At 36.5% G+C, this 72,089-nt stretch overlaps 2 protein-coding genes and 1 long non-coding RNA gene across 3 annotated transcripts in view; 2 read left to right on the forward strand and 1 right to left on the reverse strand.

Moving 5' to 3' along the window:
* Nucleotides 1-2,973, forward strand: part of LOC145668799 (uncharacterized) — a 17,420-nt gene extending 14,447 nt beyond the window's left edge. Inside the window, exon 6 of the mRNA XM_081737004.1 lies at nucleotides 2,774-2,973. Coding sequence (XP_081593130.1) covers nucleotides 2,774-2,973 — 200 coding nt within the window. The remainder of the gene's footprint in view (nucleotides 1-2,773) is intronic.
* A 12,400-nt stretch (nucleotides 2,974-15,373) lies between these two features.
* On the reverse strand, nucleotides 15,374-15,724 carry LOC145668864 (uncharacterized). Its single transcript, XM_081737136.1, has one exon. It carries the CDS (start codon nucleotides 15,722-15,724, stop codon nucleotides 15,374-15,376), a length of 351 nt encoding a protein of 116 aa, XP_081593262.1.
* A 3,763-nt stretch (nucleotides 15,725-19,487) lies between these two features.
* On the forward strand, nucleotides 19,488-37,514 carry LOC145666701 (uncharacterized). The gene is made up of 3 exons (XR_014127808.1): nucleotides 19,488-19,610; nucleotides 21,402-21,508; nucleotides 36,991-37,514. It is a non-coding gene; the product is annotated as an uncharacterized LOC145666701 (long non-coding RNA).
* Nucleotides 37,515-72,089: the final 34,575 nt, after the last annotated feature.

A 72,089-nucleotide genomic window follows, 5' to 3' on the forward strand; every position in this document is an offset into this window, starting at 1 on the left:
ACAACAAAAGCCACTTAACGTCATACAGTCTCTCTTCTTTGACATAATGTGCCCTCGGAACAGTGTCGATTGGGACATTTTATATTCTTTCCTCGCTTACTAATTGGTTTCAGAGTGCCTGTTTGGAAATTGAAACAATGGTTCTCTTTGGACCAGAACTGTTGTACAGCTATTGCCTTTTTCAGAATAATTTTGCGAGATTTTTGGAACTGAAAGTGTCAATTACCAGTTTTCTTCAAGATTTCGTCAGAGGTATGTTTCCATTCCATGATCTCACAGTCTTTTCCTAAAGGTACAAAGTACTGAAATATTCAATTATTTCTTCATATTTTGCATCTTTGAATCTTTGAACATATTGTACCAAGACTCATGTTATTGGCTAATTTCGAACATTATTTTCGCAAGAGACTTTTTTAATGAAAGAGGTTCTGCTCAAGGTGAAAAGACTGTCTAGAAAAGAACCCCACCCAACAATATTCTGCTCAAACTAAAGAGTTACCCTGCAAAATAACACAGACGACTTCAAACCATAGGATAATCCACTTAACTTATCTTATTAGATACATTTCGTTTCCAGTTTTCCAGGTGTCGTGCACATTTTCTGGACATTTTAGTGTTGTCTGAACAACAAAATTATGATCATCGTTGCCTACAGTATTATTTTCTTTCGATTTTGCGTCCACTTGTCTAGTATTTATTAAAGAAAAGCCGATTAGTACAGAAGCACGTCACGAAAAGTTAGGTCAATACGTTTTGTGCCTCAATTCTCCGTCCAAAAAACACAAAAATAGCGAAAGTTCAGACTGCGAATATTGAAGAATAAAATTTCGAATGATTTACAAAGAGTTGCAATAAATATTCAGACTACTAAACTAATCCTAGACAGTACGAAACCTCAAATTATTTGAAATATGTAATTAACTGGGTTTGATTCTGGTTTTCTCATAACTTTATTTGCAGATGTGGGATTTAATAGTTTATAAAACTGAATATGGAAGACGGATTTAACGGTTTTGCATCTGTAACCATGATGGATTTAACAAGTTTTGGAAATTGGCACATATTTCAATGTCAATTTTCAGCTAGTTAAAATGGCCTTTGCTACTGAATACTATCTGGAAATAAAAGCTTTCCAACTAAGATTACCAGAGCAACCACTATCTCTCTCTCTCTCTCTCTTCTTCTTCTTCTTTTTTTTTAAAGAAAAGTGGATTTAACGGGTTTTGCCATTGGCCTACTCATTTTATAATTGCTATAACTACTTTCGTCTGTCCAGCTACAAACATCATAACCCATCATGTTGTATTATCTTTGCGGTAGAGGTATCCATTTGGATTTGACACAACTTGCTGAGTCAATTTGTGGCCTGCTTGGCCTGTTTTCTTCTTTCCCTTCGCCTTTTCTTCACGTAATGTGACATCAATTTCGAGTCATTGAATCTATCTCGAAGAGTGTTTCTACCGTGCTCGTTGGTTTTCTCGGGATTCTCCCGTTTCGTTCCACTTTTTTCATTCTACCACTTCTTTCATTTCTCATCATCATCGTCTCCTTTAGCCTAACCGGCATATCCGTGGGACGTAAAACTGAAAGATCTTATTTTATTTCATTTTCGAAAGGTGTTTCTGCTCCCCTAGTTGCCTCTCTTTATTTTGAGGAGGATAGCTTCTTTCTTGGTGCACTATATACTTCTTGTGATATAGTAGAAACGAGTTTTTGTCAAATTGATCACTGTTGAAGCCACATTGAGAATGGGAAGGATAGCGTCTTTTCTCGACGGAGTACAGGCCATACTCCCTACTTGGCCCACTACGTACCTCTTCTGACATAAGAGAAGAGAAGTTTTATCAATCATTAATTCTGGTGAAGTTGCATGGAGACTGGGAAGGATAAATTGTATTACAAAGCATCCTTATGATAAATTTTCATCATATGAGAATGCCCAAAGGATAAGATCGACAAAAACAGCGAATTATGGAAATTAATGAATGGATGAAATCCAAAAGGGAAATTATTACATTTAAATAATAATAATAAGATATGCGTAACATGAATAATTGTAGTGGCGACAGGATTGCAAATACATAAAATATAAACTGAACAATAGTATAAGAAGTATTAAATTAAAGAAAATATGTAGTAGAGATAGAAGCAATAGACCTGTGTAAAAAAGCGAATGTAGCTGGGATCAAAAATATCTAAGTAATTATAAAATCGCAGCGTACAACGAATTAATCTAACCTTCATTAATACATTAATGTGTCTGGTATGGTTGCAACGTGTTTAGTTGTAGTTATGCAATCCGTCATAGCAAGTGGAGGTTTGATTTTGATATATTTGGATACTACTTCTATAACTTCCTGTGTGCAGTTCCCCACCGACTGTGTCAAGGTCATTCGTCTTTGTGCTATAGCGTGTCAAAATTCCGTGCCGCCAAATTTCCCACGCTCATAACTCGAAAACGACGCCGCTTTCGAGGTTTTGTCCATATATTTTGTTGTTTATTTTGATGTCTACTTTCAACTCCTAAAAGCCGTGATAGGAATTAGGAGACACCCTGCATAAAGGCTACGTGTCTTACTGAGTTGAATGGTTATCAGCAGACCATAATGGTAGGCTAATTACGTACTAATAGGGGTTGTGTGCCTGTGCAACTCGTCTGTCTATGCGTGTCGTGTCTAAATGCTACCTCTGTGAGACAGTTTAGTAGGTTTCTGTTCTATCTGTTTCCTTTGTGACACATGTGTTTTCAGAAAGTGAAATGTTTTCAATGCAGGAAAAACTGAAATATTGCTTCTTCATGCAGCTGAAATGAGTCAACGGGAACCAGCAGCAGACTATCACAGACGTCATCCAAATCAGATACCACCTTCTCACCAACTCATTTCGATACTCATGTCACGATTCAAAGCCACAGCCATCGTGGCGGACAAGTCCTTATTAGACGACCACGAAGTACAACTTCCTGTGCCATGAATATTGATGTGGTTGCAAAGGCGGTAGATAGTCCGAAACGATCAACACGAACGGTTACACAAGAGTCTGGGATGGGCCTGAGTCATATCTATCTAGAGAATTTTATCGAGTGAATAATATCATTCTAACAAGATACATTTAGTACAAAAGCAACATGGAGATGTCAGAGACAAAAGTACAGAGTTCTGTGGATAGTTCCAGAAGACAAAAACACAGCATCCTAATTTAAAGGCTGACATTCTATTGAGTGATGACGTTACTTTCCATCTTAATGGTATTATCAACAGACACAACGCTGTATACTGGTCTATTGATAATCGCGACTGATCCACGTGCAAATATGTGATGTGGGGTACACGGCAATGTTCTATTAGTTCCCGTTACAATGCCTGACATGTTAACATCAGACCAATGCGTACGTTATCTAGAGACCTAACTGCAATCTTATCTGAATAACATGCCCTTGGCATCGAAGCGTTTATTTCCAGCACAATGGAGCACAGCCACATTACGGTTGTATAGTACGACGATGGCTAAACAACGTGTTTCCTTGTCAATGAATTTGACCCAGGGGCTTTGTGGAATAGCCACCTATGTCACTTGACGAAACCCCATTAGACTCTTACTTCTAGGAGTATTTAAAGTCAGTTGGAACCTCACCCAGAGCCGTGGATTTACTAAAGTTGAGTATCAGGCACGTGTGTAGAGAAATGACACGTGAAACACTGCGGCATGTGTGTGGTAGTATACATCGCTGTCCACATGTGCTAGCACCAGGAGTGTACGAACCAAGCAAAGGTATTTTGCTATGCACATATATTAAAATTAGAAGGTACTATAACTGAATATATATTATTTATTAATAACTGGATCAAACAATTAATTAACTGTAGGAACACATTAAATTCAAACTATGGAAGCGGTATTGTCCACTAAAACACTGTAGGCACGACGACGACCACACGTTCACATTATAGGGACGCACACACACAAAAACAACTGGTCTAACGGCTCTTTTTTAAAAACACACTTGTCCGCCCAAAAGAAAGAAATTCCGAGGGTTGACAAAAGTGAACCCCGGAGCCCTCTGCAGGAGGGAAAAATTACTATTTAAGGACCAGATCTTCAAGGAAGGGCGATCGGCCCGAACATAGCCCCCACCTTGAAATACTCGCGTTCCAAGAACATGAATATTATAATGAGAAATGTAATGCAACAAAATAGAAAACAACATCAATATAGTAGTAGGGACCCGCGTTCGCCCGAATGACTCATCCTCACTCTCTTTTATGACCGGGATATTTGAAATTTGTTCCCTTTTACGGCTAAGATGAGTGCTTTGGCACCTCGATTCTGATTGGCTGAGAGAGGTCACGTGACTTTAGGCCCCGCCCACGCGGGAAATTCAAATTTCCAGGTCACGTGGTATGACGTCATGAGTCATCCTGCGGGGAAATCCCTCACCAGAGATTTTTGAAATTCGTTCCCTTTTACGGGTAAGATGAGTGCTTTGATACTTGATTCTGATTGGTTGACAAATGTCACGTGATCTTAGACCCCGGGATATTTGAAATTCGTTCCCTTTTATGGGTAACATGAGTGCTTTGGTACCACGATGATGATTGGCTGACAGAGGTCACGTGATCTTAGGCTTTGGGACTTTTTTTTTTTTAAAAATTGTTCTCTTTTACGGGTAAGATGAGTGCTTTGATACCTGATTCTGATTGGTTGACAGATGTCACGTGATCTTAGACTCTAGGATATTTCAAATTTGGGTATCCTCTTTGATGAGTACTTTGCTACCTCGATTCTGATTGGCTGATAGAGGTTACATGATCTTAGACCCGCTACACGGTGAACAGGTCACATGGTATGGCGTCATGTTTTACCCTTGCGGGGAAATTCATCACTAATTCGTTTTCTTTTACGGGTAAGATGAGTGCTTTGGTACCTTGATTCTGATTGGCTGATAGAGGTCACGTGATCTTAGGTCCTAGGAATTTTTAAATTATGGTATCAATTTTGATGTTTACTTTGGTACTACGATACTGATTGGCTGATAGAGGTCACATGATTTTAGACCCGCCACACAGTGAACAGGTTACATGGTATAACGTGTGGAAATCCCTCACTCATTTGTTTCATTTTATGTGTAAGATGAGTACTTTGGTACCACGATTTTGATTGGGTTGATAGAAGTCACATGATCTTAGCCCCCAGCCCATGCGGGAAATTCAGAGTGATATGATGGCGTTCCACCCTTGACCAGAGATTTTAGAATTACGTTCCCTTTTATTGTTACTGTATTGAAGTTCATCTTAAATATTATCGTTTCCTTTTATGTGCAAGATGGCTGTTACCTTGTATGTTTACGTATGAAGATCCTGTACTTGAATTAGCGTGTCTCTAAAAGGATACATTTATTCTCTAATGATGAAAGAGGGTCCCGTTCTTGTCGCATGTAGATTTCTTATAACACATTGTTGTAGTTTAAGCGATTTTTAAACGCTCAGCGTTTTATTGCTCAGTAAGCACTTCATTAATGGAAACAGTGTTGCCAGATTTTTTTTACCTAAACTGCTCCGATTCTTTTCGAAACGGTTCCGCAGAGTGCAAGAATTTTCAAACTAAAAATTTTTCGAACTAAAAAAATTTCAAAACTAAAAATTTTCGAAAAAAAAAATTTACTAAAAATTTTCGAACCAAAAAAATTTTCAAACAAAAAGTTTCAAACAAAATTTTCGAACTAAAAATTTTGAAACAAAAATTACAAAATTTTTGAACCAAAAAAAATTCCAAAAAAATTTCGAACCAATTTTTAAAAACAAGTTTCGAACTAAAAATGTAAACCACATCTAAAAGTTTTCAAATCAAAATTTTTTTCGAACTAAATTAAAAATCAAAATTTGGACTAAATTTTCAAATAAATTTTTTCGAATAAAATCATGTAAACCAAATTTTGGATATATTTTCCACATTAAATTTTGAAGATTACCATGATTTGAAAATAAGTGTTCAAGGTTTCAAGAAATAATAAAACACATTTTTTTTTCAACTTGTTGTATTTTAACGAAAGGTATGTGCTCTTCTCATACAAGGTGGTTAACATAATAAATGCACGATCTATATAATGAATATTTTGGACGTGTCATAATCTTCGAATCCTGTAAAGAAAAAGAAGAAACATTGGATTACTTTATGAATTTCTTTTTTTTTCTGAAACAATAAAAACGAGTCAATATTGATAAGAGAGAAATAAAACTTACTCGTAAAAGATGGATGTGTTTTGTTCCATCTTCCTCCTCGGGTACGAGATGACAGCATTTCTTCCACTGATGGAGGTTTATGAACTCTTCTGGGTACTGCATTTTTCTTGGTGTTGCTCCTTTATGGTCAAGATTCCCCCTTAGGTACGAGATGACTACATTTCTTCCACTGATGGTGTTGGTAGTTTATGAACTCTTCTGGGTACTGCGTTTTTTTTCTTCTTGGTGTTGCTGCTTTGTGGTTAAGGAGTGGAAAATGGAAAAGGAAAAAGAAATGGCGGCCTTATTGGGTGTTTACAGTTTTTTTTTCATCATCTTCTTTTTCCAGTTCCAACTTCTGTTTTTTAACGTACCCGTACGGAACCGTATCATAAGAATTGAGTTCTTTAAATCGACGTTTTGTGTACTGGATGCTGTACATTTTTTTCTTCTTTGCGTGTGACGATGGTATGGTCTTTGGTCCTGCATATCTTATGGGGGATAGTAATGGTGACTTGTCCACGGCATTGATTTGTAATCATTTCTTTTAGCGTGTTGAAATTTAATTGCTGTCCTGCATTGTAGTTTAATGTAAATCCTCTAATTTTACATATGTAGCTGGTGATGTTGGTATCTGGATTGTATATTTCTAGGCTGTAATTTTTTGGTCCTCCACTAACAAATGTCTTGATGTACGCTCGTTGTCCATAAGACTCCATCTCATCCGATAAGCATCCCAAGTACGTAGAAGGTTCAATGGTTGGCTCTCCGGGCTTCTCTGTAAATATCACAGAATCCGTGTCGAAATATAAAACACGTTCCTGCAACATTTCCAGGTACTTGTACAGTTCCAGACGTGCCTGACATGTTGTAAATGCACCTAACACGAGATTGGTGTTTCGGTTTTGAACAGGCACATGTTCATTGTACTCCCAGTACGCATATAACATCGTATCATTGATGGGTACAATTTGATGGAGTTTAATGTCGGGGGAAGTGAGTTTTTCATAAAATTCTTCCGGCCGATCAATAATTGTGGTCTGGCTAAAGTTTGAACGCTGAGAAAGTTTTCCCCATAGAGAATTAAGACAAAGCTTAGATAAACTTCTTCGTGCAGGATTATTTTCAATTTTGGTCGGATCCAATGCAATACCTTCACGCTCCAGGACGGTTTGTATAAATTTTGATTTTTCTTCTTCGGTCACACAGGAACTGGGCCAGCCAGACGCTTCCATTTTCGATTTCAAAAACGTATTGATATATTCCGTGAACAAGCCACCTGTTTTCGTGATGGGATCATATTGTTCAATGTCATAATCCCAAATTTCAAAAATTTCCACCGGTTGATATCCTAATTCTATTGCTTTCTGTATTTCATATGATACCCATGTTCCAGTGAGGCACCGCTCCTGATCGTTGTGCGTACACATTGCTGTAGGGTCTGGGTTCATTTCTTCGGCACAAGCAGCACACAGTGGAAAGAGTAGTTTCTTGTTGCATCGGTAAGGCAGGAAACCATGATAAAGATGGCGACTTGGTAATATCGTCATTTTGATCAGACCATTGACTTTATTTATTGGTGGTATATTTTCATCACCCTGTAGATAAATTCTAGGATGTCCTACAGGGTATTTAGCACACTTATTTATGTAAGGATAAAGCGAAACAATATCGAAATATTTTATTACTTCTCCTGCTTTTTCATCGACTTGGTGGTATAATTTCACGCAATTGGTCCTTCCTCCAAAAAAGCTATCTCTTGGATTTAATGGTCTACGGTTCATGTACGGATGATTCTTCAGATACGTCGCCATTGTTGGATTTTGTTTCAAGAACTGTTTAAATTCGCACTCCCACATTTCATGTACAATGTACCCCAATTCACGCAGTCTTGCATTTTTTCGTTGCGTTCGTTCATAACGGAATTCCATGGTGTCTTCTGGATTGCCGTAGATGGGCTGATTACGGCCTGTAGTAATACACACTTTACATCCGTGATAAAAACAGCCGGCATGCTCATAGACGTGCTCCTCTAACGTCTCAGGATCTTGGTAGTAGCCATCAACATGGAATCCCGCAATAAACACTTCTTTTTGTCGGGCCGCATGTAAGATTTGTTTTCCTTCGGTTTTTTCAATGTAGGCCAGCCATTGCATTGCAGCGATCGATTGGGTACTTCTCCATCGATAGCCATGTGCCGGTAGAATTCCAATGGTGTTGGGTTTGAGGAAATTCCGGCGGAATACTAAATTGGAAGCACTGGCAATCGTTATCGTCTCCAAGAAGGGATTCACTTTGGTTTCTGCTTCAAATGACGTCATAAACGAAGCGCATGCTTGTCGCAGTACATTGACATCTTGAATACAATACTTGAGAATTTCCTTCTGGAAATCAAACGTGTCATTACGATGATCGTTATACCACTGCATGAACTTGTTCCTGTCTTCGACGCTCATTTCATTTGCACCATAATACTTCGTTTCTGGAAGTGGTCCAATATACGATTGATTTTCTTTGGTGTTGAAGAAATGCGGGAAGTAGCCTTTGGTTGCGGGTAAATTGAACGCTTTTGACAATTTACTTAATGCCATAGGTAGGAAGTTCAACGAGTCAATGAACGTCAGATTATTCAACGTTAAACTCAGTATCTTGGTCCCATTTAATATGACGTCAGGCCTCCATTGACATTGTTCGACCATGGTCTTTAGAATAAAATGTCCATCGTAGCCCTTCGAGTTGTGAGCGAGACAGAAAATCCTATTTATATTGGGACGACGTTCCCACAAGTACTGGAGAAAATCATAAACTGGATCGTCTCCTTGGAAAATATGCTGGCGCTGACCACACGTACTGCAAGACTGCTCGATATTATCGTTTTCAACACATGCATAACATACTTGTTGTGCAACCAATAAATTTGGAACGTGTACATACGTATTATCGCCAATATTCGTGTCCTGCATAGATTCTATATCATAGAATATCAACAAGGCTTTCTTTGCGTGCATGAGTGAAGGAACACCAGGTTTCAAGCATTGGCGATCAGGAAGCATAAAACATTGATGCGATCCTGGAACAATCTTCTTACAAACATTGCAAAACATCTCATTACAATCATGAATGCGTTGTCCACTTCGTACAAAAGAATATACTCTGTAGCATCTAGTACATTGCTTCACCATTTTGCATACAGGTTCCCCTTGATATGGAACATTACGATGATTGTTAAAACATTCTTCGCCGTAAAATTGACGATTGCAGTCGTTGCACAATATCGACGTTTGGTTCTTGTCACATAGAGGTCTCTGTAAGCATTTGGAGCACGTTATAGGACAATTTTTCACATGTCTGTTACGCTGATCATATTTTTTATGGCACGCTTCACAGTAGAACTTGGTTGCAAAACAAGCAGTTAAAGATTGAATGATATCAAAATGGCCAGCCAAACAAATTAAATTTATGGGAGTGCGATTTTCGTCGTTGGGTCCCTCGTACATGATATCATGGCCTGTGAAACTGGTATAGACTGTAATTTTATATTCTTTGAGGTATGACTGGAATTGTCGTATTTCATTTACACTGGCACCATGATCCAAATTGACTCCTGCATTTGAACATAACGCATTCACTTCATCGTCCACAACATATTTCGATTGGCGTTGATACTGTTTATAACGTTGCACATCTACATTCTTGTATGCCTTCAGACCAACAGCAATAACAAGGGCGTACGCCAGACACCTTGAATCTTGATTTTTTACACGTACAATCCCTCGCTTGCTTCGTAATAATTCTTCATTTTGAAGTACTCCCTGCCGCAAACCACCGCCATAGCCACGTGGAATATCGACACGATGAAAATGAACGGTGAATGGCTCGTGCAGGAGAAATGCATTGTTACTTTGTAAAACTCTTTCGAACGAGGCCCACATCGTTTCCAGTGTTAGGTTTCGTGCTTGGCGAAAACTCACCCAAAATGGTTTATTCGTGTTGCGTGGCGATATTACGGATAAACCAACCATCGCCTCATCGTCGACATTGGCTAACAAATGGTCCAGCATTGCTTGGAAACTATTATGCACGTATTGGATAATATCGGTTCCTACGGGCGGTGCGTTGAATTGAATTTCGAGCATTCTGCCCTCAATGTTAAATCGTCTATAATGACGAGTGATTTCATTGCGAACAGTAAAACCCGATTCGGCCATGGTTAAAAATGAAAACAAACAAACAGGTACAATTGCGATAAATGTGTAATGGAAAAAGGAATTGAGCAGCGTGAATTTACTACAAAAGAAAAGAAGAAAGAAAAATCTTAATCACCTGATAAACAGGAAATCATAACATTCATGATAAATAATTAACTAAGTAATTCATGTAAAGGTCCTGAGTTTGATTCCTGGCGGTGACGTTCAGAATCTCATTATGAAAGCACGCGTACTAGAAATCAAAGTTTTTTTTAAATAATTATGTTACTGAAATGAATGTTTTATTGCTGTCAAACTCGAGACCATTACATCAGCATTTAACTGACCTACCATTCTATAGTGATAAAAAGAATGCATGAAATGAATGAATGTTTCATCAGTACTGAGATGTGACAAAGTACGCGTAAGCATTTTTCCACTCACAACGACCTTTAAATGATGCGTTTGCAAGTTGAAGAGATGCACCAAGCATTAATGATACACATACGTAATTGTCAAAACAAAATCTGTATAGCGTAAATCTTTTAACCAAATATTCATGCACTCTTTTTTATTTAAGCGGTTAGCGTACATGCTTCTAACGTGGAAGGCTCTGGTTCAATCTCCGGTGGGGTTTGCTTTTCACATCGGATCGCTGTCAAGCCTTTTTTGAAATGTATTATTCTCATGCGTTATCATACATTCTTTTCAAAACTAAGCTAAATAGTTGACGTACACACCTCTGGCCCAGGTTCAATCCCGGGTGGTTGTTCGAATATCACGTTAAGCTGAAGGGGCGCTAAACTAAAACAATGGTTTCAAAGGGTATCGAACAATATTATTTTCAGGCATTCTCTGAAATTTTGTAATGCATTCTTTTCAAAACTAAGTGCACACATCTTTGACCATGGTTCAATTTCCGACGGGAGTTCACATTCAACATTAAGCTGAAGGGACGCTAAACCAAAATAAACAAACCATATCATTTATCGTGCTTAGTTTTAATGTGTGGGGGTTCCTGATTCGTACTCCCACTTTCCCATTCCACTAATTCCTTCATAGTCTAAATATTTCGTACTAAAAGTAAAACAGTGTATTCGTGATCCTCCCACAAATATAAAATAAAAATAATTTTCGAATCTTGTGTGAAAAATAAAATCTCACTGAACTTACCTCAAATTCAATGAACAAAAAGTCGGTGCAGTAAAACTTAAATGAAGACACTTTTAAAAGTAGACCTTCTCACTTGATAGTTGAGAGCGGTGTAGGATTTGAAAAATGAAATTTAGATTTTTATTTAGGTCGCTGCGAAAACGATGTCATCATCAACCAATCAGAAACGAGGAAATTTATAAAATGACATCACAACGAACCAATCAAAACGCTCGCTGCTTTTGTCATGAATCACGAACCAAAACGATGTGTAACAATCGATCGTGACGTCATTCATGTTTCTCAATAGTTACAACATCTAGTATCGCAATTCCGATCATGACATCATCCCAAAATACTTTCTGCCAGGACCATGTCACTACCTGTCTTAAATTGTGACATTTCATTTTCCTCATAGTCCGTAAGAAAATATCAATGTTTCTTTTTTTTTCATGAATCATGCTGACACGTTAGTAGTAAAACTAAAGTAATACGATCCGCTGAATTTTGCATTTTCAATCACATGTGCTTCTATGTCAACACACAAAGAAGTCTATCAGCATTTTATTTTAATCCACGAACGGAAGCGTTACACTGTCAGATTTATTTTCTTCAAGTATAAGTGTATCCTTTTCAAGAACCATGGTTCGAAACCCCACCAAGTGCGATTAAAACCGAATTCATTCATAGCTAAGCGGTTAGCATACACGTCTTTGGCTTGAAAGACCTGACTTCGATTCCTGGAGAAACATTTCTTAGGATTTTTCTTAAACTTGGTTTAAATTTCTAGTTCGAAAATTTTAAAAGTTTAGTTCGATAAAAAGTTTGATTTGAAAATTTTTAGATGTGATTTACATCTTTAGTTCGAAACTTGTTTTTAAAAAATTGGTTTAGTTCAACATTTTTTTGTTTCAATTTTTGGGTCGAAAAAATTTTGATTTGAAAATTTTGTTTGAAACTTTTTGTTCGAAATTTTTTTGGGTTCGAAAATTTAAAAAAAAATAGTTCGAAAATTTTTTGATTTGAAAATTTAGTTCGAAAGTTTTGTTTAAATTTTTTTTCGAAAAATTTGTTTAAATTTTTTTAGTTCGAAAATTTTGTTTGAAACTTTTTGTTTCAAAATTTTTAGTTCGAAAATTTTTTGTTTGAAAATTTTTGTTTAAAATTTTTTAGTTACAATTTTTTTTCAGTTCGAAAAAATTTTAGTTTAAAATTTCTTGCACTCTGCGGAACCGTTTCGAAAAGAATCGGAGCAGTTTAGGTAAAAAAAATCTGGCAACACTGTTTCCATTAATGAAGTGCTTACTGAGCAATAAAACGCTGAGCGTTTAAAAATCGCTTAAACTACAACAATGTGTTATAAGAAATCTACATGCGACAAGAACGGGACCCTCTTTCATCATTAGAGAATAAATGTATCCTTTTAGAGACACGCTAATTCAAGTACAGGATCTTCATACGTAAACATACAAGGTAACAGCCATCTTGCACATAAAAGGAAACGATAATATTTAAGATGAACTTCAGTACAGTAACAATAAAAGGGAACGTAATTCTAAAATCTCTGGTCAAGGGTGGATCGCCATCATATCACTCTGAATTTCCCGCATGGGCTGGGGGCTAAGATCATGTGACTTCTATCAACCCAATCAAAATCGTGGTACCAAAGTACTCATCTTACACATAAAATGAAACAAATGAGTGAGGGATTTCCACACGTTATACCATGTAACCTGTTCACTGTGTGGCGGGTCTAAAATCATGTGACCTCTATCAGCCAATCAGTATCGTAGTACCAAAGTAAACATCAAAATTGATACCATAATTTTAAAATTCCTAGGACCTAAGATCACGTGACCTCTATCAGCCAATCAGAATCAAGGTACCAAAGCACTCATCTTACCCGTAAAAGAAAACGAATTAGTGATGAATTTCCCCGCAAGGGTAAAACATGACGCCATACCATGTGACCTGTTCACCGTGTAGCGGGTCTAAGATCATGTAACCTCTATCAGCCAATCAGAATCGAGGTAGCAAAGTACTCATCAAAGAGGATACCCAAATTTGAAATATCCTAGAGTCTAAGATCACGTGACATCTGTCAACCAATCAGAATCAGGTATCAAAGCACTCATCTTACCCGTAAAAGAGAACAATTTTTTAAAAAAAAAAAGTCCCAAAGCCTAAGATCACGTGACCTCTGTCAGCCAATCATCATCGTGGTACCAAAGCACTCATGTTACCCATAAAAGGGAACGAATTTCAAATATCCCGGGGTCTAAGATCACGTGACATTTGTCAACCAATCAGAATCAAGTATCAAAGCACTCATCTTACCCGTAAAAGGGAACGAATTTCAAAAATCTCTGGTGAGGGATTTCCCCGCAGGATGACTCATGACGTCATACCACGTGACCTGGAAATTTGAATTTCCCGCGTGGGCGGGGCCTAAAGTCACGTGACCTCTCTCAGCCAATCAGAATCGAGGTGCCAAAGCACTCATCTTAGCCGTAAAAGGGAACAAATTTCAAATATCCCGGTCATAAAAGAGAGTGAGGATGAGTCATTCGGGCGAACGCGGGTCCCTACTACTAATATGTATATACAAAATAAACAAGTAAAGAAAATCAAGACATTAAATATGAGAGAAATAAGCACAACATGAAAATAAAGAAAAAATGAAAATAAAAACACGAAATATGAATAAGAGTATCATAAACACAATATGAAAAGTTGATAATTGAATGCACGAATATATCTATCTATTTGCATCAAACGGTAAACGAGAGAGCTTCACAATGGGGCGCCTTAAATCCCCAGCAGCTGTTCTTACGGTGACAATTCGCACAAGTCCATCACTACCACAATGAATGTCCTTGACACGACCTAGCCTCCACTGTAGAGGGGGGAGGTGAGATTCCATTAATAGCACCAAGTCTCCTTCTTTGAGGTTATCACGTCGGGTCCACCACTTTGGCTTCTGCTGTAGACGGGAAAATACTTCTGAAGGGGGTTTCTGCAGTTGTAGACAAAGCGACGACACCAGGATACAACGCGTTTCACTTTCAGCAGAGATGAATAACGGCTAGTGATATCATCCACTGTAGCTGCACACATAGCACTGACACACCTTTTTCTTTCTTCCGTCACCTTGTCAGATATGAGGGGTGGTCCTGCAGCCGTTGGCAACACTGCATCATACAACCAGTTGGGACCGTTCCACCACAATGAATGACACAATAATTCACTAGGGTTCACACCCCTGGAGGCACAATCAGCAGGGTTTAGCAAGCCGTCTACAAAGCACCATTCAGCTGCACGAGCTGTTTCTTGGATTTCCGCGACACTATTCGCCACAAATGTTTTCCATTTGTCAGGGAAAGAAGTAATCCATGCTAACACAACCTGTGAATCGGTAAATGCTTTTACCTCTTGCACCTCAAACAAAAGGGCGTTTGAGATTGCGTTGAGCAACTTCACCAGCAATAATGCAGCGCACAACTCCAATTGAGGGAGAGAAACAGTTTTAATTGGAGCCACCTTTGTTTTTGTAGCAATTAGCTGCACACTGACCGTTCCGTTTGAAAGCTCGGCCCGCAAATACGCCACTGCAGCATAAGCCCGCTCGCTGGCATCTGAAAAGCCAATTACTTGACATTTTTTAGCGTTGGGAGGTATGATGCACCGCTCAACCTTTGCTTCCTCTAATAGGGACAGTTCCTTGCAATATTCTTTCCACTCCGCGTACATTGAACTAGGGAGGTTTTCATCCCATCCCAAGTTTTCCTTCCACAACGACTGCAGAAGCACCTTCGGCTAGATGGTTACCGGTGAAAGGAAACCAAGTGGATCGAAGATTTTGGCGATCTCAAATAGTATCATGCGCTTGGTCCACACGTCACGCTGCAAGGGGGGAGAAACACTGAACCCAAACTCGTCACTGACTGGCGACCACTGCACTCCGAGGGTGTTGATGGTGTTGTCATCGTTGAACTTGAACGGCACTGACACTTCGCGCATATGAGACGGTACGGCTTCTAGCACTTCCGGTTCACTGGATGCCCATTTTCGCAACTCGAAGCCTGCTTTTTCCAGCAACTGAATTAGCTGTTGTTGAAGTTCGATAGCTTTGCGCACAGTTTCACAGCCACCCAGAAAATCATCCATAAAGAAGTCCCTCACTAGTACACTTGCTGCCAAGGGATAGTTTTCACTTTTGTCTGCTACTATCTGTTGGAGGCACCTAATAGCTAAAAAAACTAGCAGAGGCAGTTCCGTATGTCACCGTTAATAATCGGTAGTCTTCTACAGGAGAGTTCGCAGAATTGCGCCACACAATTCTTTGAAAGTCAACATCTTTTCTGTTTACTATCACTGCCCGATACATTTTGGCAATGTCCGCGCATAAGGCCACTTGATGTCCACCAAAAGTGGGAAAACGTCGTCTTGTAGCTTCGGGCCCACCATTAGCCGTTCATTTAGAGAAACCCCGGATGTTGTCTTCGCACTGCCATCAAAGACCACTTGTAATTTTGTTGTTGAACTTGTGGGTTTTAGAACTGCGTGGTGGGGGAGGTAACAGCTCTTCTCAGGTGCCACGTTCTTCTCTTCTGGGGGAACAAGCTCCATGTGCCCCAACCTCAGATATTCTTCCATGAACGCACGATATTGTTCCTGAAGTTGAGGTTGTTTTGCTAACTTGCGTTCACAATGTAACAGTCTTCTGACTGCAATGTCACGTGATTTTCCCAAGGGCGATGCAGTCTCCTTGAATGGTAATCTCACTACATAACGGCCATATTCGTCACGGTAGTGAGTATCTGCAAAATGCTTTTCACAGTTCTTCTCTTCTTCGGACAAGTATTTTTTTGGGAGTAACTTCTTCTAGCTCCCAAAACTTACGAAGGGTTGTGTCCACTTCACATGACGCACGATATGCCGCCACTGTTACGGCTCCACTTGTGGTACCTACGCTACCAGAAAGCACCCAACCAAGTACAGTCTCTAGAGCTACGGGTGTACCCGGTGGTCCAACACGCTTTCCACTGAGCATTAATAATGGAAACACATCCGCTCCAAGAAGCACGTCAATGGGGTCCACTATATTGTAAGTGGGGTCCGCTAGCTTTAACCCTTTGAAATGTGGCCAATGTGAAGCACTGGCACAGGGTTACTTTGGGAGATCAGATATTACCTTCGTCACTACAATCGCTCTTGTTTCGAACGTTTCGTTCATCTGACCTAACGGCTGAAACTGCAAGTCCACCATCGCTTTTGCAGATCCTACCCCTGCTCCCGTTATGCCCGAGATCACCACACTGGATTTTATTTTTTGTAGTTCGAGCTTTTGCACGCACTTTTCGGTTACAAAACTAGTCTCTGACGCACAGTCTAGCAGAGCTCTGAAGGGATATGACACACTGTTTTTTCCCTTTATTTTTACAATCGCTGTACACAACACAACATGCAGCACACTTGCTTCGGAAGCAAAATGTGACGTGACACTAGAATCATGCTCTGGCAACGCATCATCTCGTTCGAAATGTAACATTGTTTTGTGCTTTTTGTCACACTTGCGGCAATTTCCGGATGAACAACTGTCCTTCCGACAAGACTTGCGCATACAATTGAAACACAAGTTCTTTTCTTTCACGAGCGCGATACGCTCCGCCACTGAACGTTTGACGAACTCGGAACACCTGTATAGCTGATGGTTTGAATTACATAGTTCACACAAACTTTGAGTCCGTTGTGCAGTTGTCACATGAGAAGATGCAAACCTCTTTTCGCGCTTTTTCACTGTATCAGTGCTTGCGGAGTGTCGAGTCTTCCCATTGGTCGAAACAGACAGAGCGCGGGCTCTGTTGTCCAGAAATGCCGCCAGCTTGTCGAAAGATGGCTGTTCACTGGAATTTAACGAAAGTTCCCCCTGTCTTCGCGTCTCACTGTCTAGTTTATCCGCGGTATGATAAACTAAAACCGCGTCCCAGTCCCCACTGGTTGCTCAAGCACTTTCAGCGATCGAGTACACTCCATCGTTGTGTCAATTAATTTGCGCAACGCCGTTGCCGATTCTTGTTGGATGGGTGGTTGCGTAATTAAGCATTTGAGAATTGAGTTCACAATTTCACGTTTATTGTGATACCGCGCGTTCAGAATGTCCCATGCTTCTTTGTAATTACTGTTCGTAATTTGCATCGACTGAAGGAGTTGGGCTGGCTCCCTCTTCAGGGATGTTTTAGATATTGCAGTTTTTGAGCACCAGATAATTTATCGTTGCTGTGTACTGAGGCTACGAACAAATCGTGGAAGGAAAGCCACTCGAACAAATTGCCTGTAAATGTGGGTAACTGTATTTTTGGCAATTTCACCTCACTACTTTGCTTTGTTTCTGAAGAAGAAACCTAATTGTTTTCCACAACTTGTAAATCCCTTAGCACCACACATATCTTCAGTAATCTGTTGTCCATCTCCGCTAGCTCTTCTTCTTCTTTTTGAAACTACTCGTCATTTGAAATGGTTGCAATTTCATCCAGAAGCTTCGAACAATCCCGTTGAAGGTCACTGACCCTTCCCTGGTGAACCGCAATGAAGCTGGTTTCTGTTGCCGATAAAGCAGCGATCGCTTTCTCCTCCCGGTGATTTTCGATTTGAGAGTCCGTTTTTTGATTGCTAGAGCTTCCATAGTTATTTGTTCGCACGACACAAAATGTTTTAATTGAAATCACTCACACTCTGTCTGTAATGACTGTGTCCTACACTGATCCACAACCGGAGGACCATTAAATATATACGAACCAAGCAAAGGTATTTTGCTATGCACATATATTAAAATTAGAAGGCTCCATAACTGAATATATATTATTTATTAATAACTGGATCAAACAATTAATTAACTGTAGGAACACATTAAATTCAAACTATGGAAGCGGTATTGTCCACTAAAACACTGTAGGCACGACGACGACCACACGTTCACATCATAGGGACGCGCACATACAAAAACAACTGGTCTAACGGCTCTTTTTTTAAAACACACTTGTCCGCCCAAAAGAAAGAAATTCCGAGGGTTGACAAAAGTGAATCCCGGAGCCCTCTGCAAGAGGGAAAAATTACTATTTAAGGACCAGATCTTCAAGGAAGGGCGATCGGCCCGAACAAGGAGGGAAACCAATTTGAACACCTATTACAATAGTGCCCATAAATGTTACATCTAAAAGCGTGTACCGTGCTTGCATAAGATATGTGAATTTATTCTCAGTAGCTTGTACAGTCTGTCCCGTAAACTTTGTAAGCAATAGTATCATACATAGTTTAACTGCATTATATAATTCCCATTTTAAACTATTTTTACAACCAACTTTCAGCTCGTTGCGAATTTCATCCCCTACCCCCACCCGCTGGTGCACCCCACGATGCTAATAATTGCAAACGAGATTTGCAGTATTCTTCTGTTCCCTACGGCATTACTTGCTTTCCGTATAAATATTACTTGAACTAATGCTTCTATTGTAATACTATGACTTGCATTGTTGCTTCCACAATTACCATTAGGCCGACTACCGGTGTAGAGTTAAAACTGCTGATCCAATAGAAAAATTCCAACACTTCAGATTGAAAACCTATATTTGCCAGCAACCTCCTTACACTTTCTGTATCTATAAATACATTCATAACAAAGTTGACATATGGCAAAGAACTTTGTTACAGTCTGTGTGTATATATAAATCCTAACAGTTTTACGTAAAACTATTAAATGACTAAAATTACTCTTTCGTACCAGAATTATAGAATGCAATAGATATGGGATAAACAAATGTTTAACGCATGTTACATCTTTTTTGACACATATATGTACCATTACCTTTCTAATATATTTATATTAAAATCTAATGAAAATTCATTCATTTTAATATAACGAAAAATAAATTTATATTTTACTTTCAGATTTACTAGAACCAGTGAACAGTATCTTCCATAAAAACAATGGATTAAATTGTGATTGCCCTCTAAGTTGTACTACACAAAGTTTGCATCATTCATATCTGAAAATGTAAGATAATTTAATTCCCTTTATGATCTAATAATATTGAAATTTAATCTCTAGTATCTTATTTTTACTACCTAATTCTTGAATATCTTATAGAAATCATGAAGGTTTATGGATACAACTTACGTTTTTGAAGTACAAGTTCGTGTATTAGGTGAAGATTTTGTGAGATTGTGATGATCTAAGCACAATTTCTTATTTTCTCTGAGCCCTGTGTACTTCTGTTTTCTCATTAATCCATCAACTATTTCCTTGTCACTTGCTTTATATCTTGTTGTTACCTTTAATCTATTAAGCATTCGAGGTTCTTGAGAGGAAGTCACATCGGTAAACGTTTAAATTTTATTGCTTTCAAGAAAAGAGAAAAAATTATCTAGTGCTAATTCTGTTATACAACTTTTTAAACATAGCTTGTAGCGATATTTTTTTGATGTGACTTCCCTCAAGCCGCCATGACTATTAAGGAAAAGACTAAATTGAGCAACAAAATATACTCTATTAAGTTTTTCAGCTGTGTATTGACTGTTCTGCAACTTGACTCTACAAAGTATTGTGCAGCAATTTCTGCCACATGTTTGTTGAATAACGTTCAAGCATAAAAGACGTAATAAAGCTGACAGAGTAAACAATAATCCACTGTGGTGGTTGGTAGAATATAACTAGAAACGAAATGAGAATGATCTTCATTAGAGAACGAGAAAACTCTTTCAAAATCTGCAGAATCCCCAGATTTCCCCACAATCTGAGATTGAGTTAGAGGGTGTTTGAAAACCGGGTTAAGTGGTATAGTAGGACTGGAATATTATAAGCCAGTATTGCTAGTAACAGAGTTGGTCCATTATAGATTATCAACTGTATACATACTAATAGCGTTCGGCAGTAAGCTAGGTACAAGAAATATCTAAAAAATAATGTAGCCACCTTCATCTTCTTCTTCACTGCAAGGACAAAGAGAAGAATCTCTGTGTCCTTGGAATTAACTTAGAGATGATTATGAAGGATTACGATGTGGTTTTACTTGTTCTAAACAGCCTTTGCGCCTCCAGTTTTCTTATCGATGCGATTAATCTGCCTTGTGAGTGTATGAGTAGAATTTGCAAGGAACGATGCGAGTAAACATGGAGATAGTCCATTTCCGTTGACTGCACATTATGGAAGTTTTCATACAATGTATAATAGTTACAAGTAAGCATAGTCTCGCTTTGATTATCTGCTAGTTCGTTTTTGGGAATTTAAGCATGGGTTGCAACATACATTAAGTTATAGAATGACTGAATTATGAAGTAAATGAAATGAATACTAAATGAAATTATGAGGTGAATTTCTACATATGTAATTGTGCGGTATACCCCGAAGATATTAAATATTAGGTGATAAACAAGTTTCATGCTGTTGAAGATTGCGCAACCTAGTATTTTCCAATGTCCAGCGAGTTTCGCAATGTAGGAGAACCGAGGAAGCTAAATTAAAACTTTGTAAACAAGTTAGCAACTAAAGTTATAACAATAATATTGCTTTATACAAGAGGAGAGTGATTGAAAGCAAGAACCATTATGTAAATTTAGAAGCAAGTATTGCCTTACAAAAGCATGTCAGAGCAATTTAGAGGTAATTTAGAATGGAGTACGTTAAAGAATTCATTACCCATGGTGGGATGAACATTTCTATATTTTCTTTGGCATGAAACTCATTCACGTTAAATCCAATTGATGTTATGAGTAGCTAGGAAGTTTAGTACTTTTATCAAGTGATCAAAATTTTAAGTACGCTCATGATTCTCATTGTTTATTCCAGAGAAGGAAATAAGAAAATTGGTGAATTTGGAGAAGCTGAAATGCATTTTCTACTTGCAGAAACTAGAAGAAGACTGAAAGTTGTACGCAGTTCTATGGATGTTGCACGTAAATATTTCTTTAAAATGCAAAAATTAATCTCCTTAACTGCTGGTTTGTTAATTGCTCCCTACTTAAATTAACTTATTGCAATTTTGATAGCGATCGACTATCATCAGATTTATATATTAACGTATATCTAAGATGTTTTCAAGGGCTGAAAGATTTCGCTTACATCTTTGTCTACTCTGAGGTCTGAATTAGTTTCTAGTTCACTGATCTAACTTACTGTAAAGCTATTGACACAACTAACTCAGAACAGGAGATGTAGCAGCGTCCAATCCTTCTTTTTTTCTGTAATTCAGAATAGAACTCAAACGAGTAAGTTTCATTTCATAATGTGGAAATACGGTAGACTTCCAAACTATGCGAATTAAGTACTCAAACTTGGACAGTAATTCTATAACTATCTGAATAGAGGAATAAGATCGAAGATAAAACTCATTTCTCGGACGCTGAATCCATATCCAAAAGCCATCACTATGTCTTTCTCTCTCTCTCACACTGTTTTTGCTTTGTGAAGAATAAAAAGTGAAACCAAAAGGTCTAATTGATATCTGTCACTTCCGGTTGAAACAGGAATATAATCAGAATGGAAACACATTCTTGTGGTACTGAATTAGTATCAAATTGCTTGTCGCTATCTATTACTGTTTTGTTCTATTATGATACATCTTGAAATTGAAAATTGTTTTCTTCATACCATTTCGAGTTTGAAATCAGGGTTAACAAAGGAATCAAATCTATTCTTGCTATTCTGAATCGATTACAAAAAGCCACTTCTTGCTGTTTATTATCGATTTGTCCCATGGCGACCAACGTTGAAACCGGGAATGTTTGATTTCCACCACTTTGGGCTTGAATAGAGGGTTAACGGAGTAGACGGAGATTACTCTTGGAATGCTGAATCGATTGCACAGAAAAACAGAAACATTTCTCGATATCTTCTACAGTTTTTGCCCTGGAAATCAGTATTGAAACTGAAAGTAGTAGTAAATTTGAACTATTTCTATGTTCAGTACAGTGTGGCTGATAGTTATTATATGTTTTTTAAGACAGTGAATCGTTTGCAGAATATCGCTCCTTGCTACCTGTTAAAGTTTTCGATCTACAGGGAAAAACTTTGAAACTGGAAATAGCTAATTTCAGTTACTTGTGGTTTGCAAATAGAATCTGTTCTTGGAACGCTGAATCGATTTCAAGAAATATTTCTCGATTTCTCTTATCGTTGTTATCAATCAACCCTTTAGGTGGTTATGATGTAGTACTACGTCATGACATATGTACAGTTAAAACGGCTACGACGTAGTACTACATTTTTCTAAAAGGTCACTAATGTTCAGTGGCAATGACGTAGGTCTCTCTGAAAGCTTTTCTTCTTACATTTAAATCGGAAACAAATTAATAGATGGCTCTGTATGCCTATAATATTTAAACGACGTTGGCTTTAGAATATCAGATGGCACATTGTTGTTCGTAGGCAGAACATTGCTGCTGCTGTAATAAAAGAAACAAAAACTGCATTTCAAAACAGTAGCAAACATCTTGGTGATTCGGGGATGTTTCTGGAACTTTTTTTTTATTGTTGTATGCTATTGTTTTTTGTGTGAAACGTACATCATTATTTCATAGTTTTAAGGCTCTTGTGGCTACGACGTAGTATTGCGTCTGCTACCTGAGAGTACACATTTCCAGAAAACTGTGCCAGTTAAAGGGTTAAAATCTGCAAATAATATAATCAGTAATATATTAATTTCTACCTCTGTCTAGTACAACAGAATATTATTGCAATATACTTTATTATTCAATAGTATAGCGTATAACGAAAGAAAATGTCCAGAAATGATGGATATGCCCACCGATACATCTTATTTTAACAAAAGTATATTAGGCGAGTATAAATCCTCATGCGTCATTTTCCAGAAAGTCAAGAAAATCAAGAAAAAATAAAATACTACTAAAAAGTCTGCCGTTCGTTGTCAACAATAACTGGTAGTTTTTATTTTCCTTAAACAGTTATTTATCTATTTCTGTACTGCATATATTTAAAAAATACATTATTACCTAGCAGCGTATATGTATTGTTCATCGTTTTCTCCTTAGGGTGACACACGTACTCCCAGGGCCAGATTAAGGGGGTCTTAGGGCGGCTATGGCCCCGGACCGGTATACCAGAACCCCCACTCTGATCAAAATCTCTAACTGGCTATCTAAAAAGAATCACTTAGATACAATCATCAATATAATGTACGATAAAAAAAATATGGAACTATTTCCTTAACATCCCTACTGTACTTTCACAGAAATGTAATAGGTGAAGTCAACAGGGGCCACATATTTTTTCTAGTCCCGTGCCTGCAAGTGGGTTAATCCAGCCCTGTGGACTCCTGGCAGTGAGGTACATACATACTATGTGTAACGAATTATCAAAACTTAAGAAATTATCACAACAATAACAAAAATAGTTAAAAGATAACTTGTCTGTCTGTCTGAATATTCTGTCCAAGGCAGATTTTATTCTGCTCAAGGGAGTGATATTAAGGATTATTATCTTTATACTTTCATTGTGCGATGTATCCTAAGAGGCGAAGAAGTTCACATATTTTCCATAAACCTATTGTCCTTGTTCGAAAAAGGGTCGTTTCATCTCATCATCATCATAGGTATTCTGCCTTTATTGGCAGGTCACTTGCCGCAGCTGAGAAGCTTCCATGCTCCACGGTCCTCCGCTAACCTTTTCGTCTTCGCGTATGATCTTTCTGTTTTAATATCATCCATTAATTGTAGTCTCCTTCGCCCCCTCCCTCTCTTTCCCGCCACCATACCCTCTAGGACGTCCCTCATGATACAATCTCTTCTTAGGCAATGTCCCAACCAGTTTCTCTTCCTCTTCCTAATAATATCTAAAAGTGTTCTTTTCTCACCCACCATTTCTAACACTCTCTCATTCGTTTTCCGCTCTACCCAACTAATTCTTTCCATTCTTCTCCACACCCACATTTCGAAGACTTCCAGTCGATTTTCGTCACCTTTACGTAATGTCCATGTTTCCGCCCCATACAGTACAACACTCCACACGAAGTATTTTATGAGTCTTTTTCTCAACTCTTTGTTCAAGATCCCACAAAACAGACTTCTCTTTCTTTTAAAGGCTTCTTTCGCCATTCCTATCCTTGCTTTTATTTCACTTTCGCATTTCATGTCATTACTAAGAATACTACCCAGGTATCGAAAACTATTCACTTGTTCTATTTTCTCCCCTCCTACTTTTATATTTGACACAGACGTGGAGTGCACTTAGCGCCCGTAGATTTAGCGCCCACATATAATATCGTATACTGAGCGCCCAGAAAATATTTGATGCTTATCAGTGTGCTAGGGTTGACCAAAGAGAGAACTAGTTTATATGTATAAATGTAGTTTCGTACTCAAATCATCTATCCCATCCCCTCTCTTTTGACGACTAAAGAACAAAAAATTTTCACCTGAAAGATCCTGCTATACTTCCTGCACAATTGTCATGTCACTTTTAAAACCCCTTAGGCAAGTTGAAAGAAATGTGTTCTTTTCTTCCTCTTCTGTTTATCACCGTCAGCTCTAACACTCTGACTTTTCATGAACATCTGTAATTACCCACAATTTAATTACTAGAGACCGGATGTCTAGGCACTAAAAATCTGTAAAATAGGCAGGCAAATAGGCACTAAAAATTTTAAAAATAGGCACTAAAATGTAACTCGAAATAATGAAGATAAATACTCAATACCATTAAAAAATAGGTTCAGGTCATAGATAATGTTCAAAGAATATAGAAACATACCTGTTTGTTAATATTTTATTTTATTGTGCATATAAAAACCAAGCTTCTCATGCATTCATACATACTGGGTAAATCTAAAAGATCTGCACATACTTTGGAAGATGATTCGTGATATCAAAAGAAGACCTGTTGCATGATGCATATCAAAAGAAGGCAAAAAGTCATGTTGCATGTTGTGGAATTCCGCGTCGTGTACGAGTGACAGGGGTGCCATTTTAAAATTGAAAATCGAATCCTGACAATTGGAACGAGACATAAAAGTGTGCACATACTTTGAGAGGTGTTTTCTGACATTCAAGAGGACTTTTTGTTTTCTTTGCATGTCGAAGTATGTGTACGATTTTCGATTTCAAGTTGGCACCTCTGTCACTCGTACACGTCGAGGAATTCGACAACATGCAACAGGACTTTTGTCTTCTTTTCATGTCACGAATCACCTCTCAACGTATGTGCACACCTATCTGTTCCGTTCCAATTGTCAAGATTTGATTTTTGCTTCCAAGTTGGCACCACTGTCACTCGTACACGACACAGAATTCGACAAAATACAACAGGACTTTTTTGTCTTCTTTTGATGTAATTAATCACCTCCCAAAGTATATGCACATCTTTGAAGTTCATCCTGTATGTGCATTGTAACGTAGCACGTGTTTGTATCTACAAACACTTATTATACGTATACATGCGTCTTTATTTATGTTGTATAAATTATATATTTTCCCAATGAAGGCTTATTTTAAAGAAAATGCATAAAATAGACAACATTAGGCACTAAAGCAATTATTTAGGCAGTAAAGGTCGAAATAGGCAAAATAGGCAAAATAAAATTGGCCCCCTCACATAAACTTTGAAACGTTATTTTTGATCATATCTTTAATATTAAAGAATAGGCATTTTGCCTAACATCCGGTCTCTATTAATTACGATTTAAGAGCATTACCATATCACCTATGAGATTTTCACATATGGATGTGAATTCATGTGCCAGCGTTATTTTAAAATTTATATAGTTTTAAATAATAATAATTACACGCACCTTAATGCAAATACTACTGCATGGAAAACAGCAATTATTTATGCACATTGCATAACTTCATTTCCTATCGTAAATACAGGGTGTCAAAAAATTCAAATGCCAAAATTTGCTGGGTAATTCTTTATATCAAATGAAAATAAAACGTTCTAATGAACATGTGTCAAGTGTTATAAGCCGCCCTAAACGCAATCAATCACATTTTAAACCCTAGTTTAAAAATAATGGAACATATCGTAAGTAGTTAAAGAAATTCGGCAAGAACTAGTATTTCCTCTATCTAAATATCCATAAAAGGATACACTTTTAACCCTAGGACCATTAACCCTAGGACCTAGGCGGCGATTGGGGGAGCAAAGGGGGCGCAGTTGCCCCTCCGCTTTTTGAAATGACCCATTAATGTATATAGTTTCATTTGGAAATATAAAGTTTTGTATGTATTATTGGTTCATAGAATACAAATGGTGCCATAAAATATTTGTCATTCCATGAGTACGTATTGGTTATCATTTCGTGAAGTTAAGAAAGCTACAGAAATTGCGTTTTTTTAAAAATGCCACTAAAAATGGCCCAAAAATTAAGCTGTTGGAGCGAGACAATTCGAGCGTACTTTCATTTCATCTTACAAGGGCTCGATATGTTAGTAAGCCGCTCTGGATCTAATTGAGATATCATTTCGCAAGAAAAGAAGTCCTTCACAAGTTATTCTTTAATTGCACAAAAATTGACAGTTCCTAAAACAGTTATTTTCTTGGAAAATTGACAGTTCTTTCCTTTTTTCTTATAGTAAGGAATATTTTGATTTGATTTTTTTTCAGTTTAACATCCTGTTCAGCAGCGAAGCTATATGAGACGTGAACTTAATGATTAACGTAGAGTCCAGACCACGTGAGCTCCCTCCGGGAATTGAACCCAGGTCTCCCACGTCAAAGGTGCGTACGTTAACCGCTTAGCCATGAAAGAGCTCAGTAAGGAATATATAATTTTGCAGTGCAATATACGAGTTTAGGGGTGTACATATACAGTTTTATTATACAATTAAATTTAGTAAATTCAACATAATTCTAGATTTTAGGATTATTTTGTATAACTGGAATGTGGAGTGACTAAGTATTGTTGAGTTTTGATGTATTCCAAGAAAATGAAAACTGTATCTAATGGCAACGAACATGTTTCGGGAAGCTGCAAAAGTATTTCTTTGAATGTCGTACGTAGCATATACTTGTAATATTCACTGTCTTTCTAAGAGTAATAACACATATAATAACATGCGTGGAATTAAAAATATAAGTTGTTCATTAATTTCCAGTTTCAATATAACTTTTGCAGAACAAGCCTTATTATCCATTACTATGATTATTTGATTAATATTATCCTTTCTATTTATTTGTTTTGCAAATTTGTTATTAAATAGGTCCTTAATCTGATCACACAATTTTCCAGACAGAATTTTAAGATGCATGATTTTCTGATTTTTTGATTTCATGAGCAAGGAATCAGATCCCTTCTTACACCTTCGTTGTATAAGAGTACAAAGAGTTAGTATCTTGTGTTGCTCTTGTCAATTTACGTAACAAAATATGAAACAAGATATACGGTATTTTAACTGAAAAAGAGAGTTATACAGTTATACAGCCTTTAATCTATATAACAGCCTCCTAATAGTTATACAGCCTTTAGTCTAACAAAGTGTTACAAGCAACCAGGAAAAGTAACATTGACATACAAATACTGTATTCAGATCATGTCTTGCCTCCCCACTTTTAACGTCCAACCGCCGCCACTGCCTAGGACTACCAGGTGGATCCATTGCACTCGTACGCATACTTTCTTTAATGCTAAGGCTTAGTAAGTATTGAGATTCTATGACATTTCCCTGGTTGTGTTCTTGTATTATATTATTTAAGTTTTTTTTTCTTTTTTTTTTCATTTCCGTGAGTTAAGTGATAGTTTTTAAAATTTATAGCATTGGGTACCGAGTGGGTCCATTAAACTCGAGCCTTAATGAAGAAATATGAGGGTAGATTCAGAATAGATTGAGATTGTGGCTCGTAGCGGAGTGAACGCTCTGATAATCTTCCAACTGTCCCAATGAAGTCAGATATAACATATTGCAACTGTATGTGTTATTATTTAGTTTGATTGATTTAATTATTTGCAATTTTGCTTATTTTAGTAGCAGCTTTTCTTTATTTATTCACTTATATAAGTCCATTGTCAGAAGCATAATAGTTGCTTTTGTCTATCAAACTGTATTAATTTTTCCATTGTATGCAGTTGCGTATCCAGGGGGAGTTTCCCGGGATATGAACTCCCAAGAACCAAAATTTTAAAAAAGTTGCTAGAATAAAATCTAAATTTGTGCTTTCAGTCTCCACATTAACAAAAAAAGTTTTCCGGAGTAGGACACTGACCCCCCCAAATAGAAATCCTGGCTTTGCCACTGATTGTATGTAAAGTTTTGTTTATTGTTAATGTGTTTTGATCATTGCACGTGGTAGACAAACAGATCACTAACAATACTCGTCACTATTGATGGTAGAGGAGGAATATTTTTGGTAAATCAATAAACAAGGAAGAAATTGATTCCCGACAGACGATAAGATATTAGCAGACTTATATACAAATGCAACTGAAGTTTCTTGTTCAGGTACCGATATTGAAATGAGACGTTGAGTAGTTTTATTATCCAGAGGATTGGTTAGAAGTTTGAGGCGTAGCACCTATAGCTAATGCAAAAGCACGTGCTAATGCAAAAAGCAAAACTCCGGAGAAAAGCGATCCTACATGGGCTGCCTTATATTTTGATGACAACATCGGCGCTATTAGAATACCTGATGATGAACTGTTTCTAATTTGTGAAGTTGCAGATTCTTCATTCACACACTCTGCAATATAATTTTATTCTTACATACAATATGACTGTAGACAAACAATTTCTCATTTTTTGGGTGCGCTGTCTCTTTTGACAATATATACCCAGTAAGATCACCCATTGCAAAACACAATGCACAACTATCCTGAAGTGGTCACTTCTAGAGCGGAGGAAAAACTCAAAGTTATCATATATTACAACACAACAAAACCACACGTTCACACTATCAATCATATGGCTCGCTGTTAGATTACAAAACAATGAACAAAATGGTCTATGACAGTATTTTACATAACTGATGTAAGTGGACTCAACACTTATGGTATTGTGTCATCAAAGCGTAATTTCAAACGAGAAACAGACATTAAAAAGTTTGAAATGCCGTAAATTCTCCATTTCATCTGGTTAGCAGTTCGCCAACGTTGAGAAAAAATCACGGAGAATGGAAGCTTCCCTGCATACTGAAGAGGAACAGTCTAAGAAATTCTCTCCAGCAAAGAGGGAGCACAAAACAAGAACTTTCTGCCGCAAATGCAAGCTACATGAATGTACTGACATGTAACATTTTCGAATTGTAACACTCCGATTTTGATAAAATTTGGCAGGTAGATATTACACATGAAATAAACGAATACGTGTTTTTTTTTTCTGGGGAAAACTGTTTTAAGTGGTAAAAGCCTCCACCCAAAATTTGGAGAAATTTCAGGTCCGAAAGACAAGAAGAAGTTAGCCGGAGTGAATGAAATTGTGCACAGATATTATAAACGTTAAATGATGGAATATGTGTTTCGTATTTTCCTGGGAAAAATGGTTGGGTGGGGCACAGACCACTTCAAACCTTTGATCTCGAAATATCAAAAGCACTAATAACAGTACGTCAAAAATGCCTACTGGACATGGAGAATTGCAACGAAACTATGTTTACATTTCATCACGACTTATCAAAGTGCTAATTAGTGTAGTGAAAAGTACCTAAAAAGACATGGAGAATTGTAAAACAATTACCTGTGACTAATTAATTTTTAAATTTTGTTACGCAGAAATAAGTTTTCTTCTTGCACATTTCAATATTATACTTCTGAATAGTGTTTTACTTCATAATAAAACCTTCCTTTTGCAAATAATAATAATAATAATAATAATAATAATAATAATAATAATAATAATAATAATAATAATAATAATAATAATAATAATAATAATAATAATAAATAAATAAATAAAAATAATAAATAAATAAATAGGTTTGTATTTAGTTTTATGTCCCATGGTTTTGCCAGGTAGGCTAAAGAAGACTTGAATTTACTGATTATAGTGGAATCCGAACCACTTTGGTCATTCAATGCTCTCCCACCAGGAATCGAATTTTGAACCTCATACGCCAAAGGCTTGCGTTCTTGCCACTAGACCAGCGAGGAGGGATAAAACAAACATATATAGGAATATGTAAATTAAACTCACAACCAGACGTGGCTAGTGAGGGAAGTCGTAAGCCAAAGCGTTCCAGACAAGTCACACGAACACGAAGTACATACTGCAGCACTTGGAATTGGCGAATTTTTACAGGGAGAATGAGAAAGTCCGATTTCTATGGAATGGTGGACGGATTTGTTTTCCTTTTATCTGAGAAGGGTCAGAAGTGATGGATTACTTACAGTAAATCGTACCAGAAGAAACTGAAGAATTCCTAATTTATTTTGATCAACATTACGCATCAGGTAGTATCTGGAGTATGCGACTTTCATCTTACGGTGATCTTACGATTCAATTTCTTTGCTAGCCTCTTTTGTTTCCTCGCAACATAGCCGTTCATATAGCAAAATTACAGAAAGAGACACGATCGAGTAAATTGATAGAAGCTTCGAATTTGAAATTCCAAAAGGTTTAACCTGTCCATCCTTCCTTGTGGATGGACATTACAAAAGGATGAGGCCATGGTTTCAACTACATCGAACAAGAGCAGCGAGATGAATTACCGAATAAGAGGATAAAATGGAAGACGGCTGGCCTTCAAAGGCACTTGTTCAACTTAGTGATGGATTATTCTCAAAGAAACACCATACTCGTTCAATATCTGATTGGAATTGATTACTGCATAAGGCTGTAACTTTAGGGTATAATGTGTACAATAATGTTCGTAGAGCGATTAACTTATGGTTCGTAAAGCAACGTTCTTTTTATTATAGAACGTTACGTTGTTTTTCAGTGCTTGTAGTGTATGATATCAATTGCTTAACTATATAGATTTATATTACGCATAAAGCTGTGAAATATGTATCAGACTTAATGCGGATAGCTTGTTAGATGTTTTTTTTTTTTTTCTGAAACTGTGTAATACCATATGATAATATGACATTTTTCTTTTTTAGTATCAAACCCGATGTTGTCATATAGTCAGAGTTACCATATGACAGGTTTTTACCGGGACAGTCCCGGTTTGGAAGCTCTTGAAATGAAATGAAATCTTTGGATTTTACATCCCACGATTAAGGAGATAGGAGTAGGATGGAGGAGACGGTGATTGTGAGAATGAATGAAATGGTGTAATGAAGAAAGTGAGAGGAAACGAGAGAACCCCGAGTTTATCCATGCATGCAGCGTCTGACTACCACAAAGCCCATTTGACGCAAGATGGGATCAAACTAGGGACCCCATGAACCAGATGTGAGTGTTTCTACCACTGAACTACCGTGGCCTCCATGAAGACTCTTATCCCGGTGTTTCGCCAGTTTACATTTTGTCCTGGTTTTAAGTCGTGGGAATATGTTCACCGTTATTTGTATGCCTTATCATCATTGCATTATTCTAGATTACGTCTGTTTTACATAGTTTTCACATTAAAAGCTACATATGTAATCTTAGTTTATAGTACATTTAAATATTGTAGAGCACGGAGTACCACGGAGTACAGTTACATGCATACATACACACACACACACACACACACACACACATATATATATATATATATATATATATATATATATATATAGGCCTATATATATATATATATATATATATATATATATATATATATATATATATATATATATATATATACAAGGGCGGATCCAAGGGGGGCTACGGGGCTATAGCCCCCCCCTTGACGCTCGGGTTTACACTGGATAAAATGGGCTTCATTTCTGTTTTACACTGGATAAAACTGCAAATTATGGTTTCGCCCCTCCCTTAATCATATCCTGGATCCGCCACTGTATGTATATATAATATATATACATAACTACGTTTCTGCGTTTCACCCTTTCCCCCGGAGGTTATGATTCATTGAAGCGTCATAATCAGTGCTATTGGCTGGTCTTTCTGTCTCTCTCTCGCTCTCTCTCTCTCTCCCTCTTCATAACAGTTTTACTTAGTGGACGTTAAGTACACGGACATGGATGTAAGAAAAAACAGGAATTAACGACCTGTGGAAAGAGTGGTAAAATGAACTGGACATCCCTGATTGTGAGATAAAATCAATATAAAATTCCTTCTGTGAGCCAGAAACACTGGGCGCTAAGTCTACGGGCGCTACATACACGGAACCGACACAGACCCCTTCGTTCCAATCACCATGGCTTTTGTCTTTCTAACATTTATTTTCATCCCATATTCTTCAAAGCCCTTTCTCATTTTTTCTAACATTTTATTGATTTTCTTTTCAGATTCTGCAACAAGCGCCATATCATCTGCAAATCTTATGCATCTAATCATTCTACCTCCTACCGAAATACCATCATCTAGTTAAAGATAAAAACGGAATCAATACAGTAATCTGAAAAATAAAAAATGAGAAATAAATCAGAACTAATAATAGTAATTTCCTTCTGTACAAAAAATGAATAGAATAGGAAAACAAAATGATACTTCCAACAGTGGAATAAAAAACTTCTTCTTGCTCAGTAATCCAGTGTTATTACTCTAATAATTATGTAAGTGGAAAACGAACCCTACAACGCCCCGGCACTGGAATCAGTTATCCTGGACCGGTGGCTGTCATACAGCATCAGAAGTCTGCCGCAATGCCTTAGGAATGCCCAGTCTGTACTACATCATGAGGCACATATATTTTCCCTCGTGTGACCTATTAAAGGATGAATCTTCCTTGATGATCGGACAGAAATACATTCTCATCACTCCATACAGTTAGATCCCAGTATACCTTTGGGAGTTTAATATTTCGCTGTCCCTATTCTAATCATCTCGCGTTCTGTGACTTTGGTGGTGGCACAGTCACTAACGTTTCTCGTCTTTGGTACGAGCGATTTCGGGTTCGATTCCCGGTGGAAACACTAGGTCCAAAAATTCTAAAAGCTTTTTCAAGCCAACAACCCTGAGTAAGGTTTTCCTGATACTTTCGGAATTACTGCAACTGCAACTACTTCTCGGGAATAAATATGTGTCTCCTCTTACTTAGGTGTATACCCTAACTAAACATCTATGTTTGCATAATCATACAAATTTAGTTTTCCTTGTCAAGTTTATATCATCAAGGAGAATGGCATTTCTACATTGTTTTAGAGTAAAATATTAAAATATTTGACCTATTAAAAATTGGAAGAATTTTTAAAAATGTCAAGGAACACTTTATAAAAATTCCAAGCATGGAGCTACTGATTCGTAGTCAGCTGACTTAGCCATTAGCCCACGACCACTTCTTTCTGAATAAACTGTCATTGATATCTGTAGAACAATTTAACTTTGTCCTCACTTTGAATCTTCTATGATATTTTTCTTTGTTTCATAGATTCTTTCGTATTTCTCTTATGTTGTCGTCACTTCCTACCTACTACTCATTATTTCTATTTTCAACTTCTGCCCTCTCAAGTAAGTAGTATTTTCCAGGTTTTCATTGGGTCTCCCCACACACGCTTTGACTGATTTAATTTTCATATTCTGCACACCAGTGAGTGCAGGACCGCCAGGTGCACGAGCAGGTGAACATTTACTTTCTTGACAAATAGTACTTAGCACTGTTAGAAGAAGCTATTAACCGTAGAGTAGGTAGTGTAAATTCGTAGCTACTTTTCCTTGTATTCAAAACGGTACAAGGAAGTTTGGAAAATAGCTAATTGGAATAAAAAAATGGATTAAATTGAGGATTAGAAAAACTATGCATACAAGAATTGAGCAATCATTGTGTCATTATATTGTGAATTTAATTCCGCATGTCAATGTTTTCTGATAGAAAATGCTCTTACTTTGTTTCAAATTTGTTTCTTTCTGCACTACTTAAGTCAGCGAATATACAAATGAATTTTACTGAATTATAACGTATTTTTCGAGTGTTTTGTATAATTAACTCTGCTGAACTTTTACGAAGATTAGTTTTAAAGGTTGCGAGACATAAAAGACTAAGAGAAATTCAGTGGAAATGTGGGGTGCTGACTGCCACGGATGCTGACTGCCACAGCCAATTATTGGTGCCGATCGCCACAACTGGCGCTGATTGCCAATCTCAAGGCGCTGACTGCCACGATGGCGTGCTGACTGCTACGAGCCTGAGAGAAAGTTGCTAGACGTAATATTACCGGACGCCAAGAAGCATGAAAGAAACTAGATGAACCTTAGGATCGTGTTGTTCAGACCAACACCTAACAAAGGTAACAGGTCTCTATATGTACATTCATGTCCAAAATTATTGTCGCATGACTATAAATATGTTGTTCTAGTAATATAATTTGATAACGAATTCGCCCGGTATTTCTTATAATGTTAGTATGTGTATAATCGGCAAAGACAAGTATGTGATAAATTTCATGTCAAAAGAGCAGTAAATAAGAACAATAAAACGAAAATATTTTTTTCTTGTCCATTAGTTACATTTTATTTTACTCATTGTGATTTTCGTATTTATAATTCTTTTCCTATGAAATTTACCACAAATATACATTTCCTGATTATACACATATCAGTATTAAAAGTACTCTGCAAAATTATCAAATTACATATTTACAAGAAGACAGTTATAGATATACAATAATATTTTTGGACATGAGTGTACTTCAGTTTTGTCAGGGAGCGGTGCGTACAAAATTGGTACGATTTATGTATTCTCACTTGAACTCCCTATGTCAGCATGAACTGTGTACAGCTGCGCAAATTATTTCGAGCAGCTCTTGAAAGTTTTATCAAAAAAGCACTGCTGGCTGTCCCTCACAAGGGAAGTTCAGGATAAAGCACTCGCCTGCAGAGATACTACGCATGCCATTTAAAGTCCCAATTCATGCTGATTACAACAAGCTAATACAATTCCTGTGCGGTTGAGAACGATTCGAGATATTCAAGTTGGAAGTTTATATGAGAAAATGAGTATATATGCATTTGTACGCGTTAAGTACAACATAATTAGTAACGAATATTGACATACGAATTGAAAGCTATCGGAAGTAGCAGAGAAAAAAGTGTTTCGCAATAACTAACGGATTTGTTAGATACAATTAGTCATTACATTGTTCATAATAATCATAGGTTAGAGATGAAAATTGATCACTGTTGTTCTTCTGTTTTATGAAGAAATGAAACAGGCAAAAGACTCCCTTGCACCAGGAACACTTTATATGTGCAATTGCGTTGCATCCGTCAAGGGAACAGTTCGCAGAACCAAAGCAAAAAGCAAATTCGACAACTGATTCAAAAGTTATAGGCCTATAATTTGTTCGTAACCTGCCTTGTAGAACGCAAACTGAAACAATCCAATGTATAGTGGTGATCGGAAGTGATTCGTATGGACACGAACTTTATTTGATTATTTCGTTGGTACATTATAACGTCCAGATGAAGAAGTTTTATACTATGTACAAATCTCCTGCCATAATCTTTGATTGATCGGAATCCAAACACATTAAATGGTTGCACAAATCGTGTGCAATTCTTTGGTATCTTCATAACCATTAGGTCTTTGCCATCCGTCATGCAACTTGTAATGGACAATTTGTCTGTGAATGGACCCCAGGATCAAGCAATAGCAAGTTCAAACCATCAGGCTTCGCCATGAGAGAGAATACTTAACGCACTGAAACGTGCATCCACTCATTTTCTCATATAAACTTCTAAGCTGAATATCTCGAACAGTTCTCAACGTACAGGAGTTTTATTACCTGTTGTAATCAGCATGACTTGGTCCTTCAAATGACATGGTTATTTCTCTGCAGGCGAGACTTCTCCCAAACTTCCCTTGTCAGCTGGCTTCAGACCATCATATCCATTAAATAATACAATAAAACAATTAATATAAACAATGAAATGTGCAAATTTTACATATAACAGAAAAGACAATCCCTTTATAAACATCCAAGTGTATGTCGTTCCACTTAGTGAGCAACTTTATAACTTATAGGATGCCACATAGTTTTGCTATGAGGATTACTAAATTAATCCCTAATTATTCTCTATTAAATTAAATCATAAATTTAGTATTAGGGATTAATTCCTCTCTTTCCAAATACAGTTTCTCCCAGGCTCGTGGCAGTCAGCACGCCGTCGTGGCAGTCAGCGCCTTCATATTTGCAATCACCCACAGTCGTGACAGTCAGCACCAATAATTGGCTGTGGCAGTCAGCACCCGTGGCAATCAGCACCTTTCCAGTGGAAAGTAGATTAAGAAATTATGGGTGTGACATAATAATAATAATAATAATAATAATAATAATAATAATAATAATAATAATAATAATAATAATAATAATAATAATAATAATAATAATAATATAATTCATGAGTAGCATAGTATGATTTTGATCGTTTTTCTTCTTTACTTGCAGGATCCATTGGAGGAGTGTTCGGTCTTTTTGTTGGGGTCAGTTTAATGAGTGTCGTTGAATTGATATACTTCGTATTAATAAAACCAGTATTTCTTTTATGTAGGTCATTGTATATTCTGCTGAAAGTAACTGCGTGATCCTGCCATGGTAATGAAACATTACCAAAAATTCGAAAGTTGTCGAGTTGAAATTTCACGAAAGAGTTTTTTTGAAATTACATCTCCGAGATATTTTCTTGCTGTCTCTAACTACTTATATAATGTTAGTTACATCAAACGTTTAAACTGATGCCTAGCTAAATAATCGCTACTAATAAAATTTTCTGTGTAAGTCCGTACACACTTCTCGAGGTCTGTCTTAGAAAAATCACTATTACTCTACCACCTTCTAGTTTTTCGTAAAAGAAAATATTCGACCATAATACCAGACCCTGTCTTTTCTCTTGCTTGAATTCCTCAGTAGGTGACACGCTGGAATTACATTTGAATAGAGGAGCTGTATAGCAGAAGTTTACCACCGTATCATTTCCGCTTCACTTTAATTAATTGTCTTCTAGGAAAGACAAATGAAGTTTGTCTCAAACTCCATGCCACCTATCTTAAATGTTTAAAATATGTACTTGAAAACTTGAACTTAAGAATTATATAATGTAGTTTCTAGTACAAATTGAGTGATGTACGAGCATTATAGTAATATAATTTTCGTAACAGTGGATTTACAAGAAACGATTATCTCAAACTCGTAAATATGAACGTAAATATGATTCAAAACGACAAGCAAACAAGTAAATAATAAACTATTTTGACTTACATAGAAAAAAACTTATTTTGAAACAGAATAGCCTTTTATAAAGTTTTCATATTTAGATTTAAAAGTGCTCAAATATATGAAGATTGTGATAACTAAGGCTCGGAAGTTGAGGACCTAAGAATCAGGGCCGGCCTTAAGCCGATTGGACCGATTGCTCCCAATCGAGCTTCGCGCCTAAGGGGGCTCCGTGCTACTCTACTCTCCAGTGCCGTTCGAACAGCATTTTGGCCCCAGAGCAAATAAGTGTGTTGTGGTCCCTATGACTAAATTTTGCTCTTAATAGATGTAATTAACGCATGCCATTCTAATTGCAGGGCCCCAGGGCTAATTAAAATGCCTGTGCTACTCTCGGTTGTCAAGTACACACAACAACATATTGCAATACAGGTACATCCATGAGCTCCACAAGGGAGGATATGGCCTCTTCCTAACAAGTAAATGTATAGTTTGTATTAAGTTTCCGGGCTTAAGAAAATATTTTCTGAATTTAATGCTGGAGTAGTTTAATTTTTTTTACGTTTACAACTTCTGTTGTAAAAATAGATATTATGTCCAGGGAGTATTCTTCACACCCCAACACCCCTAATACTACCCCAAATTTCCTTACACACACCCCTAGGCGTAAAAATGTTGTTTTCTTTGAGTTTGTGTAAAAATGTAGACTATATCATTATTCTGGGTGCACACTCTGTTTTATTTTGAACACCCCACTAAGTAAAAGTTCCTGGCGTTCTTACTGATTATGTCATGTGATACTACCATGAATACCGATATGATATTAAATAAATCAGCCTCAGGGCGACTTCTTTGCATATCCTTTCTCTTATTATAGCTATATTAAAAATACAAAACCAGAGGACAAACTTTGCCCTCTCCTGCGGAAACTCTTGTGGATGTATTTCTTTTAAATTAAACAAATCAAATCGGGAATACCCAACGTATACTAGTGCGTACTGAATAGGTTTGTCTGCTTACGCGAATAATCCAATAGAATATATGTCATCCATTTTCCATCAGTTCCTTAAGGTTTGTGATCGTCTCATCACCATTTCATTTTGTTTGCAATCGATAACGATTTCAAACTGATTATACCTTTCATAAGTAGCTACCTACGATTTTCTCACTAGCATACATTAGGTTTTCCTGACATTAATTCTTTTAAAAAAGATATAGCTGTTAACAAATCTTTGAATCAACGAATTCATATCAATGTGCATTTCATTATATCTTACAAATATAAACTTACGGAAACACAGACTCCACCATTGTATTCCTCGTAAAATTCTAGCCCATTTTGAAATATTATAGGACCCCCTTCCTATTAAAAAAAAAAAGTCGAGCGAGATACAAGATGGCCGACTTCAAGATGGAAACCATGCCCTCATACCTTCTTGCAGCATACCCTCAAATAGATGTATACTTCCTGTCGGTGTCGGTTAATGTGTTTTCGTTTTCATCCCTTTATCCGTTTTACAAATAAAGTGAAATTTTCAAACTTGAAACACATTTTTATGGCTTATTCTGATCAATCAGGTCTTCGGCCACTGCGGCCGGCTACGGAAGGAAACACTTTAAATTTTGTTTAAGCTCGTTTCTTCATATTCCACAATTCTCTGCCAAGTTTGGTCAAGAAACTAGATTTTGACTCAATAGGTTTACTTGTAAGATAAGAAAACTATAAAATACTGAATCTTCTTGAAAAATTGCGAGGCACAAGGATGAAATATTTATTTTAAAATTCATTCACTGTCTGCATTTTCATTTGAGTTATTTCTCTGAAAAAATAGCTGTTATAAACTACGGACAGGGTGAGCATTTTCACCAGAACATTTTGCAGATGCAAAAACATTATAAAGGGAAATGGGACCCGTCCATGATGAGAGATTACTGTTAGTTCCTCCTGAAAGTGGACTCCACAACATAGAAACGGTAAAATGTTTCGAAACTGTCTTTGCTGTTAATCATTTTTCTTAGTCAAACTTATAAGAAACATGAACTGACAAACTTAGCATATGACTATGTCCTTTTCAGACATGATATACTAATATTGCTAGTTGTATATTTACATATACTGTATATAATTTTATATTGAAGTGCGCCTTATATATGTTTAGTCTATTAACTTTCACGCACTATTTAAGAACACATTTTGGTTACCATCCATTCTGACTGCAAAATCTCTATTAAATTTTTGAAATGAAATGAAAATGATCTTTTGTTTTTACTTGACGTCCCAGGATTTGTTCTTAGAAGATGGATGATTAATGAAAGGGAGTGATTATGAAATTAAATTTTGTGTGCTCTCTCACCGGGGATCGGCTCAAGATTATGTACGGTATATCACAGGCGCAGGCTCTAACCACTAGACCAGCAGGGAGAGCGCAACATAGACCTTGGTGCAAGTTAGTTGTAAACCTGGAGCCTCGCAAAATGTTTCCAATCGGGCCCCATACTTCCTAAGGCCGGCCCTGCTAAGAATTGCCTGAAAAGGACCTATAAAAAGACCTAAATATATCTAAAAAAAGGACCTAAAACTGGAAAAAAGTACGCAAAAATAAGACCCAATTTAATTACATATCTAATAAATATAATGCTCAAGAACACAAGTTTCTGATAGATTAATGGTCTGTCCTTCTTCCACAAACTGAAGTACAAACTAAAATAAGTAACCTTCTCCACCCTCATCCCCCTCGGTGGAGGACATTGTTACGCCTTCTTATTTGATTGTGATTGTTGCAGATCTGGTCTTATCAGTGCAGTCGTTGAAGAATGTCTTATCTTTTGAATTTTCTTTACTAAAGAAAAGATGTTTAAGAGGCGGTGGTGATTCGAGTTAATGATCAGCAAATTTATTGTCGAAAGATGAAGTGCAAAGAAAGACGTTAAGACCTATGAAAAGCTTAAAAAGCCCAATTAACAAAAAATATGCCGAAAAAAGCAAAAAAGGACAAAGAAAATCCACCATTTTCTGGCCTACAATGACCCAAAATGAACATATATTATGTTAAGCCCTCGTCTTCGGGCACTCGTAAAAAAGAGGATTGTTTTTCTCAACTTCCGGGCCCTAGTGATAACGAAGCTTATACATGATCAAATAGTATAATCAGTGTAGGAAGTGATGAATAGCATTTTATTTTACTTAACGTGTACATCAGCATTTTAAACATAATTTCTTAAACTTTTTAAATATTTCTTTGAACTTTCTTTAACACATGAGGATGCTAAGAATTGTTATAGCAGTTATTCTCGCTCAGAGACAATCTGATCCCATATTTTTCATAGCATGTAGCTAAGATTTCGAAATTTTATATATGGTGTCAGGTATCCTGTATACCTTGTGATAATTTAGGACCTGGAAACTAGTTGAAACTTAATCATACTTTTGGGTACATGTGACTCAGTGGTAGAGCGTTTACCTATGGTGCGTGGGGTCCGTGGTTCGATCTCAGGCCCAGTAAGTTTGTGGTGTACAACATCGTGTCCGTGGGTTTTCTCGAGATACTCCCGTTTTCTCCCACTTTCTCATTACACCAATTCTTCCATCATCATCCACTTGCGTTAATCATCGTCTGTTTGAGCCTAACTGGCATAAACATGGGACGTTAAACTCAAAGATTTCTTTTTACTCATACTTTTAATAAAGGCATCCTTTGTTTCATTTTTATTTTACGTATAACTTAAGAACCAAAAAACTGCACACCACAAGCTTGTACAGCAGGCGAATGTCAACCATCATATCAAATTTGATGCAGATGGGGTGAGTTTGGTATATCCCTGTGATAGTTTTTCCAGGGGGGGAAATCAACTGAAGGGCAAAAATGTCATCCAACTAGTGGTGTAAAACTTCCGTACAATAAAATTATGTCCCATCTTGCATAAGCCAAGACAACTGCTGATACTATTTTATCACATAATATACAGAGACAAATTTTTTGCTATCGATCTGCTACAACTGAGCTTATCGTGAACCAATTATCGTTTTATTAGCAATCTCCGAACCTCCCCTAAGACTTATTGACTTTCGGTATATCTTTCATTGAACTCTGTCACCCCTGCATTCATACCTCTCGTTAAAAAAGAATTATTAACCCCACGCAGTCGTCCTTCGTCATTATAAAACAGCTCGCTCATCAGTCTCCAATGATGCACATTGAGGACATTAAACTTCAATGTCATATTAGAAACCAAATCGCCACCAAAATCTATCACTACCTTGTACGAACGAAAATATTTTACGATTTTTTGAAGTCTACACAATTGCTATAATGTATTTTATATGTAATAATGTATGCTAATAGTTAATAAAGAATAATTCTCATAGTTTAAGAGTTTTTATTTTCCCACTTATTATTCCTACGATAAGAAAGAATCACTTCAATGTAATAATATTATGAGGGTTTTATGTAAGTAGTGGTGTTGACACAGCGAAAGGAGCTACAATAGTGCATCTTTACAATGTTAAGGGGACAGAAAATGTTAAGTTACTAATTTAATCTACTTAGCAACTAAATAATATACATAAGAACAACGTCTTCAATCAGATCTGTACCGTAAACGATGACTGTTGAAAATAGAATCGTTGAAAAAGTTTAACACATATTGCTTTTGAAGGTATCATACAATGTGCGGTATTCAAACAGCAGTATACGTGCTTGTAATGTAGATACAAGAAAAAAGTATTTCAACTTTTTATTCTGTTAAAAGGAAAAGAATATTGCATTTAGAAACATGTGTGATTTAAAGATTGTCTTTGGGATCAGTGACAACGCAAATACAAGTATAAATATATTTTTCTCATATTTGTCTTGTTTATGGAAGATTGTAAATAATACTAATAAACAGTGTGTTAGTTTCCACACAGTAAAAATGTTTCCGTCAATTCAACACAAGGTGCTGTTTTACTTTTGGTACACCACATTTTCGAGAGAAACTTCGTGGTTAAGTGGTTAGCGTATGCTCCTTTGGTGTGGAAGACGGGTTAGATCCCCGGCGGGAACTCATGTGGTTCGGATTCCACGTTAATCAGTAGGTCCTGTCTCATATAGCCTCGCTGCTGAAAGGGACGTTAAACTAAAATCAACTCAACTCAACTCAACTCAACTACACTTTCGACAATTTACAGGTTAAATGCAATACTTTGCATGAAAAGATATATTCATAAAGAATAAATTTCTGCAATTAATAGAATTAAATACAAAGTAATACACTTGTATTTTAGGTGTACAAGTGTAGGGTTACTAGTGTAAAATCATTACAAGTGCTTTACAGCGGATAAAATAAGTGAATGCTTATGAAAGATGACTATCTTACTGTATTTTCCACCAGCAGTGTATTTCTGCACAGTGTACAGAATCAGTCATTTATGTTTACAAGTGGAACGCTACTAGTATAAAACCATTACAAGTACTATTGAAACTCGTATCATTGCCAAACCCACTTGTTTTTAATACCCTCAATTACGCGTATACCCACCGTTACTGACGCGCCTGCTTCCGACGCGAGTGATTACAGTTCACAGTGAAGATATCACAGCAAAAAATTGCCTCAAATAACTTCCAGTAAAGAGAGCATCTGCAAACCTTATTTTCTTAAACGTCATCTTGCAAGCGTGTGTTAGAGTAGTCAATCAGCGCATTGTCCACTTGATCGTCCACTGGAATAAAACAAGCACGTTTGATTCTTGAAAAAGGAAAGTTGAAATAAAGCTTCATTCAGCATGCCATATAACCAGGTTCCATTTAAAACTTTTTTGTGCTACCTCAACACATAGTACTTGGTGCTACGTCAACCCTACCGGATTTTAGGATAAATTGTTACGATGATAGAAGTTTATTTAACTAGCTGATATGGTCTTTTGGAGTTGAAATGAATTAGTGTAACAACATCAAAAACAGATGGCAACTCTTTTGCTAATTTAAAGTTTTGCCAGAAAACATATTTCACAAAACTATTTATGTGCAAGATTCCAGACAATATAATTCATTGTTCATTTCTTGGTATACAGGGGTAAAAGTGGATCTGAAAAGGTTGGGGGACGAATGACGTTCCGCCGTCCCCCATGCCTATCTTTTCCCATTGTATTTTTTAGGAAGTGCGGGGACGCTATAGATATTTAGACATTATAAAAACACTTCCAGGCCCGAACCTCATCCATGTGGAAAATTTGATCGAGATCACTCGGGTGGTCAAAAGTCACAAACTTAGACACTTTCAATTTTATAATATAGATTCACTTTATCATAAAGAATTTCACTCTTATCATTTTGAAAGTATTTCTTTGGGAAAAAGTAACTTTGCAACGTCCAAAAACCTTATCGTGAAGAGTACAAAATTCCCACATTGTGACTTTCATAAATATACTTGGACCTCATCAGACGGAAAAACACATAATCAAATCGATCACGTTTTAGTAGATAGAAGAAGACAATCTAGCATAATTGAAGTTCAGTTGTTTAGAGGAGCTGATTGTGATATGGGGAATAGGGAATGGCGGAATCTTCATAATGAGGAACTACATAATTTATACGGTTTACCAAACATTGTTAGGGTCATCAAGTCTAGGAGGCTCAGGTAGACAGGTCATGTAGCCAGAATGGAAGAAAGTAGGAACGCTTTCAAAGTCTTAACTGGAAGACCAATCGGAAAACGACCATTAAGAAGACCTAGGCGCAAATGGGAGGACAGTATTAAGGTGGATCTCGTAGAAATAGGAATACAAAGTAACAACTGGATTCAATTGGCTAAGGATGAAAGTCAGTGGAAAGCTTTTGTGAACGCGGCATTGAACCTCCGGGTTCCATAGACCATATAGTTAGCTAGGTTCGATGTGTGTAAATTATGTAGATATTTGGGGATTGCTGCTTGAAAATGAAATGAAATTTTTGAGTTTTACGTCCCACGCTTATGCCGGTTAGTGGTACTCCACACAGAAAATTTGGATATTTTGGTCAACCTCTTCCTTTGCCTCATGGGATTTGAATATTTTTATAGCTGCGGCTATGCAACCCGCACAACACATCGAAGAAAATTATGATCCATAGCTATGATCTTTGGTTCTTTTTTTACACAAGCATTCTGAGGCTGAAAATAAAATAAAAAAGAAAAGTGAGATGCGATATGGTTCCTATGTAGTTTCTACAAGATATGGTGTTCCTATGTGGTTAAAAATTATAATCAATTAGACGAAGAAATTGTATTGATGTTTCCAAAACACATTATAAATAAAGATCATGAAAAACTGTTGATAAACTTTTCCCTGCAACTCTCAGCTCGTATCGGCACATACACTCCGAAACTTCCCAGAACTCATCACGAGATGGTAGCTGCAAATCGAGTTCCACCCACCCACCCACTTGCTTCCGGTTTTTGGCTCGTTTACATTAAGTCTTACTTGGAGTCAAACTTTTCCATTTGTTTAGATTAGTTTTGCCCTGATAAAACCCTGATGAATATATGAATTATACCAATACACTATAAAACAGATTTAAAATAAAAACTAAAATTCAGATCTTCTATACCCTACTTGTTAATAATACGAAATAACCCACATACGTATAATTTGTATATTCTATCATATATACAGATTTTTTAAAAAATAATGGAAACAGCAAAGGCCACAAACCGTGATATTGCAGGTGGAGGTGCGTAATGTTGCATGGGCATACAGACCTTCTAATATTTGAACGCAGTACACTCGCCGCTCAACGTTATTGTGACACTGTATTCCTTCCCCAACTGTGTCTTTTAAAAGGTGCAATCGGTCCCAACTTATCCTCCATAGACGGCAAAGCGCGTTCGCATCGAACAGTGTAGGTAACAAATCTCTTGGAAAGAGGATATTTGACGAATTAACTAAATTACCCCTTCCCTCGACTTAAATCCCATCGTGCGCATTTGGGATGTTATGGGGAGACATCTTGCAACACGTTCAGATGCACAAGGACCATGCACCAGTTGTCAACAGCGCTGGTGGAGGAATGGAGCTCTATATCTCAACAACTCATTACCAACCTTGTAAGGACCACTTAATACCTTCTGTAATGTCTGAGGAGACATCATGAATCGCAGTGGTTTCAGCGTTGACTTTGAATAAAAGTGTCATTTTTTCTAATCATGTGTTTCTTTGTATTGCTTCCTGTATCACACTTTCTATGTATGGTTCAAGTACCACCAACCTATGCCACTTCGGGCATACGAAACTTATTTTCGCAAGTGACATACCACATGGAATTTACTTTTGTCCTAAGAGTTTCACAACAATGTACTCCCATGCGCAAAAAATATTGCGCGTATACTGTAACTCACAATTTTTCTCAATTATTCCCTTTTCCATATGTTTATTGGTAAAATTCAGTTATTAGTACGTGGAGATAATAGAAAGCAATCCATCTAAGGAGATATTTCCAAAAAAAATATAATAAAATAAAAAAAATATAAGCAAAAAACAAAATTATGTTCGGTTTTGTGTATACTAGCAATAATGTTTTCGAGGGAATTTTTGGAGTAGCACAGCACGATTGCAGAGGGAATAACAAGATTAGTAGGAGAAGACCTGAACCAAGGAATGGAAATTGGATTAAATTTTTCCTTTAATGGCTTCAATCTAGGGTGTAAATTGTCTGCCAAATATAAATTAGCTTCTGTAAGCAAGATGTTATGCGAAAATATATAAACAAAGAGAAAAACTGTTGTCTTAAGTTTGGAAGTGACATGCTCTATAGCCATGAGCATTTATTTCTTAAGAAAAAGATAGGCAACAAAAGAAAATCTGTGTGGTCAAGTGGGTAGTGTGACGGACTAGTAATTCTTATATTGTTTTGACACCAGATCGAATCCCATCCGGTCCTGTTCAATTTTTTTTCTTTACAAAATATTGTAGAAAGTGTATAATTTTTATGTTAATAAGAAACTAAATAATATAATAATGAAATAACTTTTTGTTTTTCTGATGACGTATTTATTCAGAATTAGCTTACTATTTATTACTAATAGCGATTGTTTTTAGTTTATGGTATGGTATGCTTAACCGTTCCCTCTCCGTTTTTACACAGCTTCAACTCACTGCGAGTGTCTGTGAGTCAGGAACAGGAAAAAACAAAACAAGAGCAAAATGCAGCTTTACACACAGCGTGAGGAACACAGTCACAGCGATAGCTCGTTGTCATGAAGAAAAAAAACTGTTCTAGTGTTTCTGTGTGTGTGTTTCTTTTTAAAGTATTGACTCTCTCTCTCTCTCCTTTTGTTTCATATCCACAGGTGCAACGAATGCAAGTCTGTGTGAAAAAAAAATCAAGAGTGCTTTCTTTAAACAAAACTAAATTTTACAGCTCTCTTTGTGAGGAACGCGAATGCTTCCAAAAGATGCCATGAATATTAACTATAATCGTACCGAATTATACAGTAGCACGAAAAACTGATAATAAAATGATGTAACATGCATAAGCTTTTTTTTCTAGAGTAACCACACATTAAACATAACAAATTAAATTTTTGGGATTACAAATTATCACAGTACGTGTCGGTGTAGGCCTATTCGTTTTCACATTCGAGCGACGAAGGAAGAAACTGTGGTGATAGTTATAAAAACCGAATACTAGATTTCAATAAATTCAAGTTACATGGCTCCTACATATCGAAAAAAATGATTTTTCGATGTCTGTCCATCTATTTGTCTCTCGGTTCATCACGCTTTTACACGCACTCAAATAGAGGCCATACTGTTCAACGTATCTGCACCGAATTCTAGACATAACGTTTTAATAACATATCTTTCGAATTTTATGTCCTTCGACACCTAAAAGCAAGGGTAATTTACTGAAGGATTTAAATTTAAAATAATTCAATTTTCTCAAATAAAAAAAAGCTGTGACGATTATATTTACTTTTGATAAATATATATTTTATTAACAAATCTCCACCACATATGAATAATTTTTCTGAAAAAATAGATATGGTGTAATTTACTGTATGGTATGCGTTCTTTTTGCACAATTTTCTCAACCACATTTCATAAATAAACGTATCATTAATTACCTAACAATATGAGAACTCGTTCGAAGGAGTAGCTTAATCTTAGGGTGAGCTTTCCCCCGATGGTTTTCCCATTAACGCCTCAGGCAATTTTGTTCATATTTCGTAAAGAAATATTTCATTAATAAACTAACATAGAGCATAAATAGTTTATTCCGATAACATACAGAAGAAGTGATTTTCTCAAGGGTTGATTTTTTTTTTTTTTTTTTTTTGGACAATTGTCTCAGTAATAACTGAGACAAATTTGTTCTAATTTCAGTAAAAATATTTTCTGTAATAATCTTACAATATGGTATAACTCGCTTGTTCCGAAAAGAAAAATCCAAAAGAGATAGTTTACTTTGACAGTGAAATTTTTCCCGACGATTTGCTTAAAAATTACTCGATATACTGTCAAAAGTACAGATAGAAGAGTTTACCTTTGGGGGTAAGCTTTTCCCGATGACCTTCCTAAAAACAACTCAGGAGATGTTTGTTGTTCATATTTTATAAATACGTGTTACATAAATAACCTAGCTATATGGTATAATTCCCTCATCCGGAAAATCTAGAAATGGTATATTACTTTTGACAGTAAGTTTTACCCTGCGATTTTCTCAAGAACGACTCAGGCGATTGTGTTCGTATTTCATAAATAAATGTTTTATGAAAACACTAACAATATAGCATAGCTCGTTTGTACTGAAAAGATCCACAAGGGATAATTTATTCTTGGGGATGACTTTTTGCATAATTTTCTCAGAAATTACTCAGACGCTTTTGCTTATAGTTCACATACAATTATATCCTTTATAATTCTAATATATGGATCAAGTTATTTCTAACGGAAATATGACCAATGGGTACTTTACTTTTGGGCCTGAAGTTTCTTCTAGCAAAGTTTTCCAAAACATTATTTTATTCGCAATTTCCCAAATAAATGTTTCAATAACAGTTGCAGCCTAACGTAAGTCAGTGTAAAAAATTCGAGCGAGAAAGTACAGTGCGTTTACTCCGTATCCTTTCTTAAATATATTTTTAAATGTTACACCTAATCACAATTTTCCGAACAAAATCGAAACTTCTTTTTAAATGTGCCTTGTTGTGGTCAAATGGTTCAAGTGCATTGGTTCTGGATTAGATTTCCAGTGAGAGCTAGTGTATCTTCATCCAAGAGATGTGACACGTCGGTGCAAAGAAGAAAGTGTTTAAATAAGCCTAACCAAGCTAATCAACAAAAGAAATAATACAAGTTACGAAATTATCGTAGAAACGTTGTTAATATTAGGTAGGTTCGACTGGAATGTCCAAACAATTGTCAATTCCAAAGGTCTTTGTTTTCGTCCGGCGGGAGCTCATGTGGTTCGGATTTCACGTTAATCAGTAGGTCCACGTCTCATATAGCCTCGCTGCTGAAAGGGACGATAAACTCAAAATCACATCACACATCTTTGTTTTCGCCTTTGTTTTAGCTCATAAATGTCTCAGTCATAAGCTCTTTAGTGGTTAGCGTACGCGCCTTTGGCGTGGAAGACCCGGCTTCGATTCCTGGCGAGAGCTCACGTGGTTCGGAGTCCACGTTAATCAGTAGGCCGACGTCTCATATAGCTTCGTTGCTGAACGAGACGTTAAACTCAAACTCAATGTCTTTGTGTATGGTTTTGCATATACGTGGCATGGACATTAAATTTTGATTTCTACGCCATATGTATCTAATTACATACACACCTATAGAACGAACACAACAAACTTGGAATATCTACATTGTTTGCGTATGGAAAATAATCACGCTCTACTGTACAGGACAGCCGTGTGTATGGAATTCCATACACATGGCAATCAACGTATTAAGAAATGTATAATAATAAGAATTATTAATAATAATAATAATAATAATAATAATAATAATAATAATAATAATAATAATAATAATAAACAGAAAACGATACGATCACTTACACAATTTATAAATATAAGTTAACATTTAATAAGCATATAACTGCAATGGAATTAAGTTGTTTCTCTCTCTCCCTGAACGCTACAGCCCTTATTGTTCTAAGGCGTAGAAGAGAACTTGTGGCACCCACGATTTGGGGCGGTGTGTGGTCACAACTTGGTATCCCTTTGTTGTTAGTCCTAGCTTTCTAGACGGATGCAGTTATTACCGGTAGAATATACAAGCAAATAGACTTTTGTATTACTATTAAAGTAAATAATTACACTCATTCCTTCAATGTGATACTTGTGGTTGCTTAACCGTATACAGACAGCTGATCCATGAAAAAATCGTTAATAATAATAATAATAATAATAATAATAATAATAATAATAATAATAATAATAATAATAATAATAATAATAATAATAAATAACAGGAACTCGACAAATATTCTTGCAAATAATAGGAAAAAGTTTGCGTCACACTGTTCACTTTGCTGGACACACCAGTGTGGCGCGTTATACCGATTGTGGCACACTGGAATATAGGGTATGTTTTTTTTTTCAACTATTCCAACTGCTTCAATTGAAATGGATCTATAATAATAAGAGAATGAATTTAGTCTTCTTACCCTTCAATTTAGAAATAAGGTTCGCGAGAATTTCATAAAAGAATAATATACTCAGAATTGTATATAGTAGTTTGTTTTATTCGAAATTACATACCGGTACTTCCTGCAACTGTTTTTTGATTGAAATGATTTGAAATGAAATTTTTAAGTTTTACGTCCCACGATTATGCCGGATAGGCTAAAAGAGACAGTGATGATAAGAAATGAATGAAATGGTGGAATGAAAAAAAGTGGGATAAAACGGGAGAACCTCGAGAAAACCCACGCACACAGTGTTTGTCCAGCACAAGGTTCACTGGGCGCGAGCATAGATCGAACCAAGGACTCCATGCACCAAAGGTGAACGCTCTACCACTGAAATACCGTGGTCTCTAAAATTACTTATGAAACTACCGAGAACTATGCTGTAATATTTGAATGTGCTTCAAGTTTACAATAATTAGTTTAGTTAAATTCATTATTAACAATTAAATAATTGCATTCATTATTAACAGGTAAATGCTGCTGATGCAAAGACTTAAATCTAGCGATACCGCGAGCGTAAGTATTAAACAGAGGGATTTTAAAGAGCCCCCTGAGCTGGGGGCCCTGGGTTCCATTGGCTCTGCCCTTAATCCGCTAATGCCTATAGATTATAAATTAAAGGGGACGGGCCGGGTCCGTTCTAAAAATTCCGGCCCGTGCAGACCTCTAGCTCCTGTGTATATGCTATCTGAAAATACAGTAGAGTTTCGCTTATCCGACATAAAACAGGCAGGCAGAACGCCGGATAATATGGATGTGTTAAGGAAAGACCTATAAAAAGTCAAACTATGATATAATTTTACACATTACGCATCTAATTATCATCTTTGCAAGAAACAAATATAATGCATTGACTCAGTGATATCCAGCGTGAGGTCCTGGAAGCTTGTCCCTTCACCAAACCTCAAGCACTTTTTAATAAACCTACTTTTTCCCTTTTGAGTTTTTTTTTTTTTTATGTCAGATTACTTTGAGTCAGCGTCCAAACTGTGGACAATGTATTGTTGTTATAATTCTAACAAGTAACACTTCCCAAGTGTAACACTCCGATTTTGATAAAATTTGGCAGGTAGATACTATACATGTGCTTTTTTTATTTAATTTTTTTATTTTATTTTATTTTATTTTATTTATTTTTTTTTTTGCTGAAAAACGGTTTTAGGGGGCAAAAGCCCTCACCCAAAATTTGAAAGTTGACGCTCGAAAGGCAAAAACAAGTGGACCAAAGTGAACGAAATTGTGAACAGATATTGCGGACATAAAATTAGGGAATACGTGTTTTGTATTTTGCTGGAAAAAACGGTTAGGTGGGGCACAGATCCCTCCAAACCTTTGATCATGAAATATCAAAAGTGCTAATAACAGTATGTCAGAAGTGCCTAAATTTACATGAAGAATTGGAACAAAACTTTGTGTTAGGACAATAAGCAAAAAATAAACAAATTCGGCTTTTTTATTTCCTGCGAAAAAACGGTTTTAGAGGACAAAAGCCCCCCCCCCCATGAATAATGAAATTTGACGCAAGAAAGGCAAGAAAAAATGTACCGAACTGAATGAAATTGTTCACAAATGTTGTAGAGGTAAGATGAGGAAATACGTGCTTCGTATTTTCCTGAAAAGAGAAAAAAACCTTTTGAGTGGACCGAGGCGTTGAGTGTCGGAAGGATTAGACCGAAGCGAATGAAATTGTCTGTAGATATTGGATATGAAAAATAAAGCCTCTCGTGTTTCACAAGTGTCTTCATCAGATTTCTTCAAATTTGGCAGATCAACAACAAGCACAAACAGTATAGCGTATTTTGTAGTATTTCATGAGGCAACTTTAACCCTTACAATGTTTTTCCGCATAAACAAAAACACGTGCCGATTAATTTCCTGTTTGCTGCTGATGTGCCAAAATTGATAGGGACATCTTTAAAACACGAAAGTCCTTATTTTACATACAGTCTATACAATATCTACACACAATTTCATTTGCTTCGGTCCACTCCTTCCTGCACTTTTACGGTAATATTAACTTTTTTTTGGAGGGGCTCTAGGCCCCAACACTGTTTTTTCATACAAATGAAAATGCATTTCATTTATTGTTTTGCAAATTGTCCCTATACGAAGTTTCGTTGCAATTCTCCATACTCTTTAGGAACTTCTGACGTATACATACTTATTTGCACTTTTGATATTTCCTAATCAACAGCTTAGAAGGTCCGAGCTCCACTCAATCGCTTTTTTCCAGGAAAATACGAAACACAATTACCTCAATTTACGTCTAGAATATCTGTGCACGATTTCAAAATTTGGGGGGGGGGAATTCTGCCCCCTAAAACCAATTTTTCGCAGAAAATAAACCTTTTTTTTTGCGTATTGTCCCTACACAATGTGTCGTTCCAATTCTTCATGTCCTTTAAGCACTTCTGACATTGTTTTGGAGGGGTCTGTGTCCCACCGAAACTTTTTTTTTTTTTTCAGGAAAATGCGGAACCCATACTCCCTCATTTTTCGTCTACAATATCTGTGCACAATTTCATTCATTTCGGTTCACTTCTTCTTGCCTTTCGGGCGTCAACTTTCATCATTTTGGATAGGGGATTTTGTCCCCTAAAACAGGCATTCGTTTAGTTTTTGCGTATTGTCCATACACAAAGTGTCATCGGAATTCTTCGTCCTTTACACACATCAGACATATTGTTACTAGCACTTTTGATATTTCATGATCAAAGGTTTGGAGGGGTCTGCGACCCACCTAACCGTTTTTTCCAGGAAAATACAAAACACGTATTCCTTCATTTTACGTCTGCCATATCTGTGCACAATTTCGTACACTTTGGTCCACTTGTTTTTGTCTTTCGGGCGTCAACTTTCAAAAATCGGAGTGTTACACTTGGGAAGTGTTACTTGTAAGAATATACCGCAATGCCATTGATACCAGGTGGAATTAAAGAACACTTTTAAATGGGATTACAATTTCGTTTCCGGTCTGTTTATAACATTACTGTATTAGAACGATACACTCATTGCCATTTGCTATTTTTGTTATGTGATATACGTAGCAGACAGTTTTCCTTACATGTCTGTAGAAAATATTTTTTGATTTCGTCTGAGTTAGAATTAAGTTTGACCGGTTCATAAATGACAAGTAAGAAACGTTTAAGAGAAATACAGAACTGTTGCATTATTATTATTATTATTATTATTATTATTATTATTATTATTATTATTATTATTATTATTATTATTATTATTATTATTATTATTATTATTATTATTGTTATTATTATTGATATTTTTGAAACATTAGAATTACGTGCTTACGAGGATTCGTGTCGGGTCCCCTCCGAAAAGAAAAGCTGGATATGTGCCTGCACTGAATGATAGACGTATGAGTCAAGGTATAGACGAGCGTGCTAGGCGATCGAGTCCGGAGCATCAAAAACAGACTAAGACCACAACTTGCAGTTCTTCTTGCCGATTGATGCTGCTTTTTACCTGCTATGATATGTCGGATAATAATGTGAAATAAAGAAGGTCAAGACCATGGCGTATTGGTGTTTCATGCACCTAAACCTGTAAAATATTTGTGCCGAAAACATCTTTCACTCACTAGCTAAATTTGAGGGTATGATCGCTCATCTTGCCTTATAAAGTATAGTCTTATAAAGAATACATATAGCACAATAAAAACCTTAAGACCAAATTCAATGATTTTCTATAGTTTTCTTTTTTAATAACGGGAAACTTATTCATTTCATCACGATAAATCACGTTTGATACTAAGATGTCTGTTTCTGACTATATATATTTTTCATACTTTATTGGAGATTTTTTTTTTCAAGAAAAGAGGATGATAAAGGAAGCTATACAACACCATAAACTGAAAGCAATCGGTATTACTAATAGTACACTAATTCTAAATAAATACGTCATCAGAGGAAACAAAAAGTTATTTCCTAATTGTATTGTTTCAGTTTTATCAACATAAAAATTATACACTTTCTACAATGTTTTGTAAAGAAAAAAAATTGAACAGGACCGGATGGGATTCGATCTGGTGTCAAAACAGTATAAGAATTACTAGTCCGTCACACTACCCACTTGACCACACAAATTTTCTCTTGTTGCCTATCTTTTTCTTAAGAAATAAATGCTCATGGCTATAGAGCATGTCACTTCCAAACTTAAGACAACAGTTTTTCTCTTTGTTTATATATTTTCGCATAACATCTTGCTTACAGAAGCTAATTTATATTTGGCAGACAATTTACACCCTAGATTGAAGCCAATAAATGCAATATTTTACTCCAATTTCCATTCCTTGGTTCAGGTCTTCTCCTACTAATCTTGTTATTCCCTCTGCAATCGTGCTGTGCTACTCCAAAAATTCCCTCGAAAACATTATTGCCAGTATACACAAAACCGAACATAATTTTGTTTTTGCTTATATTTTTATTATTTTATTATATTTTTTGGAAATATCTCCTTAGATGGATTGCTTTCTATTATCTCCACTTACTAATAACTAAATTTTACCCATAAACATATGGAAAATGAAATAATTGCGAAAAATCGTGAGTTACAGTATACGCGCAATTTTTTTTGCGCATGGGAGTACATCTAAGTACATATACTAGCAGAAGTGTTCGAGTTACGTAAGGAAGAATAAAGTTTAATGAATAAAATCCCAGAAATTTCAGTGTTATACGAAATAACTTCTTTCCCCCCTTTAAAAACGGGAAGGCTGGAATACGTGCTTGCTCATTCTTATTGAGGAGCTTATAATCAATAATTCACGTCTCTGAATCCTCACATTCAACATTATGTGCTTATAAGATCTGAAGGTAGAGCAGTATAGGAATTACTGTTTCTTACTTAATGAGCGAAGTTTTGCATGCCGGATTTCACACCTTCAACTCATGCCTCCAACCATAACATTAAAACATGGGAGGGCAAGATAATTTTGGGCGGCAAACTCGAAATGAAATATTTCAGTATTAGACCCTACGTCACGTCCCACGATTATGCCCTGTAAGCTAAAGAAGACGGTGACGTTGAGAATAAATGAAATGGTGGAATGAAGTAAGTGGGAGGAACAAAGCGCCCATGTGTGAAGTAACTGTGTATTGGATATGAAGTGACGATGAGATAATTGCAAAAACTCTAATTTAATTCATTAAATTCGATTATTTTATTCATGAACTTTTGAAAACTTATTGAAAGAAACTTTGATTAGAACTGTACATTTTTAGACATCTGTTGTAAACACATTTTTGTCAATAAACTCGACTAGCTTCCTTCTTTCCTTTCCGCATACCTTCAAGCATAGCCTGATACTTCCCGATTCTTTGGACGCTTAACTCATCATTCTACAGCCAAACAAAACCACGAGGAACACAACAACAAGGGGTATTCGCCACGAAGTTGAGGAAGGTGCAGGATCATCGGAGACAAGCAGATCCCACCATTGGAGGACGACCGACTATATGTTTAAAGAATACCATTCTGCCGGTTCATCGCCGCAGATACTTTTGTCAGTTGAGATTAGTGGAATGAAAATGTAAAAGGACATCCTAAAGACGCATTATTGTAGAGACGCATCACAGAGAGAGTTCGACGCCCCTAGTAGTCCAGCAGGATTGAGTTCCAGTTGTTGGCTGTTACCAGAATATCCAGCTTCCTTCACAGCAAACCCTTCATTGTTCCATATGACCAGGACGACGCCAGTCTCAATGGATCTATCAGGCTAGTGCTCATCCTTTATCTTTCAATCATAACCTATTTCTCTCCCTCACCTATTCCCTACTAGTCATTTTTCAAAATTAGAAACATTTGAATTTCATTTAAATTCAATCATAATCTCGTTGTTAAGTACCGTGTTGTGCATCAGTTCCATCTCCTGTTGTTACATTATTCTATGAGTATTATTTAGAGATTATTCTGAGCTACAACTGATGAGACAGCACCGGCACACATGTTATGGTTTCCAAGGGGGGGCAGGTATAAGCGACTTTTCAAATATAGTTTCATTTTTTGCTGTAACTAATGTAAAAATTCTATTGGGTTTTCGATATTCCCAAGTACAATTTCCTCTTGGGGGGGGGAATCGCCCCACCTTGCCCCCCTGATGGGCGCCCTTGGGGAGGAAACTAGAGAATCACGAGAAAGTCCACACACACGGTGCTTCTGTGCCACAAAGCCCACTTGGCAACAGCTGGGATAGAATCAGATTCTTCACACATCAAAGGTGAAAGCTGTGCCACTGAGTCACAGCGACCCCGGGGCTAGGTCGAGTCCACTTTACGTTCATAGTTTCTTAGTACATAAATGTTACGATTATGATATAGATTTTCCTTAATGAACTGCATAAAAATAAAAGCCTTCGAAATGCATTAAACAATTAGCGTGATTTAATTGTGAACTTACATTAACAGTTTCTGTAAATTTAAAACTGATTACAAAATGAACCCGTAATTTTATTAGGCGAATATAAAATATACTCCTAGCCAAGGGCGCCGATCCTGGAAGGGGGGGGCAAGGAGCTCCGCCCCCCAAAGCTGGTGTGGGCACCCTTATTGTATTTAAGAATATACAATATTTGGCATAATTTGAATGCAATTTGTCTTAAAATCCTCATATATGTCTTCTGCATCTGAATGCCTCCTTCCTAAATTTACATCGAAATCAGCGCCCTTGCTCCTAGCACAAAACAAAACTATCTGGAATTGTCATGAAAAGAAAGAAAGGGAAAAAAAGGAAATAGTGTTGCAACCAGATTAGTAAGTTAGTGAAATACATTTCAGACGTGAATTTCGGAATACAAAAATTACTAAATCCATCCTTCCTTCAGAAGTGCGCAGAATCGATGTCTAATGAATAAACACCTCCATGATAACAAAGAGAAATCGGTGTTAAGTCAATGAGAAAATGAAGCTAAATAAATTCATATTAAAAGTTATATCAGTGTGTAAATACGGATACGCACCAAACCTCGAAAACTTAATACACTATTAATCCTATTTAGTCAGCATGTATCAAGCAATCGTTCGGCTTACATTGTATGTTTATTGCTTTTTATTTAGCGTTTACAAAAATCCTTTTAAAACATACCTATCTATAAAAGTGAAAGGTACACTCATGTCCAAAATTATTGTCGCATGTCCATAAATATGTTATTCTAGGAATAAAATTTGATAACGAATTCGTCCGGTATTTCTTATAATGTTCGTATGTGAATAATCGGCAAAGACATGTATGTGGCAAATTTCATGTCAAAAGAGCAGTAAATAAGAACAATAAAACGAAAATAAAAGTTTCTTGTTCATTTAGCAACATTTCATTTTACTCATTCAAATTTTCGTATTTATAATTCTCTTCCTATGAAATTTACCACAAATATATATTTCCCGATTATATACGTAGTATCAGTATGAAAAGTAACCTGCAAAATCATTATCAAATTATATTCTTACAAAAAGACAGTTATAGATATGCGACAATAATTTTGGACACGAGTGTACCTATCTGTACTAGTTCTTGGCATCCAAGCAGTCCATTTAATTTAATATACTATGTAAAATAGTTTCGTATCATAATATGTGATGTACAACAAATGTTACATTATATATTATCCGTAACTCGTGATATGCTGCAACACATTAAAGAATCAAAATAGTTGAGGAAATGAATAATCCAGAAGTTATGTAGCCCTCTTGCGTTAATGAGAACGAAAACACAATTAGGGATGCGCTCGAGTCGAGACATGTCGACTCGACTCGACTCGAATTCGAGTCGAGACACACTTTGTAAAATTCGAGACGAGTCGAGACAAACGTATTTCTCGTCTCGAATTTTCGAGTCGAGACACGAGTCGAGTCGAGACGGCTCTTAAAAATCTCGACTCGACTCGAATGTCTCGAAAATCTTTCTATAATTTTTAATATGATTTTGAAGAAAGTATTCACTCAGAAACAGCCTTGAAACCAATTCCAGCTTTTATTCCTTCAAAAAGGTACAGAACGCATAAAATTAATAGTTAATCTTTAAAGATCAAGATTTAATTTTCAGCTCAATTCAGTTAATTAGAACTAATAGTTAATGTCGTTGTATTTGGTTGTACTGCAAATATAATGATAATAATAATAATAATTGATTATCTAGTTTGTATAAAACTATTATCCGTAGTCTAAATCTAGTTTGTATAAAACTATTGCGATAAAGTGAACTTCTTAAATTCTCTGAATGAGCAGTTGGTAGTCTATAGTAATTTAGCATAGTTATAATTATTGTGTTTTCGTTCCCATGAACGCAATAGGGTTACGTAACTTCTGGATTATTCGCTTGCCCAACTATTCTGAGGCTTTAATATGTTGCAGCATATCACGAGCTACGGATAATATATAATGTAACATTTGTTGTACATCACATAGGGTACAGCGGGGTAATTCGAATAGGCGGGGAATTTGAATAATGTTAAGCATTTTGCCAGCTGGAGTGGAAACGCGACTCGCCATGTTAGTGAACCTGTGGTGGATTTGTAGGTGGTGGTTTGCAGAAGTCCCTCTCAGAAATACAAACTGTTCCTTCGGTTGTGAAGCCTTATACGATTTTTTGTTTGCTGCAAGGTAAGTACGAATGTGTGTATTTTTAGGTCGTTATAATTTTCAACGTTGTTTCCTTAAGCTTTCCTTATTATTAACTGGATAAAATGAAACCACTTTGAATTATAATAGTATCAGTAGCATGTGGGGCATTGATATACTGTACACTGGCGTCAACTAATCAGCAGTTTCATACCACGTTCTGAATGGAATATTCGTCGACTGCGGGGCAATTTGGATAATTCGAAACGGGGCAATTTGAATAGCAGTGAAATTAGAACTATAGGCCTACTATTTTATATTTGTTTGTCAAAAGCGAAAGCTTCTAGTGTTAACAAGGAAACTGCGAATTCTTATTTTGACTTACTGGGAAAATTAATGAACGAGTATGATCTCCATAAACCATCGTAACCGTATTTATAATATGGACGAAAGTAATCTTCCTCTAAATAACAGACTCCTAAAATTTTTGCAGAAAAGGGTAGAAAAGAGGTGGTAAGTTAACATCTGTTGAACGAGGGGAAAATGTAACGGTGATAGCATGCTGCAATGCCAGAAGGTCTTTTATACCTCCTGTAGTAAAATTCAAAGGCGTACACCTAAATCCGGACTTTAAAACCCAAAATCTCACTCACAACTTTTGCCCTTAGAGTTCTACCAAAGTTATGACATCGAAATGCTTTACCTACCTCCACACACAACACACGTATTATAACCACTCGATCGCTCTGTTTTTAAGGCTCTTAAAGCCAACTATCTGGATCAACTATCTGGATTCACTAAAACCCGAGGTCAGTGATTAGTAAATCTCAGTTCTGCATTTTGTTCACTGAAGCCTAGAAGTGGACAACTTCTGTTGGACTGGCAGTTAATAGGTTTTCATGTACTGGTATCTACCCGTTTAGTCCACAAGCTATTGAAGAATTTCGATTCGCCCCTTCGGAAACGCATGGCCTTATTATACATTTTTAGGAGCAGTATTCTCGGGAAGAATATCTTAACAACGCGCCGGTCATGGCTCTCTTCTTCCGGTCATGGCTTTCAAAACTTTGTCTCAACGAAGCCTATAGATGAACCCATACAACAAGTGCTTCCCAGCCCAGAAAAAGTTTGTGTGCAGAAGAGACGTCGTGTCGCAGGAAAATCATGCCTCTCAACTTCTGGAAATATTCGGGCAATGAGAATAAAACTCCTCCGAGGAAAGACGCAAGAATCGTGTGCAACAAAATCCAAAGACACTAAAAGAAAGAAGAGTGTTAATACAGAACCTGCCAAGAAAAAAAAAACAAATGAATGCTCGAAAGAAACTGATATCCTCTCCCCTTCCAGTGACGAAAATGTAGGACTAAGTCTAAAGATGGCTGCAGGTAATGAAAATCAAACAAGGAATTGCTGTTTTTGCCTTTTTAATTACTATTCAGAACGTTCTGCTAGAAAGGGAGACTGGATTCGTTGCCAGCGTTGTAAGACATGGTTCTACGAAGTCTGTGTCGGTGCAGAAGGTCGAAAACAGTTTATCTGTTGTCTTTGTCGTTAAATACGAACGATGGGAGATGAATTAACCAATTACGAGTCTTTGCCTTAGACAGTGTTCTGAACAATTTTTTTTAGTGTAGGCCTACATTCAAAAAGATAGCTATAAGTGACGCATATTTACAATTTATGTAGGCCTACTTCTTTTCATTCAAAACTAGCATATTTCAACTGCCGTACAAATTGCAATCTAACTATTAAATAGTTTATACATTATTTCTATAAGACTTGTTTATTTTGTTGGTTATTCATATTACCCCACTCGTTATTCAAATTGCCACTCACATTTACGTTTTTCGAAATTTCGGCGGGGAAATTGAATACCCAAATTTCACAATGATGTATCTCAGATATTATCTTAAGAAAAATTGTTAAGTAATAGTAAGGTTCAAAGTTTTTGTTCACAATTTTATATTTGAATACCAATTACAGTTTCCGAGGTATATGAGAAAATGTCTGAAATTATTCAAATTACCCCGCTGTACCCTATTATGATACGAGACTATTTTACATAGTATATCTTATCTAATATAAATAAAATAAAGAGTTTTTTTGTGTGTTTCTCTGTCTGTCTGTGTGCGACCTGGGGACCAGACGAGTGGACCGAGAGTTCCCAAAATTTGGTCACGGGTACCTTAGTCCAGGCCCCAGATCAAGACGAAGCGTTTTTTTTTTTAAATTTCGAACCAGGGGGTCTCGGGGGGGACGTTTATTGGGACCGACCTGGGGACCAGACAAGTTGACCGAGAGTTACCAAATTTTGGTCACGGATACCTTGGTCCAGGTCCCAGTCTAAGGCGAAGCGTTTTTGTCAAAATTGGAACCAGGGGGTCTCAGGGTGGCGTTTAGCGAGACATGTAGTAAAAGTAATCCAAATTGATCGACATTAGTGTCAAATTCATAGTTTTCACGGTCGCTGAGATCAATGGTGACACTTCCATCAGCGATGACTTGCAAATTCAGCTACTACTGTATGCGGGCCGGGTGTCAGCGGGTGAGGAATACCGAGACATGTATAAATAGCCCATATTGATTGATACTAGTGTCAAATCCATAGTTTTCGCGGTCACTGAAATGAATGGTGATACTTCCACAGGTGTTGACTTCCAAATACAGCCCCCATGCGAAGAATGGGTATATTAAGCTAGTATTACAATAAATGGACTGCTTGGATGCCAAGAACTAGTACAGATAAGTACCATTCACTTCTATGAATAGGTATTTTTTAAAAGGATTTTTGTAAACACTAAGTTATAAAACAATGAACTACATACAGTAGTTATGGTTTTGGTTCCCAACATAAAAGAAATATGGATTGTTCATGAGATATTGAACTTCAACTTTCACTCCTGGAAAATTTCAATTTTGGAGTTAGGCCACTTGGCATCAAAGCAGTTCACTGTAAGATAAATACATTCCGCACATTAGTAACATAGTTGTTCAGGGGCCTTCGATTTCCATCCTCTCAAATGAAAGCTGAACGATTGCTTGATACATGCTGACTATATAGGAGAAATAGTGTATTAAGTTTTCGAGCTTTCGTCCGTATCCGTATTTACACTCTGATATAACTTTAAGTTCACACTCAAATCGAGCTAATTGTTTAATGCATTTCGAAAGCTTTTGTTTTATGCAGCTCATTAAGGAAAATCTATTTCATAATCGTAACATTTATGTACTAAGAAACTATGAACGTAAAGTGGACTCGACCTAGCCCCGTGGCCGCTGTGATTCAGTGGCACAGCTCTCACCCTTGGTGTGTGAAGACTCTGATTCTGTGTGTGAACTCCGCGGCTAGTGTACGCGTCTTTGCCGTGGAAGACTCGGGTTCAATTCCCGGCGCGAGCTCATGTAGTTCGGATTCCACGTTAATCAGTAGGTCTACATTTCATATTTCCTCGCTGCTGAAAGAGACGGTAAAGTCAAAATCAACTCAACAATATATATGTGTGTGTGCTTATGTGAATTTCCTCGTAGCTGTATGGTTAACACATACGCCTTGATCGGGGAGACTCTGGTTCGATTTACGGTGGAAGCTCATGAAGTTGTTACCGGTATCCCACGGTCACCGGTAAACTGTAGATCCATGCCTTATATAACCATAGATATAATATATATGCCTTTGATACACTTATTTTCCGACTTGGAAGCCATCGAAAATTTCCGGACACAGAGTCCCGTAGACCGAAAATGAGAAACATGGCTACAGAGTAAAACAGCCAAAGAAATTTAAGCTTTTTAGGCTAACTTAATCATTACATATAATGCAACTAGCTTGGCCAAGTTATAATGGAGGAAATGTTATCATTGCAACACTCTGAGAATAGAAAATGTTCGTCAGGTATTACTATCCCCCCCTCTCCTGCAGAATGAAAACCCTGACTAAAACTCAATATATATATATATAAAACTATTTTGTGTAATGTAACAAACAGTGGCGGATAGTATTCATGTTTCCTTGCAGAGGTCCTTACGAGGGTTCGCTTCCATCTTCCTCTCCCCAAGAACTAGAATAAATTAAAAAATTGCTATTACTTGTTAATCTTGTACAAAGGACGCAATTAAAGTCCCAGTGTAACACCCCTTCACATTTAGATTTTTCCCCTGGAAGAAAACCAGTTATTATTGTTTCTTGATTTCTCAGTCTCACCTACATAAACATACGAATAGAATTACAGGATAGGAAATGTTTAGAGTGCTTGCACGTGACATCTAACTATATTTCTCATCGAATGTGTCACAGATGAAAATTTCCGTTTGTACTGCCTCTATTTTCTGGTACATATGTTTCATTTATGTTATGTTGCTAAAATTCGTTAGGAAACAAGTACAGACTGCGCCTGTGTGCCTGACAAAACGTAAATGTACTGGATAATTATTTCTTCACTATCTTCCAGAAAAAAAAGTAACCCATCTCGTGTCGGCTAACAAAAGGAGGTAGCGGACCAAAGATAGCCGTTGTTTACCTAAGGTCGTTACACAGCAGGGGTTTCATTCAGTCAGAGGAAAAAGAAAAAATTATTTAAGGTTTCTACATTTGTTTTGAAGTGCAATATACTTCTTCCTTTTATTTTAAGAACCATTTCCTTCTCATTTGTCTGCATCAGAAAAAAAAATGCAAAAAAAAATCACTAGAATGTGCCTATTTACCCAAAGTACGTACTAGATCACAAGTTCAATAGTAAAATCACTAAATCTAGTACGAAATCATAAATGTGGCATCCCTGGGTTGGAGCGAAAGTAATGGTTGGAGTAAAAACTAGTCCGTATTTCTACTGCGTTCTGTTGTTGAATTCACAGAAATGTTCAAAAATAAATTCAAGAAGTAAAACACGATCCTACAAAAGACTGTTTACTTGCTCACTGGTTTTCGTATTGTGAACTGAAACTCAAGTGCGCAGTCATGTTGAATACTTCTGTCCCTTTCTACTTTACAACTTGAGGTGGGATGAGGGTCAGGATAGATCTAGTGATATACCGCTAAAGGAAGTGCTTCAGTACAGAGTCGGAAGCTGTATGTATTGTTTATACTACTTACAACGTTACCCCCCACATAAAATATAAATTCACCCTTTCTCCCTTCCCTTTTTCGAATACAATGAACCGACTCTTTTGCTGAAGAAAGACGCTAAAAGAAAATTGAAACATCTGTGTCTAAACTTTCTTTGAAGCGCAGTCTTTTATATTTGTAAGGTTTTGCGAGTGTTTTCGAGATAGCCAAATCTTTTACCATGGACTCCTGCTGCGAACTGACCGTGAGTAAACACCCGATCTCGCTGTGCTCAATTTCTCTCACACAAGTGAAATGGGTTTGTTGTTTCCAAAACAAATAGGAAGTTACCTTGTGCTTTTGCATTTCTGCACGCACACAGGTACCATTGTTGTTTTAATGATCAGAAGAAATATCAAAACCATCCGATATATATGATACAAAACAGCTAACAGAGGGAGGCAAAGATAAAAGTAGGCCTATACCAAGTTTTCCGCGTGGTACCATTACGGAGAATAAATATTTGATAAAGTCACGTAGATGCGCTTAAACCTATTCCATCTGTCCTTATAATTTTTCTAGTCTCATCAATTTCTCAGGAGAATACGTACAACATATGTCCAAATTCTATATATACTCTTTCTAAACTAATGAGTAAACTCATTAAGAACACCAACTGATATCAATAAACAGGAAGGAAAAAAATACTTTATACTTCTATCATTTGGTACACATCTCTATGAAGCACAGCTTGTTTCTTTTCGAAATAGCTCCTTCGTGTCACAGCTGTTGTTAGTTTGGTTTTGTGTTAGGATGAAAGAGAGAAATGCAACATTTGCTTCGCGGTGAAGTTATATATATTATTAAGATGAGCGGTGATGAGCGCGGTTTAACAAAGAGTGCCTTTCGGATGCACAATTTAAAGGGTAGTTGCAGTCCGTGTTGAGAATCGAACCAAAGCTATGTAAGACATGTTAATATTAAGCTCTTTTGTGGTAAAAGTGAACTTCAGAAACACAAAAAAGACTTGAAACATCAAGCTAATGTAAAGCAATTGAAAAATAGCCTACCTATCGCTGCATCTTTTCTGTGGCTAGGAACATGCAGTGTGAAGCAACAAGAATCGTGTTAAGGACTTTTTTTCGAACATAACATTCCCTTCCACACCATAAAAGACAATATAATGTTTGTTAAAAGAAAGTGCACATAATATTTTTAAATTTTGTTTGTGATCCTATCATGCATAATTATAAATAATGCCTTTCATACTACGAGAATGAGTTCAACTATACGTCATGGCCCCTCTAAAGCGGGGCCGCGGTGGCTCAGTGGTAGATCGTTCACCTCTGGTGCTTGGGGACCCTGGTTCGATCCCAGCTCGCACCAAGTGAACTTTGTGGTGGACAAACACCGTGTGCGTGGGTTTCCTCGGGGTTCTTCCGTTCCTCCCACTTTCTTCATTCCACGATTTCACTAATTTCTCATCATCACCCCTCTCCTTTAGCCTAACCGGCATAACCGTGGGACGTAAAACTCAAAGATTTCACTTCATTTTTTCCCTCGAAAGCGATATGTTTCAAAATTATTTATTGTTAGATATTGTAAATTTACGGTATCTATTTTAGTGGATGGGAAATTTTGCATCTAATCGGATAATTTCATGGCTTCTAACAGGAATTCGTAGTTACGAAATTTGCATCACTGTCTTTTGAAAGGATGCCTAGAAAAAATACTACTAGAAAATAACTGAAAACACAAAATGGATTTGATAGCCAAATTCACGTCATCTTGGTGCGTCATTTTTCTTTAAATATTTGTATTTAGTATTAGATTAGAGTTTAGTGTCCCTTTCAGCATCAAGGCTATATGAGACGTGAACTTACAAATAAACGTGGGTTCAAAACCACAGGAGTTCCCATCGGAAATCGAACCTAGGTCTCCCGCACCAAAGACGCGTACGCTAATCATATCGACAAGGGTGTTCGATATTTAGTAATGTGTACTCCCATGCGCAAAAAATATTGCGCGTATACTGTAACTCACAATTTTTCGCAATTATTCCATTTTCCATATGTTTATTGGTAAAATTCAGTTATTAGTACGTGGAGATAATAGAAAGCAATCCATCTAAGGAGATATTTCCAAAAAATATAATAAAATAATAAAAATATAAGCAAAAAACAAAATTATGTTCGGTTTTGTGTATACTGGCAATAATGTTTTCGAGGGAATTTTTGGAGTAGCACAGCACGATTGCAGAGGGAATAACAAGATTAGTAGGAGAACAGCTGAATCAAGGAACTGGAAATTGGAGCAAAATATTGCATTTATTGGCTTAAATCTAGGGTGTAAATTGTCTGCCAAATATAAATTAGCTTCTGTAAGCAAGATGTTATACGGAAAATATAAACAAAGAGAAAAACTGTTGTCTTAAGTTTGGAAGTGACATGCTCTATAGCCATGAGCATTTATTTCTTAAGAAAAAGATAGGCAACAAAAGAGAATCTGTGTGGTCAAGTGGGTAGAGTGACGGACTAGTAATTCCTATACTGTTTTGACACCAGATCGAATCCCATCCGGTCCTGTTCAATTTTTTTTCTTTACAAAACATTGTAGAAAGTGTATAATTTTTATGTTAATAGAACAAACAATACAATTAGGAAATAAACTTTTTGTTTCCTCTGATGACGTATTTATTTAGAATTAGTGTACTATTAGTAATACCGATTGCTTTCAGATTATGGTGTTGTATAGCTTCCTTTATCATCCTCTTTTCTTGAAAAAAAAATTGTCTCCAATAAAGTATGAAAAATATATATAGTCAGAAACAGACATCTTAATATCAAACATGATTTATCGTGATGAAATAAACAAGTTTCCCGTTATTAAAAAATAAAACTATAGAAAATCATTGAATTTGGTCTTAAGGTTTTTATTATGCTATATATATTCTTTATAAGACTATACTTTATAAGGCAAGATGAGCGATCATACCCTCAAATTTAGCTAGTGAGTGAAAGATGTTTTCGGTACAAATATTTTACAGGTTTAGGTGCATGAAACACCAATACGCCATGGTCTTGACCTTCTTTATTTCACATTATTATCCGACATATCATAGCAGGTAAAAAGCAGCATCAATCGGCAAGAAGAACTGCAAGTTGTGGTCTTAGTCTGTTTCTGATGCTCCGGACTCGATCGCCTAGCACGCTCGTCTATACCTTGACTCATACGTCTATCATTCAGTGCAGGCACATATCCAGCTTTTCTTTTCGGAGGGGACCCGACACGAATCCTCGTAAGCACGTAATTCTAATGTTTCAAAAATATCAATAATAATAATAATAATAATAATAATAATAATAATAATAATAATAATAATAATAATAATAATAATAATAATAATAATAATAATAATAATAATGCAACAGTTCTGTATTTCTCTTAAACGTTTCTTACTTGTCATTTATGAACCGGTCAAACTTAATTCTAATTTAGACGAAATCAAAAAATATTTTCTAGAGACATGTAAGGAAAACTGTCTGCTACGTATATCACATAACAAAAATAGCAAATGGCAATGAGTGTATCGTTCTAATACAGTAATGTTATAAACAGACCGGAAACGAAATTGTAATCCCATTTAAAAGTGTTCTTTAATTCCACCTGGTATCAATGGCATTACGGTATATTCTTACAAGTAACACTTCCCAAGTGTAACACTCCGATTTTGATAAAATTTGACAGGAAGATACTACACATAAAATAAACGAATACATGTTTTTTTATTTTCTGCGGAAAAATTGTTTTACGGGGGCAAAAGCACTCACCCAAAATTTTGAAAGTTGACGCCCGAAAGACAAAAACAAGTGGACCAAAGTGTACGAAATTGTGCACAGATATGGCAGACGTAAAATGAAGGAATACGTGTTTTGTATTTTCCTGGAAAAAACGGTTAGGTGGGACGCAGACCCCTCCAAACCTTTGATCATGAAATATCAAAAGTGCTAGTAACAATATGTCTGATGTGTGTAAAGGACGAAGAATTCCGATGACACTTTGTGTATGGACAATACGCAAAAACTAAACGAATGCCTGTTTTAGGGGACAAAATCCCCCATCCAAAATGATGAAAGTTGACGCCCGAAAGGCAAGAAGAAGTGAACCGAAATGAATGAAATTGTGCACAGATATTGTAGACGAAAAATGAGGGAATATGGGTTCTGTATTTTCCTGAAAAAGATAAAAAAAAAAAACGTTTCGGTGGGACACAGACCCCTCCAAAACTTTGATCGTGACACATCAAAAGTGCTAATAACAGTATGTCAGAAGTGCTTAAAGGACATGAAGAATTGGAACGACACATTGTGTAGGGACAATACAAAAAAAAAAAAAAAAAGAATACGGGTTTATTTTCTGCGAAAAATTGGTTTTAGGGGGCAGAATTCCCCACCCAAAATTTTGAAATCGTGCACAGATATTCTAGACGTAAATTGAGGTAATTGTGTTTCGTATTTTCCTGAAAAAAAGCAATTGAGTGGGGCACGGACCTTCTAAGCTGTTGATTAGGAAATATCAAAAGTGCAAATAAGTATGTATACGTCAGAAGTTCCTAAAGAGTATGGAGAATTGCAACGAAACTTCGTATAGGGACAATTTGCAAAACAATAAATGAAATGCATTTTAATTTGTATGAAAAAACAGTGTTGGGGCCTAGAGCCCCTCCAAAAAAATGTTAATATTACCGTAAAAGTGCAGGAAGGAGTGGACCAAAGCAAATGAAATTGTGTGTAGATATTGTATAGACTGTATGTAAAATAAGGACTTTCGTGTTTTAAAGATGTCCCTATCAATTTTGGCACATCAACAGCAAACAGGAAATTAATCGGCACGTGTTTTTGTTTATGCGGAAAAACATTGTAAGGGTTAAAGTTGCCTCGTGAAATACTACAAAATACGCTATACTGTTTGTGCTTGTTGTTGATCTTCCAAATTTGAAGAAATCTGATGGAGACACTTGTGAAACACGAGAGGCTTTATTTTTCATATCCAATATCTACAGACAATTTCATTCGCTTCGGTCCAATCCTTCCGACACTCAACGCCTCGGTCCACTCAAAAGGTTTTTTTCTCTTTTCAGGAAAATACGAAGCACGTATTTCCTCATCTTACCTCTACAACATTTGTGAACAATTTCATTCAGTTCGGTACATTTTTTCTTGCCTTTCTTGCGTCAAATTTCAAAATTCATGCGGGGGACCTTTTGTCATCTAAAACCGTTTTTTCGCAGGAAATAAAAAAGCCGAATTTGTTTATTTTTTGCTTATTGTCCTAACAGAAAGTTTTGTTCCAATTCTTCATGTAAATTTAGGCACTTCTGACATACTGTTATTAACACTTTTGATATTTCATGATCAAAGGTTTGGAGGGATCTGTGCCCCACCTAACCGTTTTTTCCAGGAAAATACAAAACACGTATTCTCTAATTTTATGTCCGCAATATCTGTTCACAATTTCGTTCACTTTGGTCCACTTGTTTTTGCCTTTCGAGCGTCAACTTTCAAATTTTGGGTGAGGGCTTTTGCCCCCTAAAACCGTTTTTCAGCAAAAAAAAAAAAATAAAAAAGCACTTATTTGTTTATTTTATGTATAGTATCTACCTGCCAAATTTTATCAAAATCCGAGTGTTACACTTGGGAAGTGTTACTTGTTAGAATTATAACAACAACGCATTGTCCACAGTTTGGACACTGACTCAAAGTAATCTGACATAAAAAAAAAAACTCAAAAGGGAAAAAGTAGGTTTATTAAAAAGTGCTTGAGGTTTGGTAAGGGACAGCTTCCAGGACCTCACGCTGGATACGTCACTGAGTCAATGCATTATATTTGTTTCTTGCAAAGATGATAATTAGATGCGTAATGTGTAAAATTATATCATAGTTTGACTTTTTATAGGTCTTTCCTTAACACATCCATATTATCCGGCGTTCTGCCTGCCTGTTTTATGTCGGATAAGCGAAACTCTACTGTATTTTCAGATAGCATATACACAGGAGCTAGAGGTCTGCACGGGCCGGAATTTTTAGAACGGACCCGGCCCGTCCCCTTTAGTTTATAATCTATAGGCATTAGCGGATTAAGGGCGGAGCCAATGGAACCCAGGGCCCCCAGCTCAGGGGGCCCTTTAAAATCCCTCTGTTTAATACGCTCGCGGTATCGCTAGATTTAAGTCTTTGCATCAGCAGCATTTACCTGTTAATAATGAATGCAATTATTTAATTGTTAATAATGAATTTAACTAAACTAATTATTGTAAACTTGAAGCACATTCAAATATTACAGCATAGTTCTCGGTAGTTCCATAAGTAATTTCAGAGACCACGGTGTTTCAGTGGTAGAGCGTTCACCTTTGGTGCATGGAGTCCTTGGTTCGATCTATGCTCGCGCCAAGTGAACCTTGTGCTGGACAAACACTGTGTGTGTGGGTTTTCTCGAGGTTCTCCCGTTTTATCCCACTTTTTTCATTCCACCATTTCATTCATTTCTTATCATCACTGTCTCCTTTAGCCTATCCGGCATAATCGTGGGACGTAAAACTTAAAAATTTCATTTCAAATCATTTTAATCAAAAAACAGTTGCAGGAAGTATGTAATTTCGAATAAAACAAACTACTATATACAATTCTGAGTATATTATTCAAAAGAAATTCTCGCGAACCTTATTTCTAAATTAAAGGGTAAGAAGACTAAATTCATTCTCTTATTATTATAGATCCATTTCAATTGAAGCAGTTGGAATAGTTGAAAAAAAATTTTAAAAAAAAAAACACCCTATATTCCAGTGTGCCACAATCGGTATAACGCGCCACACTGGTGTGTCCAGGAAAGTGAACAGTGTGACGCAAGCTTTTTCCTATTATTTGCAAGAATATTTGTCGAGTTCCTGTTATTTATTATTATTATTGTTATTATTATTATTATTATTATTATTATTATTATTATTATTATTATTATTATTATTATTATTATTATTATTATTATTATTATTATTAACGATTTTTCCATGGATCAGCTGTCTGTATACGGTTAAGCAACCACAAGTATCACATTGAAGGAATGAGTGTAATTATTTACTTTAATAGTAATACAAAAGTCTATTTGCTTGTATATTCTACCGGTAATAACTGCATCCGTCTAGAAAGCTAAGACTAACAACAAAGGGATACCAAGTTGTGACCACACACCGCCCCAAATCGTGGGTGCCACAAGTTCTCTTCTACGCCTTAGAACAATAAGGGCTGTAGCGTTCAGGGAGAGAGAAAAACAACTTAATTCCATTGCAGTTACATGCTTATTAAATGTTAACTTATATTTATAAATTATGTAAGTGATCGTATCGTTTTCTGTTTATTATTATTATTATTATTATTATTATTATTATTATTATTAATAATAATAATAATAATAATAATAATTCTTATTATTATACATTTCTTAATACGTTGATTGCCTTGTGTATGGAATTCCATACACACGGCTGTCCTGTACAGTAGAGCGTGATTATTTTCCATACGCAAACAATGTAGATATTCCAAGTTTGTTGTGTTCGTTCTATAGGTGTGTATGTAATTAGATACATATGGCGTAGAAATCAAAATTTAATGTCCATGCCACGTATATGAAAAACCATACACAAAGACATTTATGAATAAAGACATTGAGTTTGAGTTTAACGTCTCGTTCAGCAACGAAGCTATATGAGACGTCGGCCTACTGATTAACGTGGACTTCAAACCACGTGAACTCTCGCCGGGAATCGAAGCCGGGTCTTCCACGCCAGAGGCGCGTACGCTAACCACTAAGGAGCTTATGAACAGAGACATTTATGAGCTAAAACAAAGGCGAAAACAAAGATGTGTGATGTGATTTTGAGTTTATCGTCCCTTTCAGCAGCGAGGCTATATGAGACGTGGACCTACTGATTAACGTGAAATCCGAACCACATGTGCTCCCGCTGGACGAAAACAAAGACCTTTGGAATTGACAATTGTTTTGACATTCCAGTCGAACCTA

This window comes from Thermobia domestica, chromosome 1 (genome assembly GCF_964235325.1).
Source record: "Thermobia domestica chromosome 1, izTheDome1.hap1.1, whole genome shotgun sequence".
NCBI lineage: Eukaryota > Metazoa > Arthropoda > Insecta > Zygentoma > Lepismatidae > Thermobia > Thermobia domestica.

Coding starts and splice junctions, on each gene's coding strand:
- LOC145668864 (XM_081737136.1), bottom strand. CDS start 15,724: ATGGATGATTTTCTGGGTGGCTGTGAAACTGTGCGCAAAGCTATCGAA.